The 72,089-nt window shown below is 41.3% G+C and overlaps 1 long non-coding RNA gene across 1 annotated transcript; it reads right to left on the bottom strand.

The window, feature by feature from the left end:
* Positions 1 to 19,525: 19,525 nt before the first annotated feature.
* LOC107976231 (uncharacterized) lies at positions 19,526 to 56,728 on the bottom strand. Its single transcript, XR_001720007.4, has 4 exons — positions 56,586 to 56,728; positions 43,124 to 43,351; positions 20,601 to 20,720; positions 19,526 to 19,989 (listed from the first exon to the last, which is right to left on the bottom strand). It is a non-coding gene; the product is annotated as an uncharacterized LOC107976231 (long non-coding RNA).
* Between the last annotated feature and the right edge of the window lie 15,361 nt (positions 56,729 to 72,089).

Raw genomic sequence — 72,089 nt, 5'->3', positions numbered from 1 at the left:
ACTCTTTGGCCTGGCCTGCGGTCCAACATGACCTGGTCCCCCGACTTGTTCTGCACATACCTCTTTCTCATTTTCCTCCTCACCCACTGTGATCTGGCCTCAGTGACGGTTTTTCTGTCTCTCTCACTTGCTGTGCTTCTTCTTCTCTTAGAGCCTTTGCAGACGCTCTTCCCTCTTCTAGGAATTTGCTCCCTGAGGTTGTCACTCCGTGGTCCTCTCTCATCATTTAGAGCTCAGATGTTATCTTCTCAGAGACTTTCCCTGTTGTGCTTTGCAAAAGGAGTCCCTCACACCATTCCAGCACTTCCCTATGGCCCTCCAGAACCTGGGGTTATATTTACTTTTTTTTCTTTTCTCATTTGTGATAGGGTGTTGCTCTGTCACCTAGGCTGGAGTGCAGTTCACTGTAACTTCCACCTCCCAAGTTCAAGCGATCCTCCCACCACAGCCTCCTGAGTAGCTGGAACCACGGGCACAAACTACCAAGCCTGGCTACTTTTTTGTTGTATTTTTAATAGAGACTGGGTTTTGCCATGTTGCCCAGGCTGGTCTTGAACGCCTGAGCTCAAGCCATCTGCCTGTCTCAGCCTTCCAAAGTGCTGGTGTAACAGCCCAATGGGTTCACCTTGCTTGCTGCCTAGACAGAGCCGTTATCGAGACGGGGGCGCTGGGCATGGTGGTTCATGCCTGTCATCTCCGCACTTTGGGAGGCCAAGGCAGGTGATTCACCTGAGGTCGGGAGTTTGAGACCAGCCTGGCCAACATGGTAAAACCCTGTCTCTACTACAAATACAAAATTAGCCGGGTGTGGTGGTGTGTGTCTGTAATCCCAGCTACTTGGGAGGTTGAGGCAGGAGAATCCCTTGAACCTGGGACGTGGAGGTTGCAGTGAGTCGAGATGGTGCCACTGCACTCCAGCCTGGGCAACAAGAGAGAAACTCTGTCTGAAAGAAAAAAAAAAAAGACGTAGGAATTGCAATGGAGAAAGTAATTCACGCAGAGATGGCTATGCAGGAGATAGCAGTTTTATTATTACTCAAAGATCAGCGTTTTTAAAGATAATTTGGTGGGTAATGGCTTGGGAAGTGGGGAGTGCTGACTGGGCAGGTTGGAGATGGAATCACAGGGGGTCGAAGTGAGTTTTTCTTGCTGTCTTCTGTTCTTGGGTGGGACGGCAGGAGTGGTTGGGCTAGATTATCAGTCTGGGTGATATCAGCTGATCCCATCTAGTGCAGGGTCTGCAAAATATCTCCAGCACTGATCTGAGGTTTTACAATAGTGATGTTATCTCTAGGAGCAATTTGTGGAGGTTCAGACTCTTGAAGCTAGACACTGCATGGTCCGTAAACCGTAATTTCTAATCTTGTCACTAATTTGTTAGTGCTGCAAAGGCAGACTGGTTCCCAGGCAAGAAGGGAGTCTTTTCGGGAAAGGGCTGTTATCGATTTTGTTTCAGAGTCAACCCACCAACTGAATTCCTTCCCAAAGTTAGTTCAGCCTACGTCCAGGAATGAACAAGCACAGCTTAAAAGTTAGAAGCTAGATGGAGTCGGTTAGGTCTGATCTCTTTCACTGTCATAATTTCCTCAGTTATAATTTTTGCAGAGGCAGTTTCACTGGGATTACAGGCGTGAGCCACCGTGCCTGGCCTATATTTATGATTTATGTCATTTAGCATGTTTCCTGTCTGTACGATGTGTGTTCTGTAAGGATAGAAGCTTTGTCTTCTTCAATGATATATCCCAGAGCCTGGCAGAGTGGGCATGCTCATTATATATGTGTGGAGCGAATGAAATTTTAAAAATGCAGACAGTAAGACATCCAATAGATTGGGTCTCTCCAGTTCTTGTTTGCGTGTACATATGCATGTGTTTATAAGGAATTTTAAATCGACGATTTCTGTCTGTGTATTTTTATATTTTTAATTTGATGTCATTTATTTATTTATTTTCTTGAGATGGTGTTTCACTCTTGTTGCCCAGGCTGGAGTGCAATGGCACGATCTCGGCTCACTGCAACCTCTGCCTCCCGGGTTCAAGCGATTCTCCTGCCTCAGTCTCCCAAGTAGCTGGGATTACAGGCACCTGCCACCATGCCTGGCTAATTTTTGTATTTTTAGTAGAGGTGGGGTTTCAGCATGGTGGCCAGGCTGGTCTCGAACTGCTGACCTCAGGTGATCTGCCCGCCTCTGCCTCCCAAAGTGCTGGGATTACAGGCATGAGTCACCACACCCGGCCGATGTCATTTATTTTAGTTCCTATGTGTTAGGTTCTGTGTTTGAAGTTGAGGATACAAAAATGAATGAGATCTGATGGTTTGGGAAATTACAATCCAGTGAGGAAGTTAGGCACATAAATATATTTTTTAAAATTGTAGTATTATAAAATGTATATACTATAAAATTTATCATTTTAGCCATTTGTAAGTATACTATTTATTAGTACCTCATATAAGTGGAATCATACAGTTCCTTCTGTCCTTGTGTATCTGGCTTATTTCACTAAGCATAATGTTCTCAAGGGTCATCCCTGTGGCATATATAAAATTTCATCCATTTTTGTGGCTGTATAATATTCCATTGTGAGTGTACACCACATTTTGTTTATTCATTTATGTGTCGATGGGCACTTGAGTTGCTTCTGTCTTTTAGCTATTGTAAATAAGCTGCTGTGAATATTGTTATACAGGTATCTGTTTAGACCCTCCTTCTAGTTCTTTTGGATATGTATCAAGGATTGGAATTGCTTGGTCATATGGCAATTCTATGTTTAACTTTTTGAGGAACCAAACTATTTTCCACAGCAGTAACACCATTTTAGATTTCTACCAGCCAGGTTCAAAGGTTCCAATTTTTCCACTTCCTCACCAACACTTGTTTCCCATTTAAAAAAATAATAGCCATTCTAGTTGGTGTACAGTGGATAAGTAGATGTTTACAATTCATTTTGTGCTGTAGATGAACTAATAGAGGAGTGAATTGGATGCTATGGAAGTTCTGAAAACTAGAATGTAAAGAGATGCTGCTGAGCCATCATAATAAGGTATAAATTTTCAGCTACTTTTATAGTAGTAAAGTTGAGTTGTTTTACTCTATCTGTATACTGTCACATAATTCCCTTTGTAACTGATAGTATACATTTCTGAGATGGTTCAGTAGAATAGGAATACTTGTAAATTGCTCCAGGAACGAATGAAATTGATTGGTCTACATGGGACCAAATCCTTGGTCTCATAAGCACCACATCTTAACTCACTCTATTTATTGCCCAGATTCTCACCCATCCATTCATCCATCCACCCATCTATCCATCATCCATCCATTCACCTGTCCATCCATCCATCCATCCATCCATCCATCCATCCATCCACCCATCCACCCGTCTCTCCATCCATCCATGCATGCATCCATCCACCCATCTCTCCATCCATCCATCCATCCATCCATCCATCCATCCATCCATCCACCCACCCATCCACCCATCTCTCCATCCATCCATCCATGCATCCATCCATCCACCCACCCATTTGTCCATTCATCCACCCGTCTATCCATCCATCCACCCATCCATTCACATAACCATCCATTTACGTTCTAACAGAAAATAATTGCAAAATCTGTTGACTCTGGGATGCAAATATTCAAAGTACATGCAATTTAATAACCTAAAATATTGCAAGACGTTTACTTGGAGCCTAAATGGCATTCCTGTAAAAATAGTTTATTAGTGAAAATCAATTCCCAGTGTATTTGAAAAATCCTATTTTACCTATTAAGTAGTTGAATAATGATATTAGTAGGGCTATAGCAAAAAACAACAAAAACAAAATAAAACAAAATAAAAGAAAAAAACAAAACTATTGTTTCTATGGGAAAAGTTTTAGGTTATTTTGGTAAGGAGGAGGGAGATAAGGTGATGCAGGTCAGAGGTCTCATCTAGATAGGGTCTAGAACAGGGTACCCTGAACATATCTCCCCTTCATAGTGGAAGGAGCACCAGTCCTTTTCCCTTTCTCCTCTTCCCCAACAACTGGTCTCCCCCTCTTGCCCGTATGTTCCCAGAGAAAGAGCCGTGGTGTAAGTGAGAGACTATAAAACAACAGAAGTAGGGGCGAGATGCTCATGAAATGTAAATTAATCCTGATGTGCCTTCCAACATGCGCTATCCTGTGCTTACCAAGCTCTCTGAATTTCAGTTTCCAGAACTGTGAAGTGGGTATGATAATGCCATTTTACAGTCATCCTAAGAGAATTAAATGAGATAATATATAAAAGCACTTAGCATGGCACTTGGCTCATAGTAAATATCCCAAAACAGCAGCTATTACGATGATTACCATTATTATTGGGATCAAGTGACATGTGGAAATGCCTGAAATATAGTCGATTCTCAACGGACATTAGTTTCTTTCCTTTTTCATAAGCAAGGTTGAGAGACAAGTAGCATCTGTGAGGGGGAACATTTTGGCATTTGGATACCCTGATTTGACGATTTTAGGCATGAGATTGGGGAAATATTGGAGAGGTGATGGCTACAGGGAGAAAGGCCAGGCATTGCAGGTGGTAGGTCTCATTTATTCATAATGTCGTGGTCGTGGTGGGAGAGTACGTTATGAATAAAAGGACTGCTAATGTGCGGGACATATGAATGGGGTGGATGAATACAAGCTCTTTATAACCTTCTTCACTGATCCCCCGACAATGTAAAGCTTATTAAGAGCTAGAAAACGCTGGTACCCCCCCGCCTGCTGCCTGGGAGGGCTGAACTGAAATGCGCTTCAGGTGTGATCTTTTGGCTCCACCTACCGGAAAGAGTTGGTACTTCATTCTCTTAAAAGCCCAGACCTCATAGTCGACTTCAGGCCCAATTGTTATCAGAGATTTTGGTTGTGTGTATGGGTTTATGGTTTTTAAAAAATTAATATAAATATACATTATATCAATAAGAATTTAGTTAGGCTGACTCCTAACTAAAGGAGTTGCTCAGGGTTACCCAGTGAGTGGCTAAGGTAGTTTTACTATTTGCATTGTTAGAAATAATCACTGATTACACGTTGCCCAGAACAAAGAACACCTGAGGCCTCTCATCAGCCCACCACTCAGGGCATTAAGGTGCAACGGGAGTCCGTGCACCTGACCGCATGGCCTGGACCAGAGGGGCTGTTCGGATCTCTGCAGACCTACTCCTAGTGCTCTCTGTCCTGGTCTGCATCATCTTCTCCAGAGATGATACGGCCTTTCCTGGGTCTGGGGTTTCCTGCAAGCAGCTCTGATACTTTTTTTTTTTTCAGACAGAGTCTCAGCTGTGTTGTTGCCCAAGCTGGAGTGCAGTGGTGCAATCTTGGTTCACTGCAACCTCCACCTCCCAGGTTCAAGCAATTCTCCTGCCTCAGCCTCCTAAGTGGCTGGGACTACAGGCGCGCGCCACCACGCCTGGCTAATTTTTGTATTGTTAGTAGAGACGGGGTTTCACCATGTTGGCCAGGCTGGTCTCAAACTCCTGAGCTCAAGTGATCCACTCACCTTGGCCTCCCAAAGTGCTGGGATTACAGGCGTGAGCCCCGGCGCTTGGCCTCTAATACCTTTTAATGCAAACTCAGTGCAATCCTCTCATTTGTCTGCAGGTGTCAGCAAATCTCAGGGAGTGACATGCAGTGTACCAAGACACGGTCTTTTGTCACTGCATTGTGGCAGAGATGGGCAGGAGAGGGGAATAAAGAAAATTGACAGTGATTTACAAGCAATGCCTCCAACAGGGTTTGCCTAGGTTTCCTTCAGGAAGGCAGTGGCATCTTTGAGAAATCCCTTAAGATGTGGTCTAAATACCCGGGCACATCTTTCAGGGACTCTGCCATTTTTGCTGTTTAAATGCCCTAAGCTCTCCAAGCCACAATGTCCTATCTGCAAAACTGAGAACCATAGTGCACGCACCTCCTAGGATGAAGCGTGATAAAAGATACTGACTTACATTTTATAGATAGCGACTGTACTCTGGAAGTCAGAATACGAAGAAATCCTTTTTGGTGAGAGTCGCCTTTGAGTGCCTCCCCTCATTCCTTCTTCTTGAGCTGACATCTGCCCAACTTGTATTAAAAACTGGATAGGCAGCTTCTGCACAGATAGAATTGGTCACATCGGGGTAAACAAGGTGCCTGGAGGGAAGTCTTGGTTTGCAGGAAGGTTCCTGGGGCCTCTGAGAAGGGTCTTTTAGAGCATCCGGAGACATTCACTTTGTTGCAGTTACAAGAGACCCAACTCATCCCTCAGACAGTCTCTTTTCCCAGGTGACAGACAGCAGGACAATTGAGTAGAGATTTGTTTTTTCTGACTTGGGTCTTGTGTGGGATGAGGGAGTTCTATGAAGGTGTCTGCTCTATTGGTGTCAAAATGAACAGAGGGTTGATGGTTAATTTCTTAGTAATTTTACACAAATTCAGAGGCTTAAAAACAACAGAAACGTATTTCGCAGTTCTAGAGGTAGAAAGTTTGAAATCTGGTAGAGCTGTTCTTCCTCTTCTGTGTGTTGAATCTCTCTCTTAAAAAAACAAAAAACAAAACAAAAAACACACAACTTGGCAGGGCACAGTGGTTCACGTCTGTAATCCTAGTACTTTGGGAGGCTGAAGTGGGTGGATTACCTGAGGTCAGGAGTTCGAGACCAGCCTGGCCAATGTGGCAAACCCCCATCTGTACCAAAAAATACAAAAATTAGCTGGGTGTGGTGGCGGGCACCTGTAATCCCAGCTACTCGGGAGGCTGAGATAGGAGAATTGCTTAAACCCTGGAGGTGGAGGTTGCCGGGAGCCGAGATAGCACCACTGCACTCCAGCCTGGGTGACAGAGTGAGACTGCATCTCAAAAACAACAACAACAACAACAGCAACAACAAAAACCACCATGATGGCATTTAGGACACACTCAGATAATCCAAGATAATCTCCACATTTTAAGATCCTTCACGCACTCATATCTGCAAAGACTTTTCTTTGTAAGGTATCATTTACAGGTTTCACAGACCTGATATCTTTGGGCAACCATTTTCTACCCACCACAGAGGAGCTTAGAGAGTCTGCCATTTGTTGCTAAGGGTGGAATCCAGTGGTCAGGAAACGAGGTTACTTAAGCAGAGATTCTGCTGTAATCTCTCCTGTGCTCCAAGACAGGATACGCTCAAGGAGCTGCGAGAAACTTTCTGGCTCAGCAGATGTGAAATTAGCAGAAGTGTTAGAAGTATGGAGAATTGGCTGTAATGGAATAGCTTTACATAGAGGCAACCAAAATCTGCAATTTGTAAAGAAGTAGGCTGTGGAGGAGGACTCAACACAGATTTCCTTCAGTTGCTCACCTCTGCGTTGCAGCAGGGAAACAGCTGCAGATAACATGTAAAGAAAGGGCCAAGGCTCTGCTCCAGTTAAACTTCTTTTGCGAAAGCAGGATTTCTGCTTCTGGGCAGATGGAGTAGACACACTGTTTTCTATACCTCCCACTAAATACAACTGGACATCATGGGCATTGCATGTCAAAGACAGTAAAACTCTGAGAGGTAAAGAAAAGAAGGCAGACCAGCTTGAAACCCCAGGATCCGAGGAACAACACAGTGGTGAATGCCCTGGTTTCTCTTTTTTTTTTTTTGAGATGGAGTCTCTCTCTGTTGCCCAGGCTGGAGTGCAGTGGCATGATCTCGGCTCACTGCAACCTCCGCCTCCTGGGTTCATGCCATTCTCCTCCCTCAGCCTCCCGAGTAGCTGGGAGTACAGGCGCCCGCCACCACGCCCGGCTAATTTTTTATATTTTTTAGTAGAGACAGGGTTTCACGGTGTTAGCCAGGATGTCCTGGTTTCTCTCTTGTCTTTCTTTCTCTCCCTCTCTGACTGCCTCATATATCTCAGATTTGGAGCTGATAAGGCCAGTAACCCAGAAGTCCCAAGTGGTAGAGGCAAGAAAGCACCAACAAAACCCTGCTCTCTCTAGCTAAAGGACAAGGAAAGACACAAGCTAGTAAGATGGAAAATTTTGGGAAATCACTGCTCTTTTCTAGATAAACCCCACCAAAAACTCCCTCCTTGCAAGGCTGAATGGGGAGGCTGGGCTTCTATCCTCATGACACTGGAATAAGGCATCCTGACCTCCCAGCCAGGATAGGGTCACAGAAGTTTAAGTAGCGAACAGGGACATTCTCTCCCCTCCTGTGATGAGCTCCATCCTTGCAGTGTCAGCAGAGGCCACATGGGGAGCCCAGATTCCTGCCTTCAAGGGAAGAAATGACATGTCCCTCTACTTCCCCACTAGGATGGTATCAGAGGAGGTCCAAGGAAGAGTCAGGGCTTCTGCCATTACCTGGGGTGATCAAGTTGCTCCAGATGTCTTCCCAGTTAGAACTTCGAAAGTATAGTCAGAGCGCGGGCGCGGTGGCTCACGCCTATAATCCTAGGACTTTGGGAAGCCAAGGCAGGCTGATCACCTGAGATTAGGAGTTCAAGACCAGCCTGGCCAACGTGGCGAAAACCTGTCTCTACTAAAAATACAAAAATTAGCCTGAAGTGGTGGTGCACTCCTGTGGTCCCAGCTACTCAGGAGGGTGAGGAGGAGAATCACTTGAAACCGGGAGGCAGGGAGCCGAGATCGTACCACTGCATGCCCACCTGGGTGACAGATCGAGACTCCATCTCAAAAAATTAATTAATTAATAAAATGAAAAATGAAAGCGTTGTCAGAATTCTGGGATTCTAATCCCAATTCCACCATTTACCAACAGGATAATCCCAGACATATTTCCCCATCTCCACAGGGAAAACGACAGTACTGCCCACACTTCAGACTTCAGTTCACGCTGCTTCTCCCTAGGGTTTGTTTTGGGGCTCAGTGAGATGATGAGGGGTTAAAACACTAAGAGTTATTGAAGAAAGAAGTACAAAATAATGGCTATAAAAATTATTTGAGGGTGGGCACAGTGGCTCATGCTAGTAATCCCAGCACTTTGGGAGGCCGAGGCGGGCATATCACTTGAGGTCAGGAGTTTGAGACCAGCCTGTCCAGCATGGTGAAACCCCGTCTCTACTAACAATGCAAAAATTAGTTGAGTGTGGTGGCACAGGCCTGTATTTCCAGCTCCCTGGGAGGCTGAGGCACGAGAATTATTGAACGGGAGGTGGAGGTTGCAGTGAGCTGAGATAGTGACACTGCACTCCAGCCTGGGCGATGGAGTGAGACTGTGCCTCAAAATAATAATAATAATTTTAACAATTATTTGAAAAGAATAAGGAATTGAGTATTATCATTATTATTTTTAGTTGGAGGTCTTAGGTAGCTCTAGAACCTGCAGTATGCAGGCAGGATGGTTCACGACCAGCAATGTCACAGGGACCTCAGCCCCCATGTGTCCCTCCCTTGCCCTGGCCAGGTCTTGGGTGACTCATGAACTTTCCTAGTGTCCTTGCTTCTCCCGCTTGGACTGCAGTGGCACTGTCCATCTTCTGCTGCCTCCCAGCTCCGCCTCACTGATGGAGATGCCTTTATTTTAATCTCTTACAGTGCCCTGGAGAAATACCACTTGCTGTATTTAATTGAATCTAAAATGTCCTTCATTTTAAGCTCCATCATTAGCTGATGTACCACAAAGAGAGGAAAAATCATTGTCAATGAGACTATGACATGGTGTCTTAATGACAGGCCTGCCTGATGAGTGAATTGGCCACACCAACCTCTTTGTTGCATTGGAATTTCTTTCATGGATTCTAAAGGGCTTGACAATTTCCCCTGCCTTCAGCTGCACTGCTTGGCTTCTGCTGGGCATTCCCTTTTTATAGCTCGATAATTCGGTATGAATTAGCTTCACTTTATGTTCACTAAAGCAGGGCACTCAGACTTTAATATGTCTACAAATCAATGGGACTTTGTTAAAATGCAGATCCTGATTCAGTAGGTTTGGGGCAGAGCCTGAAATTCAGAATTTCGATCCATCTCCCAGGCGATGCTGCTGGTCTGTGGACCACACTTTGAGCAGCAAGGTTGTAAAGCACTTGGTTTGTTCTGCAAGAGAATATGGAATTGCAAGCATTCCTCCCGTCATGAATATTCACTTCACAAATAACAAATGTATGTACCCCCCCGCCCCACCCGCTCTGTCTCCTCACCTTCTGAATACACCTTAAGTTTTCCTTTCAATGCTGAATCATAGTATAATCTTTCTGAAGGCATTTTACATGGCAATTAAACCCGGCACATGAAGTGCCAACAGTGCACATAATCCCGCTGAAGTGATGACAACAGCCACAGCTGTGAACAAGTTTGCACATGCCGCAAAGACAACGAGGTCACGTGGGCGCCTGGCGGGCGGCGATTGTAGAATGCTTTCGATCTATTCCAATGTCAGAGAATTCAGAGCTGTTAAAAGGTGAAAAAAATCTACATCTTAGAATCAATGCAAAGTGGAAAGTAATTTATTCTTTCAGTTTCTTCCATTTCTCCCTTTCCTACTTCCTGCTCTGCTGTCAACTTGAAGACATTTTTTTTCAGTGGCTGATGCCTGTCACAAATTTCCTTTGCTTTTACGGAGTGAGTTTGCTATCCCATCCATTCGGGCCCATCCAGAGCCCTGCCTGGGAGATGGCAGCTCTTACCCCATGACCTTGTTGAAGGGTTTTTGTGCTGGGACTGTCTGTCACCTTCCAGGCTGGCTGCTCATCCTCTTCCCCAGAATCCCATGAGTTATAATCCCTCCTGGACACTTACTTGGCATGACCACACTTTCTGCGAGCTTGCAAAATGAGTGCCCTGCCTGGGATGCTTGCTGGTAATGCACTGAGCCTAGCGCAAGATAGGTGCTTGGAGAATGTCTGTTGAATGCTTTGGGGAGACAGTACACAACTGATCAGAATGCCTGGAATTCTTGAGTCACTGAGGATGCATTTTTATCTGCAGAGACCACGGACTGCATGAGTGCTTGACATCAGCTGGGGGTGACGTTGGGGTGGCAATTTCCATTAGCTATGCTTGGAATTTTTCTCACCACTTGACATATTATCAACCCTTGACCTAGAGTGGAGTATCACCCGAAAGAGGGGACAGGATAAACAAACATGGAAAGAATTTAAATCTCTAGCTCCACATTTCCCAAAATATTTTCTAGGAAGAAACATTTGAGTTTCCAGGGATTTTGATAGGTTTGCTTCCAAAATGACTCTGCCTACTGTGTGAAGTAAGCACACATCTCCACTTGTCTTCCATTGAACTCAACTCTAAAACCTGAACAGAATATGTATCAAATAAGATTGGGAAATTCTGGAATGAAATTGAAGTTCAAGTGAAACAGTTTTCTTTCCTGCACACACCTGGGTCATCTTTATTAAGTGTGCATCTCTAGGAAGGGGTTTATTTGTAATTAACAGTTCTCAAACAATTTGATTACAGATTGCTTTTCCCTCCAAGAAGCATCACAAGAGATATGCTGCTTCGTGGCCGGGCGCGGTGGCTCACGCCTGTAATCCCAGCACTTTGGGAGGCTGAGGCTGGTAGATCACCTGAGGTCGGGAGTTCAAGACTACCCTGGCCAACATGGTGAAACCCCATCTCTACAGAAATACAAAACTTGGCCGGGCATGATGGCAGGTGCCTGTAATCCCTCCTACTTGGGAGGCTGAGGCAGAAGAATCACTTGAACCTCGGAGGCAGATGTTGCAGCGAGCTGAGATTGTGCCCCTGCACTCCAGCCTGGGCGACAAAGCAAGACTCCAGCTAAAAAAAAAAAAAAAGCTACAGTGTTTCAGTGTTGTCTGTGTCCCCACATGCAGATTGAATGGATATGACACCTTGCATATATATATATATATGTATACAAAATCTCACTTTGTTGCCCAGGCTGGAGTGCAGTGTTGTGATCACAGCTCACTGCAGTCTCGACTTCCCTGGCTCAGGTGATTCTCCCACCTCAGCATCCCGAGTAACTAGGACCACAGGCATGTGCCACCATGCCTGGCTAATTTTTGTATTTTTTGTAGAGACAAGGGTCGCACTATGTTGCCGAGGCTGGCCTTGAACTGCTAGGCTCAAGTGATCCTCCTGCCTTGGTCTCCAGAAGTGCTAGGATTATAGGCAGGAGCCACCAAGCCTGGCCACCTTGCATATCTTAAATGAAAGTTATACTTTCTTTTGGTAGCTGTCATGTTTTGGAGAAAACAACCTATCATTTCATGGTGACTTTGACTTGGCCTATCCTATGAGTGGCTATAAATGGTTACTTCTTCTAGTTTACTCATTATACCAGGCTTGCTATTTGCCCCTGCTGAGTGGCTCATGTGGCAATAATTAATGCAATTATATAGCAAGATTAGCTTTTCTTTCATAAAACTCAGTGAGCTTGATGAACCAAGAGGGCAAAGGAAAAGAAGTAATGAAGCAGCTTGTAATTGCACAAAGATGAGCTGCTAGAGTCTACACTGCTGGAAATTTGATGTTGAGGAGATCTGAATCTTTAAGTTATTTCCCTAATTCTATATTGGGAATACAGAGGAAGGAAAATCAACAAAGAGCTTTGTTAGAAAGCTTATTGAGTATTAATCAATACTTAAAGGATAACATTTGCTCAAACATAGAGTAGCTAGAATTTCTTTTTTAAGACACAGTTTCACGTAGGATAAAGTCTATTAAATTTTGCAGTGTAATAAACTGCTATAAAAATAGAAGATTGGCCAGGCAAGGTGTCTTACACCTGTAATCCCAGCACTTTGAGAGGCCAAGGCAGGTGGATCACTTGAGGTCAGTAGTTCGAGACCAGCCTAGCTAAAAGAGTGAAACCCTGCATCTACCAAAAAATACAAAAAATGGCTGGTTGGGGTGGGGTCCCAGCTACTCCAGGTGGAAGAATCGCTTGAACTTGGGAGGTTGCAGTGAGCTGAGATTGCACCACTGCACTTCAGGCTGGGTGAAACAGAGTGAGATCCTGTCTTTTAAAAAAAAAAAAAAAAGAAGAAGAAGTTTAATGCAACATCATTGCTTGAGCCACAGTTTCTGTACGTCAGAAGTCCTGGCAGGCTTTTCTGCCTTAGTTCTCTTTTATTGCTTTTTTTTTTAGATAGAGTCTTGGTCTGTCACCCAGGCTGGAGTGCAGTGGTGCGATCCTGGCTTACTGCAACCTCCATCTCCCAGGTTCGAGCAATTCTCCTGCCTCAGCCTCCCAAGTAACTGGGATTACAGGCATGCACCACCACGCCTGGCTAATTTTTGTTTTTAGTAGAGATGGGGTTTTGCCATGTTGGCTAGGCTGGTCTAGAACTCCTGACCTCAAGTGATCCACCTGCCTCGGCCTTCCAGAGTGCTGGGATTATAGGTGTGAGCCACCACAGCTGGCTTGATTTTCTGCCCCAGTTCTTACAAGTCTGCAATCAGGTGTCAATTGGGGTCACATTTGAGGCTCAGGGTTCTCTTCCAAGCTCATGTGGCTGTTGGCAGAATCCATTTCCTTGCAACTGGAGAACTGACAGAGGCTGCATCTTCAAGGCTGACATCTATCTGGCTTTGAAATTCTCTGACTCCTTTTAAAGGCTCATCCGATTAGATTAGGTTCATCTAGAATAATCTTTTTTTTTTATTAATTCAAAGTCAACTGATTAGGGATCTTAATTACATCTGCAAGATCTCTTCTGCCATATAAAGCAAAATAATTGTGGGAGTGGTATTCCATTGTACCGACAAATCCTGCTCACATTCAAGGGAAGGGGCTCATAATGAACATGTAACCAGGGGGTAGGACTCTTGGGACCCAGCTTAGAATTCTGCCTACCTCCCACTAAGCCCAACTCTGAAACCCTGGACAGGGTACAATGACAGCTATTTGAAAACTCTGCAAAATAAATAACAGTAGGAAATCAGGGAACAACACCAGAATTCTAAGAGCCATAGAACTGGCAGATAGAAACAAGACCCAGCATAATACTGAAAATGTTCAGGATACAAACCAAAAGTACTTGTGATATTAAAAAACCTCTAATTGTGAAGTGGCATCGTTGTCTGGGGTAAATACCTGAGGTTCGTTGTCTCACAGCCACAGAAAACTAGGACATTAAGACATAAAGAGTGAGCTTAAGAGCAGAAGTTTAATAGGTGAAAGAAAGAGAAGAGCTCTCTCCTGCAGAGATAGGGGTCCTGAATGGGTCACCAGTCTACGGTGAAATGCAGAGCTTGAGGAGGTAGTGTCTGATGTATACAGGTCCCAAAACATTGGTCGGACCAGGTGTGCCATTTGCATAAGGCACAAAAAGGCTGGTTAGGACTAGGTGTGCCATTTGCATAGGGTGTGAAAAACTGGCTTCTCCCACCCTAATCTTGTATTATGGATGGGTTCTCTACCTGGCTGCAGCCATGTCGCCTGTTTCTTTACTGTACACTTGGTAATAAAGAGAAGGGAAGATGGAGCCTCCATGTTGGATGTGCCTGGCCCCCGGGTAGCCCTTTTCTGTTGATACACTGCTGGCATTCACACATGCAAGCTTCCAGCTTGATTCTCTATCTTTGCAGCTTAAGTTTTCAGGCTGCTCCTTGGTAGAAAAAATAATTTCTTGGGCTACTTTTTGTTAGAAGGGAAGCCTTGCTGAAGACTCTTTACCCTCACTATTTGCCTAAATAATTTATTTCTAGCTCCTGTATCATTTGCATGGGAAAAGAAAATCAACAGACACCAATGATTAGATGACACAGATAATAGAATATTCTAGAAGGACATTAAAGAAGCTATTATTAACGAGCAAGTCCAAACACTCTTGTAACTTTGGATTTAATTTGGTCTTACTTTTTCTAGTTTCTTAAGGTTGAAGATGAGGTAATCGATTTCAGAACGTTCTTCTTTCTAGTGTAGACATATAGTGTTACACATTTACCCTAAGAACTGCTTTAACAGCATCCTGAAAATTTCTATATGTTCATTTTCATTTAACTGCAAATACTTTCTAATTTCTGTTTTGATTTCTTCTTTAATCCATTTAGTATTTACAAGTATATAATTGAGTATTATTTAGTTTCCATCATCCAAATAATTGGGATTTTCCAGAGATCTTTTCATAATCGATTTTGAATTTACTTCCATTGTGGTCAGAGAACATACTTAGTATGACATGAACACTTTCAAATTTACTGTAACTTGTTTTACAGCCCAGAATATTGTCTATCTTGGCAAATGCTCTTTGTGTCCTTGAATACAGTGTGTGTTTTGCTGTTGCTAGGTGGAGTGTTTTATAAATCTCAATTATGTCAAGTTGCTTAATAGTGACTTTCAAATCTTTGATAAGCTTGATGACTTTCTTTTTACTTCTGTCAATCAGAGAGCTAATTATTGAAATCTCCAAGTATAATTTTGGATTTATTTTGTTCTCTTTGTAGTTCTAACAATTTTTGCTTTATGTAGTTTGAGCTCTGTTATTATGTGCCACTGTTACTAATTTGCCACTCCAATTTTCTTTTGATTAGTATTAATATGGTATATCATTAAAAATAATTTTTAAATTATTTTACTTTACCCATGTTTTAATATATAAAGAACATTTCCTTCTCCTCTTCTTCTTCTTCTTTTAACAACAGAAATTTATTTTTTCACAGTTCTGGAGGCTGAAAGTCTGAGATCAGGGTGCCAGCATGTTTGGGTTCTGGTGAGGGCTGTCTTCCTGGCTTGCCAACAGCCACCTTCTCACTATGTGCTTACATGGCCTTTCCCTGGTGCCAGTGTGGGTGGGGGCCAGGAGAGCAAGAAGAGCATGTCTTATAGACAGTATTTATTTCGGTCTAGATTTTCAATCCAGTCTGACCATTTCTGCAGTTAATCAAGATTGTTTAGCTCATTTATATTTAATGTGATTATTGATATGATTAGGTTTAAATCTGCCATCTTGCTGTTTGTTTTGTAGATGTCCTATCTGTTCTTTACTCACTTTTTTCTATTTTTGCCATCTTTTGAATTAACTGATCCTTGAAATAATTTTTTTTTATTATTGGCTTACTAACTATAAATCTTTTTGTCATTTTAGTAGTAAAATATAGTGTATATAGTTTATAGTGGAGAGCATATAATTCTAATTTTTCACTGTCTTCTTTTGTCTGACCTACCACTTTATGTGTAAGAATCATACAATAGAGGCTGGGTCTGGTGGCTCATGCTTGTAATCCCTGCAGTTTAGGAGGTCAAGGTGGGTGGATCACGATGTCAGGAGTTTGAGACCAGCCCGGGCAACACAGTGAAACCCCATCTCTACTAAAAATACAAGAAAAAAATTAGCTGGGCATGGTGGGGGGCACCTGTTATCCCTGCTACTTGGGAGGCTGAGGCAGGAGAATCACTTGAACCCAGGAGGTGGAAGTTGCAGATCCGAGATCGTGCCACTGCACTCCAGCCTGGGTGACAGAGCTAAGGTCAGCAGATCGAGACCATCCTGGCTAACATGGTGAAACCCTGTCTCTACTAAAAATACAAAAATTTAGCCAGGCATGGTGGCAGGCGCCTGTAGTTGCAGCTACCCAGGAGGCTGAGGCAGGATAATGGCGTGAACCCAGGAGGCGGAGCTTGCAGTGAGCCGAGATCGCACCACTGCACTCCAGCCTGGGTGACAGAGCGAGACTCCATCTCAAAAAAATAAAATAAAATAAAATAAAAAGAATCACACAATAGAATATTTCTATTTCCCCCTCCTGGTTGCTCTGCTAGCGCTGTAATATATTTTGCTTACACGTATGAAGTTTAACTACATTGTTCTTATTTTTGTTTAAATATTCAGTTATCTTGTAAATAGATTTAATAAGAAAAATCACATATAGTTACAATTTCTGGTGTTCCTTATTTGTGAAGCTCCTTACTTCCTTCTGCCTAAAAGACTCTAAAATGTCTTGCAGTGTGGATTTGCTAGTGAATTCTTTCAGTTTTTCTATGTTTGAAAACATCTTCATTTCATCTTTTTTCTGAGAGATATTCTTGCTTGGTGTAAAATTCTAGCTTGATAGTTTTTATCTTTCAATGTTTTAAAGATGTCTGTTGGCTTACATTGTTTTCTATTAAAAAAATCTATTCTCATCTTTATTTTTGTTTCCTCTTTATGTAATATCTTATTATTTTCCTCTGGCTGCTCTAATATTTTGTGTCTATTATTGATTTCTTTAACAATTTGATTATGATATGTCTTGGTGTTTTGTTTCATGCTTCTTTTGCTTGGGGGTTTGTTGAACTTCTTGGATCTGTGAGTTTTTAGTTTCAATTAAGTTTGCAATGTTTTCAACTGTCATTTCTTCAAATATTTGTTCTTTTGCCTCTCCTCTCCTCTGGCAACTCCACTGCACGTGTATTAGGCCAGTTGAAGTCTCACAATTCACTGATCCTCTTTTAATTAAAAATTTTTTTTTCCAGACAGGGGTGGTGGCTCACACATGTAATCCCAGACTTTGGGAGGCCGAGGCAGGTGGATCACATGAGCTCAGGAGTTCAAGACCAGCCTGGTCAACATGGCAAAACCCCGTCTCTACTAAAAAAACACACACAAAAATTAGCCAGGTGTGATGGCACACACCTGTAATCTCAGCTACTCAGGAGGCCGTGGCAGGATAATTGCTTGAACCTGGGAGCCGGAGGTTGCAGTGAGCCGAGATTGCACCACTGTACTCCAGCCTGGGCAACAGAGTGAGATTCCATCTCAAAAAAAGAAAAAAAAAAAAAGAAATTGTTTTTCCTCTCAGTGTTTTTATTTTGGATAGTTTCCATTGCCATGGTTTCAAATTTACAGATCTGTTTTTTTGCTATGTCTAATCTACTATTAATCCCATCAATTTTTTCAATTTTTGGTATTGTAGTTTTTTATTCACAGAAGTTCAATTTGAGTATTTTTGTTAAATCATTTTTCTCTACTTTTTGAATATCTGGAATATGGTTATAATAACTGCTCAATGTCCTCGTCTACTAATGATAACATCTGTGTCAGTTTCGAGTCAGTTTTGAATTATTTCCCCCATCATGGGTTATGTTTTCCTTATACTTTCTATGTTTGATAATCCTTATCAGATACCACCCATTGTGGTTACTACCATTTTGGGATACGTGATACTTTGCTTTCCTATAGCTGTTCTTAAGCTTTTCTCTGGGATGCAATTAAGTTGCTTGGGTATAGTTTGAGCCCTTCAGGTTTAGATTTCATAATTTGTGAGGTGGATCTGGAGCAGTGTTTGGTCTGTGGCTAATTATTTCCCACTGCTAAGACAATGCTCATGAGTATTCTGCCCAGTGTTCAAAAATTTGTTTTCTCCCTGGCTGGCTGGTGGGAGGGAACAGGTAATAGTCTTGACACTTGGTGAACACTGGGTGCTTTTCTCTGATCCTTTCAGATATTTTCGCCCGTCTGGCATTGAGTAGTATCTTCACATGCTGTCATGATCAATACTGTGTGAATATTGACAGAACCCCGTCCAGATCCCAGGATTCTCTCTCTGTACAGCTATCTCTGCTGGTTCTCTGTCCTGTAAACTCCAGCTGCCTTGCTATCCCTGGACTCTCATTTCCATCTTCTTGCCTAAAGGAGTCCACCAGCTTCTACCTGGGTTCTCCCTTCCTGTGCCACAGTCTGGAAACTCTCTCAAGACAGTGAGCTGGGGCAAAAATAGGGCTCCACTAATTTGTTTCCCATCTCTTGGAGGTCACTGTGCTTCATTGCCTGATAACCAACGTCTTGCAAACTGTCATTTAATACATTTTGCTGTTCTTGTTTGTGTGTGTTCATACTGGTTTCAGGCAGGTGGAAAAATGTGTCCACCTTAAGTCAAAAGCTGACTCCATCTTAAGCAGAAACAGTTTTCTTCCAGCAGTGTATCCTTGCCACGTATATTGAATAATCACAAAATGTTTTGCTGATGCAAAAGTGAGATGCTGGGAGGTTAAAGGCCTCACCACAGAGCCATCTCCCCGTGATGCTACCTCCTGGAGGAAGGGCATGCACTTTTCGTGTCTTTGCGAGAGAAGTTTTAGTGGAATCTTTCCATCCTGGCACGTTACTTGGCTATAATTACATTACAAATGCTAATGGGAGTTATAATCACAATTATGCTAATCTCTGTGTTTAGTGCCTACTGTTGCAAGCAATTATGGCCAATGAGCTCAATTTGTAAGTTAGCATTTATTAAAGTTAGCCACTGAAATATTCTTAGGCAGACTGCCTCTAACATTTTTGACTAAAGAGATTTACTTAAACAATTTCCTAATAGTGAATAAGTACTTACAAAAAGGCTTTTCATCTTCATTTTCCTTTGATGAAACAGAAAGGAAAACATGCCTGGAGTCAATGTTTTGGCCTGTCTATTAGATAACAAGGGCTCTGTGAAGTTCTTTAAAAATATTTCAGAGAAAGTTTTCTGAACAAACTGCCCAGCTCTGGCTCAGAGCTCTTACAGGAACTGTAGAGGAATTGATGAGGAGAAACCTCACATCCCAAATGGCAGCAAATAAGAGACTTGGCAGCCTGTGTAGGCAGTGGAAGACAATTAGGACAGGAAATTAAACACACACACGATCTCTTTATATTTACGTTTCATGCATTTATCTGGGAGTCCATCAAAAGCAGATATGTTAAATGGATGTAGAACTAGACAGGCAAGATTCTAAAGCGTAAATTTTTCTCATTGCTAGAAGGAGAACTGTAACTGAGATGGTCTTCAGGTCCTTTGCTTTTTCCAGGAGTTGATAATTTTCTGATCATCAACTCCAGGGTCCAAGACCTCATGCTGGCCTGAGCTTCCCAGGGCCCACTTTGGGGTACCCAGCAGGACTTACTACAGTGGAGGCTGGCATCTACCAACATGTGACCTTCTCTCCCAGTTTCTGTGCTCCATGTCTTTAAGTCCTGATGGTTCTTCTTGGTTTATCTGATCAACGAATACAAGGAAGGCACTGCTTGTATTGTGTGTGCGCTGTGGGGCACAGCCAGGAAATGCACAAGATAACCCCTGAGCACTTCCAGCCTGTGTCCTGCCCAGTGCACCTGCAAGGGGAGGGAAGAAAATCATAGAGCTGTTATTTATATTTATTTTTATTTCATTATTTTCTTATTTATATTTTATAACGTTTATAATATATTAGGTATAGTAATATGAACATGTGAGTCAAACATATATATGTACAATAATACACCCATCTAATTTATTCAGAGTTAACCCTAAACTTGCCCTAATTGTGTAAATCTCCTTTCTAGGTATTCTATCAATTTGCCGTCTTTTTTTTTTTTTTGAGACAGAGTCTCACTCTGTTGTCCAGGCTGGAGTGCAATGGTGCCCCCTTGGCTCACTGCAACCCCTGCCTCCTGAGTTCAAGCGATTCTCCTGCGTCAGCCTCCCAAGTAGCTGGGATTACAGGTGCATGCCACCATGCCCAGCTAATTTTTGTATTTTTAGTAGAGACGGGATTTCACCATGTTGGCCAGCCTGGTCTTGAACTCCTGACCTCAGGTGATCCACCCGCCTCGGCCTCCCAAAGTGCTGGGATTACAGGTGTGAGCCGCCACGCCTGGCCAATTTGTCTTGTTGAAGACAGCTCTGTCAGAGCCTCTGAACCTGTGCCAATCTGGGTTTCTGGCTCTCTGGGTTTGCCGTATACCTGTCGCCTTATGCTGTCTCTTGGCCAACATTTGGGAATGATCGTTGCTTCTTTCTCTCTTTAGTTGCATGGATCTCGTATCTTCCTTTCTCTGGGTATATTTCTGGCATATCTAGCTTCCTGAGAAAAGAGTAAAAGGAAGGTGTGGTGTTATGATATATATCGGTTTTTGTCCCCAGTTCCTGGCTCATAAGTCCCATAGCCCTTGTTAGTCATTTGTTATAATTCTGGTTTGTGTTAGGCCTCAGGAAACAGAATCTCTCCAACCTTCTCCTGCCCTCCTTTCACCTGCCCCAAGGCAGGACTCTAATCTTCCCCACCTTTCTGATGTGGGTCTTTAGATTCTCCTCAGAAAGGGTCCCACCCAATACCCTGGGGGAAGGCCTGCTGACATGAAGTTTGACGAAAAATCCAAGAAGACAGGGTTCAGTGAGCTTCTGGGTGGCTGAACACAGGGAATTTTCTGGAGGGTGGCACCCAGGGAGGGCATGGAAGCTCTGCACCCCTTCTGTCCTACCTCACCCTATGCATCTCTTCATCTGTATCCTTTGTAATACCTTTTATAATAAACCAGTAAATGTAAGTAAGTGTTTCTTTCAGTCCTGTGATTTGCTCCCGCAAATTAATCCAACCCATAGAGGAGGTGGTGGGAACCCCAACTTGAAGCCCATTGATCAGAAATTCCAGAGGCCAGGCATGGTGGCTCACATTTGTAATCTCAGCACTTTGGGAGGCCGAGGTGGGTAGATCACTTGAGGTCAGGAGTTTGAGACCAGCCTGGCCAACATGGTGAAACCTGGTCTCTACTAAAAATACAAAAATTAGCTGGGTGTGGTGGTGGGCACCTGTAGTCCCAGCTACTTGGGAGTCTGAATCAGGAGAATCACTCAAACCTGGGAGATGGAGGTTGCAGTGAGCTGAGATCATGCCACTGCACTGCAGCCTGGGTGACAGAGGGAGACTCCATCTCAAAAAATAAAAAAATAAAATAAAAAGAAGTTGCAGAGACCTGGATTTGCAACTGGAGGAGGGTCAGTCTTGTGGACTGAGCCCCCAGCCTGTGGGATCTGACATTATCTCTAGGTAGACAGTGTGGGAACTGAATTGGAGGACACCCAGCTGGTGTCCACATATTTGTTACAGAAGTCTTCTGTGTTGATGATTGTTGTGGTGGTGTGAGTAGAGGGGAAATGTGGTATGAGTTTTTCTCTACACAGAAGGAATCCTTAAAGACTTTGTACATTTGAAAAAAAAACTTTGGTGTTTTTTCACATTTAATCAATAATTTGGCTGGATATGGAAATCACTTTCCCTTAGAAATTTGAAGGCATTGCTCCCTTCTCCTCTAGCTTCTAGTTGTTGTTGAGGAAATTGAGGCCATTCTGATTCTTGATCTTTTGGATAACACCTCTTTTATTTCTCTTTTCGTGTTGGAAATTTGTCAGATGTTTTCCACACATTCCCTCTGAAGAGTAACCACCATGATGACTTCTTGCACCTCCGGCCCTTGGTGAATGTTTTATGGTAGAATCACAGGGTATGTGCCCTTTTGTGCCTGGCTTCCTTCACTTATCATCCTGTTTGTGAGGTGCATCGCAGTGTACAGCAGTGACTACTCAGTCTCACTGTGGTATGAAAATCTATTGTAGGCTGGGCATGGTGGCTCATGCCTGTAATCCCAGTACTTTGGGAGGCTGAGGTGGGTGGACCACAAGGTCAAGAGTTCGAGACCAGCCTGGCCAACATGGTGAAACCCCATCTTTACCAAATACAAAAATTAGCCGGGCATGGTGGCAGGTGCCTGTAATCCCAGCTACTCAGGATGGTGAGGCAGGAAAATCCCTTGAGCCTGGGAGGCAGAGTTTGCAGTGAGCTGAGATCAAGCCGTTGTACTCCAGCCTGGGCAACAGACAGAGCAAGACTACATCTCAAAAAAAAAAAAAAAAAATGCAATTGTAGAATAAAGCACAGTGTATATATTCCAAATGTCCATTGTGTGTATCATCTTATATTTGTTTTATGGATTCAATATATTGTCTTGTCTTTCTGACAATATTAATATTAATTAAGCCCAGCATGGTAGCTCATGCCTATAATCCCAACACTTTGGGAGGCCGAGGCAGCAGGATAGTTTGGAGCCAGGAGTTCGAGACCAGCCTGGGCAACAAAGTAAGACTCCATCTCTACAAAAATGAAAATAAATTAGCCAGGCGTAGTGGTACCTAAATGTAGTCCCAGCTACTCAGAGGGCCTGAGGTGGGAGGATTGCTTGAGCCAAGGGGTTCGAGCCTGCAGTGAGCTATGATAATGCCACTGCTTTCCAGCCTGGGTGACAGAGTGAGACCCTGTCTTGAACAACAACAATAAAAAAATCAGGTGATTTTTTCCTTAGCTCCTGTGTAGTCTTTATTTCCTAAGTTACTTCTAAAAACTGGTTTAAGTCTTTCCTGTGCTTTCCTCAAATGTCTGGTAATCCTTGGCTTTCTACTTTTATTTATGCTTGAGGCTCTAAAAAGTTGATTGCTAGAGCTCTGTGCTCATGAGTGGGTCTCTAACTGTGGCATTTGTAGGGTGATCTGACTACATTATTTTCTTGGAAGACATCCTTAGTGTTGGTATCTTTAATTTTTTCTCCCTCTCTTGAGCTAATTGTATTACTCAGGAAATAAACATTTAAGCTAAGGTATAATCTAAGACTCCCAACAGTTTGAGAGCCAACTGGGAGAGGAAGACTGGAGAAACTCAACTTTGGTACTGAAACTGCCTTTGCAAAATTATGACTGAGACAGTGAAAGAGATTTAACGTCATGACTCCATCTTGCTTCTAACGTCCAAGCTGTCCTTGTTCATTCCTGGGTGTAGGCTGAGCTAACTTTGGGAGAAACTTAGTTTATAGTTTATAGTTTAGACTGGGCGTGGTGGCTCATGCCTGTAATCCCAGCTACTCGGGAGACTGAGGCAGGAGAATCACTTGAACTGGGGAGGTGGAAGTTGCAGTGAGCCGAGATCACGCCATTGCACTCCAGTATGGGAAACAAGAGTGAAACTCCATCTCAAAAAAAAAAAAAAAAAAAAAAAAAAAGCAGGCTAACAGATGAGCTGTTTTATGTTTTAAAAAGATTTAAAAAGATAAGAATGTTTTGTCATTGTGGTGAAATGTATTCTGTCTCTCTCTCTCTCTTGCCCACATGATCATTAATTTCTTTCTGCAGAGTTCACCTTGAATGCAAGTTTGAACACATCTCTCTGATCCTGCCATATGTTTTCTTGGTTGTTGCCATGATTTCATTAGCTATTGTAGAGTTTAGAACCAGCTGATGCTCTAAAAGTGATTTCTGATGCTGGAACTTATAAGATACAACTACCTTTAACTTTATTTAAAAATTAGAATCTATGTAGAGAAGACAGGCATGCAGGTGTTAACTCTTTCCTATCCTATAATACTGGGAATGGCAAATGGAATGAGTTGATTTTTTCCCCCCAATCCCAGTGGCCAAAACTGAGCACAACTGAACAACTAAAAAATGAGCCGGGAGTACTGTAGAATTGCATAATCAAGGCAAGCAATTAATATTAATAGTGTGATCTTTACAGTTTTGACAATGTGAAATAAACTTAGTAATTTTTTTTTGTTTTGTTTTGGTTTTTGAGACGTAGTCTCGTTCTCTGGCCAGGCTGGAGTGCAGTGGCACAATCTCAGTTCACTGCAACCTCCACCTCCTGAGTTCAAGTGATTCTCCTGCCTCAGCCTCCTGAGTAGCTGGGATTACAGGCACATGCCACCAGGCCAAGCTAATATTTCTATTTTCAGCAGAGATCGGGTTTCACCATCTTGGCTAGGCTGGTCTTGAACTCCTGGCCTCAAGTGCTTCAGCCACCTCGGCCTCCCAAAGTGCTGGGATTACAGGCACGAGCCACTGTGTCTGGCCGGCAAGCCGACTTTAAAGACAGGGAAAGTATACTGATAATATAGGACAGGATTTCTTGCTTCAGGACCAGTTATTGTATTTCGGATTCTTGACGCATTTCTGCACCATGCATAAATAATCCACCTATCGGTCATAAATTGACTCTATTAAGAATAGTATAATAAATCAATGAAATAAAAACAAAGAAATCCACAATCATACACTTTTCATGAGACTATCCTAAGGAAATGAGAGGGTTGTTATCTGGCCAGGTGAAGTTAGAGCTATCATGAGATGCCTCGAATGCAATGTGAGATGCACTAACAAATGCAGCAATTCAGAATTATTGCAGCGACTGGGAACCAGCCACTTTTGCCAGAAATGCTGTCACATCAGGTGGGGAATACTTTGCTCTTTTTTTTTTTTTGAGACAGAGTCTCGCTCTGTTGCCCAGGCTGGAGTGCAGTAGTGTGATCTGTGCTCACTGCAACCTCTGCTTCCTGGGTTCAAACAATTCTGTCTCAGCCTCCCGAGTAGGTGGGATTACAGATGCTCACCACCACGCCTTGCTAATTTTTGTATTTTTAATAGAGACGGGGTTTTACCATGTTGGCCAGGCTGGTCTCGAACTCCTGACCTCAGGTGATCCACCCGCCTCGGCCTCCCACAGTGCTGGGATTACAGGTGTGAGCCACTGCACCTTGTCATCACTTTGCTCTTTTCTACAGATCAAGTGACCTTTCAGGACGTGAAAGGTCCTCATGCTTTTTAGGGTCAACTGGGCACCCCTGGCTGAGGCACATTCCAGCAGACTAAAGTCAAGTTGTCTTTCACCTCAGCACACAACCAAGAGAACAAGTCCTGGCATCATGAATGTGACACGGCTGTCCTTGTGTTTGGGGAAAAAAAAAAAAAAAAGAATTGAATCTGGGCCCGTTAATAATGCAGTCCACTGGTTTGTGCCCAAGACGTTGAATCTGAGAGTAGTGGCCATTTCCGAAAGATGATCTGAGCCTAAAGGAACTACATAACCTTTCCCCCTGCTTGTCTTTGAACACCCAGTTACCTTGAAGGCACCTCTTTATACCAGCAGCAACACCCCAGTCTCCATTCACAAATTATCTCCGATGCAGCCTCCCTGGGAAAACTTAAAAGCCTATTTAACAAGAGGAGCCTGCTGCCAAGAAGTTGGCTTGGGAGAATGGCGGTAATTAAATGATGTTAATATTTAGGCTCTTGCCGGTATAACAAAGCCTCCTTTCTTTGTCTCAGGTGGGGACATGTTAGCACATTGCCTCTGTCTGGGAAAGGAGGCGAGCAAGGGAGGAAAGAGACTATTGTGGGGGTGTGAGAAAGGGGAAGAGGGGAGCAGCGAGGCAGGGAGGGGAGGCTGACTTCTGAGATCTGAAAGAAGAGATTGATGCTGGGAGAGAGAGAAGCTTAATGTTGATATTCATCAGAGATGAGCCCCTTGGCATTGCAGCCTGAGACTTATCAGAAAAGGTGAGAAGGAACAAAGCTACCTTCTTTATTAAATGGTTTATTGTCTGTGAGAGGAGGGGCAGGGAGCAGTGCAGGGTTTCGGGGAGAGGCCAAGGGAAAGAAGAATAAAGAGAACTGTCCTAGGAATTTCGCACTTTGTACTTGGCTAGAGCCAGGGGGCTGCTAAATTCTCAGCAGTAGCCTCAGTTCCAGTCTTGCAGTGGTGGGAAGAAAGGACTGGGAAGATGGAAATTGGAGTTCCAATAACCAGCATTTCCTCTTTCTAGTTGTGTGATCCCTTGTGAGTTGTGAAACAATCGATCACATCTCTAGGAATGGGGAGTTGCCCCTCGCTGGCCAGACTCCCCCGCTGCCATGCGCACTAACAGAGGGTGACCCTGCCATCCTGTTGATCTGGGTGCATGAACACGTCTGTGCTGTTTGGTCTGCTCCAGCGTGTGCTTGTCTCATGGTTTGAGTTGATCCAGAGGTCGGTGTGATGGATGTATCCTGCAGATCTAATAAATAAGTAAATTCGTGCCACTTCCTTCAGCTAAAGCAATTTCATCTGTTCAGCCCACAAAGAGGATAAATGGAATGCACAGCTCAGGGCTCAGGGCCAGGGTTCCAAACATGTGGGAAAGAGCCTGTATTCCTCGTTCACTGCTGCCTGAGTTGGATAGACTGCATCTAGGAAGCCTGAATCCAGATCAATCTCTCTCTCTCTCTCTCTCGTTCTCTCTCTCTCTCTCTCTCTGTTAGAATTTAACTCTGGATGAGACGATCTGAACCTTAGAGGATTATTGTGCAGTCAAAGACCAGGTTGCTGTTTGCAGCTTCTTTCAAGATTCTCTGTGTTGGAGTTAAGAATGAGTAGGGTGGTGGGGCAAGAAAAGAGGAGAGACATTTAGCTAGAGCATCTTCTTTTACTGAAGAAAAATACATTTGACCTGGCCTTGGTTTCGCATCCAGGATTGCTTACTTTTTGTTTAAGCATGGGAAAAAGAAGTTGGAAAATTCCACCATTGGAGGACTAGGGTAGGGATGAGGAGGTATAAAGAAAAGAGGAAGCAGTGGGTCCTTCCTTATGCTTCAATTATTGTATTTTTTTCTGATTATAAATGTAGAGAATATTATAGAGAAATTATAAAATATAGAAGAGTCCAAGGAAGGAATTTAAGACCCTCATAATAGCAACATTAAAGGATAAACACTGATATATTTTGGATATTTGTCCCTGCCCAAATCTCGTGTTGAATTGAAATCCCCAATTCTGGAAGGAGGGCCTAGTGGGAGGTGTTTGGGTTGTGAAGGCGAATTTCTCATGGTTTGGTGCTGTCTTTGAGAGAGTGAGTGAATTCTCATGAGATCTGGTTGTTGTCTTTGAGATAGTGAGTGAGTTATTGTGAGATCTGGTTGTTTAAGAGTGTGAGGCACCTCCTCTTGCTCTCTCTCTTGCTCTTGCTCTAACCATGTGATGCATCTGTTCCCACTTCACATTCTACCATGAGTAAAACCTCCCTGAGGCCTCCCCAGAAGCCGACCAGATGCTGGCATCATACTGGTACAGCCTACAGAACTGTGAGCCAATTGAACCTCTTTTCCTTATAAATTACCTGGTATTCATTGGTATTTCTTTATAGCAATGCAATAATGGCCTAATAAAAAGAGTATTAACCTTTTGGAGAATCTCATCATTTTATTACAGTTTTATATGCTGCTTTTTTTTTTCCTCCTAGTAAGAATTTTGTGGGAATCTTCCAAGGACATTGCAAAATCTGCAAAATCATGTTTTTTTAAAAAGCAGTTGATTAGTACTTCACTGATGGATAAAATATAATTTATTTAAGCATTTCCGCATGCTGGGCACTAAGGCTGCTTTCTTTCCCGTTACACAAGAAAAGCTCCAATGTACACCTTTGTACACACATTGTGTTTGTGCAAATACATAATTATTTTTTGAAAATGTGTTCTTAGAAGAATTATTAAACTAATTCTTGATTCTCTTCCAAATCCTAGCAGGCAGAAGTGTTTTGGAGAACAGCCTTAGCATTACCCAGAGGGGCTCTAACAGCTCAGCTTTGGAACAGAGGGCATCTCATGTGCTTCTCAGGCTCACTTGAGTGCAGGTGTGTGTGTGTGTGCTATGTGTTTGTGTGTGCGCTGTGTGTTTGTGTGTGCTTTGTGTTTTGTGTGTGTGCTGTGTGTTTGTGGTAGGTATGTATGATGTTTTGTGTGATGTGTGGTGTATGTGTGTGCATGGTGCATGGTGTGTTTGTGTGGTGTGTGTGGTTTGTGTGTGTGGTGTGTGTATTTGGTGTGTCTGTGTGGTGTGCAAGGTGTGTTTTTGTGGTGTGTGTATAGTGTGTGTAGTATGTAGTGTATGTAGTATGTGTGTTTATGTGTGTGTGTGATGTGTGTATATCATATGTGTGGTATGTGGTGTGTGTACTGTGTGTGGTGTGTATGTGTGTGTGATGTGTGTATATGGTGTGTGTGGTGTGTGGCATGTGTGGTATGTGTGCATTTGTGTTGCTATGTGGTGTGTGTGGTATATGTGTATTTGTGTGTGGTTTGTGTGGTGTGTGTGGTTTGTGTGTGGTGCATGTGATATGTGTGTTTGATGTGTGTGTATGTGGTGCATATGTGTGTTTTTTGTGTGTGTGCTAGTGTGTGTTTGGGTAGGAAAGAAGAAGGTGCTGTAGCCTTGCATCAGGTGGTCCCTTGAATTTCTGTGACCTCTGACTTGCCTGGATTCTGGAACAAATCTCCCATAGCTGTGCACCTCCTCAGAGTGAGTGGATGATCCCCTGAGGTGTGAACCCCACCCCCGAGATGTGACCCTCCCTGAAATGTGGACCCCTGTGGTGTGATCCCCTGAGGTGTGAATTCCTGCAGTGTGATCCTGTGAGGTGTGATCCCCTGAGGTGTGAACCCCTGTAGTGTGATCCTCTGAGGTGTGATCCCCTGAGGTGTGAACCCCTTAGGTGTGATCCCCTGAGATGTGAACCCCTGTGGTGTGATCCTCTGAGGTTTGAACCCCTGTGGTATGATCCCCTGAGGTATGATCCCCTGAGGTGTGAACCCCTGTGGTGTGATTCCCCTGAGGTGTGAATCCCTGAGTTGTGAATCCTTGCGGTGTTATCACCTGAGGTATGAACCCTGAAGTGTGATCTCCTGGGGTGCTAACCCCTGTGGTGTGATTGCCCTAGGGTGTGAACCCCTGAGGTGTGATCCCCTGAGTTATGAACCCTTGTGGTGTGATTCCCTGAGGTGTTAACCCCTGCGGTGTGATCCCCTGAGGTGTGAACCCCTGTGGTGTGATCCCCTGAGGTATGATACCCTGAGGTGTGAACCACTGTGGTGTGATTCCCCTGAGGTGTGAATTCCTGAGTTGTGAATCCTTGCGGTGTTATCACCTGAGTTATGAAACCTGAAGTGTGATCTCCTGGGGTGTTAACCCCTGTGGTGTGATTCCCCTGGGGTGTGAACCCCTGCAGTGTGATCTCCTGAGGTGTGAACCCCTGTGGTGTGAACCCCTGAGGTGTGACCCAAGGGGTGGATTTGGGGTATGGCCTGGGATTGCTGGGGGATATGGAAGAGGGGAAGGTTCAGGGTTTCTTAATTTTCTCAGGCAGATGGGAGGCATCTTCTCAGTTCCCTGGGGACTATCAGAGACCACCATTCCCCCATTCTTCCCTGGCTCCCTTGGCACATTTGAATCAGACCTTTGAGATCTCACTATGGCCTTTGTGGGAAAGGCTGTATGAACATAAATGGGTGTCCAGCCTGGGGGCCAGGTGAGGGAAGGCAGAGGCAGAGGGTAGCAGTGCCCCACCAATGTCCAGGGGAGAGCAACACCCTCATGTGGGCCACCCACTGAGAAGGCTTGACCACAGTGGGGTAAGTGAGGCCACTGTGTCGTGCTGCATCTGGCTTCACTCCATGCTCATGACGCATCCTTCTGATTAATGTCAGGAGGCAGTGGCTCTGGGCCCTTGGTAGGGAATGGGGTATTTTTGTTGCTGGAAAGAAACTTCCCTTGGTAGAAATGAATACATTGGCACTTGGCTTTCCATACTGGAGTGTGAGTGAGTCAGCCTCCCTGCGTCTGTGTCCACCAAGGGCACTGCAGGGCTAGGGGCAGCTTTGATTGTGGTAGAGGCACTGGGGCCCCTGTGGGAGCCTGGAGGTGCTTCTCCCACCCTCTCATGGGGACTCTGTAAACCTCTTGGTGTTACAGCTTGTGCTTCTCTCCTGCTGGCTGCCAGCCCACAGAGATGTGTTTTCCAGGCCACACAGGCATTGGCTCGCCTCTTTTTGGTGATTTGGAACTGACATCACAGTCCTCTGACTCCAGCTCTAACACTGGCTGGTCCACATATACACATCATCTATATGCACATGAAAGCTGTCATTATTCCTTCTGCTATGGAACCTGAATTACTGACAGCTGTAGTGTTGCTTCTGTCCTCAGATAGGTACAAACAGTTCCTGACTTACAATACTTTTGACTTAAAATTTTTTGATTTACAATGGTGTGAAAATGGCATGCATTTAGTTCACCCCCCAACTTATGATTGTGTTATATCTGGATAAACCTATCAAAAGTTGAAAATACTGTGAGTCAAACACACATTTTCTGTTTCTTTCTTTCTTTTTTTTTCTGTTGTCCAGGCTGGAGTGCACTGGCACAATCATAGCTCAATGTAACCTCAACTCCTGGGCCCAAGCAATCCTCTCACCTTAGCCTCTCATGTAGCTGGGACTACAGATGTGTGCCACTACACCTGGGTAATTTTTAAAAAAATTTTTTAATTTTGTAGAGGTGGTAGGAGGTCTTACGATGTTGCCCAGGCTGGTCTTGAACTCTTGGCCTCAAGCTATCCTCTTGCCTCGACCTTCCGAAGTGCCGGGATTGCAGGTTTCAGATGCTCAGCCCATGCTTTCAATTTTTAATATTTTCCATTTACAGTGGGTTTATCCAGACATAACCCCAGAGTAAGTCCAGGAGCATCTGTGTATGTAAATATAGAACGGTTGAATTCTATCCCCTTTAAAATTTACATATCAAAGTCTTGGCCAGTTATGGTGGTTCACGCCTGTAATACCAACACTTTGGGAGACCAAGGCACATGGATCACTCGAGGTCAGGAGTTTGAGACCAGCCTTGCCAACATGGCAAAACCCTGTCTCTACTAAAAATACAAAAATTAGCTGGACGTGGTGGTGTGCGCCTGTAGCTCCAGCTACTTGGGAGGCTGAGGCACAAGAATCGCTTGAGTCCTGAAGGCGGAGGTTGCAGTGATCTGAGATTGTGCCACTGCACTCCAGCCGGGTGAAAAAGAGAGACTCAGTCTCAAAAATAAAATAAAATTTAAAAAAAAGTCCTAACCCCCAATATGTCAGAACGTGACCTTATTTGGAAACAGGGTCACCACAGATATAATTAGTTAAGATGAGTTCACACTGAAGTAGGGTGGACCCCTAATTCATTATGACTGGTGTCCTTATAAAAGGAATGGCAAGTGAGGGAGCATAGTACCCAGGGACAACTCCATGTGAAGACTGGAGTTAGGGTGCCTCAAGTCAAGGAACGACCAGAAGTGAGGAGAGAGGCGGGGAACAGATCTTTCCCTAGTGCCTTCGCAGACCTTGATCTCAGATGTCTAGCCTCCAGGACCGTGAGAGAATAAATTCCTGTTGTTTGCAATATGTTGTGATGCAGCCCTAGGACCCTCATACACCAGTAGCTCAGAAACTTGGTAGATCTTTGAATACCTCTGTTTTATACAGAAAGGCAGGCCAGAGTCATACCCATTTTATAGAGGGGGAAACTGCATCCCAGATAAACGAAATGATTTATTTGAAATTACTTTCTTACAAAATGCTTTAAAAGAAAAAAAACAGAGAAATGTTAACTAGGGCAACATACAAATTGCCTGCCAACTGTTAAGCTCATATCCAATGCTCCTGACCACTTTAAGACTGGGCCTTTGGGATCCCTGTTTTTAGAGATGGAGTGGCCACAGATGAGTAGCCCATCATGGGGTGTTCAACAGTGCACCAAGCCAGGACTCACTAGAATGCTGAAGAATCCATGAATAATCCATTTATTTTAAACCTGCCAAAAGGGAAGGGTGTGTACACCTAAAGTATTTATTTTTATGCCACGAAATGCCAAAGAATGCTTTGATTTTTTTTTTCTTATGTAGTTTTCACCCTGAAGAAGGAACTCTCTGGGCTCCTAAATTCACGTGTAAATACCTGGATCAGAATCACATTTTTAGAGCCCAGTCAAGAGGTGTTAAACTTTCAAGACTCTAAAAAAACAAGCTGCAAAGAACAGAGGAAAGAGCAGGGCTTTGGAGTCAAGAGATGCTTTTGGGGTTCCAGCTCTGCTCTCCCTAAGGGCATGGCCCTGGGCAAGGTGCATTAATGTCTCTAGGTCTTATCTCAAAAATGGGATGACCAATCACACCTAGTTCCAGAGGGTTCCAATGGAATAATCTCTATGGAAGTGCTGTATAAAGGGCAAAGTCACTAAGCAGCACAGGTGTTTGGGTTTTAGGATGAAAAGAGGATAGCTCAGAATTTCGAGGCAGTGTGGCACCAGGGAGCACCCAGTGTCAACCCTTGAGTTCAAAAGGAAGAGGGGCTGGACGGTAGCTTGGCCAGAAGCTCTGAGATGGATTTCTGACTTCGTGAAGAAGATAATGAAAATGGAAAGCCTTTATGGGGGGGCCAACACTGAATTTTTTTTTTTTTTTTTGCAAAATATGTCATGTATGTTTATTTTAATGGTGATAGGGGTCTATGACCAATCCATTCTCCCTCCAAAGAGTTAGGTGCCTTTTCTTTAGAAAAGGTGCAGAGAGGGGGCTCACATAGAATGGTAAGGGGGCAATGAGCTGGAGTACCTTGAAAGACGTGCACATGATACACTTTGAGATCTCCATTCATCAAATCTAATCAATAATCCCCTCTTCCCACTTTCTTTTTTTTGAGATGGGGTCTCACTCTGTCACCTAGTCTGGAGTGCAGTGGCGCCATCTTGACTCACAGCAACCTCTGCCTCCCAGGCTCAAGCGATTCTCTTGCCTCAGCCTCCCCAGTAGCTGGAATTACAGGTACATGCTACCATGCCCAGCTAATTTTTTTTTTTTTTTTGAGACCGAGTCTCGCTCTGTTGCTCAGGCTGGAGTGCAGTGGTGTGATCTCGGCTCACTGCAACCTCCATCTCCCAGGTTCAAGTGATTCTCCTGCCTCAGCCTCCCCAGTAGCTGGGATTACAGGCGTGTTACACCAAATTCAGCTAATTTTTTTTTTTTTTTTTTTTTTTTTTTGTGATAGGGTCTTACTCTGTCTCCCAGGCTGGAGTGCAGTAACTCTCTCTTGGCTTACCACAACCTCTGCCTCCTGGGTTCAAGAGATTCTCCTGCCTCAGGCTCCCAAATAGCTGGGATTACAGGCACATGCCACCATGCCTGGCTAATTTTTGTATTTTTAGTAGCAACGAGGTTTCACCGTGATGGCCAGGCTGGTCTCAAACTCCTGACCTCAGGTGATCCACCTGCCTTGATCTCCCAAAGTGCTGGGATTACAGGCATGAGCCACCGCACCCAGCCCTAATTTTTGTACTTTTAGTAAAGACGGGGTTTTGCCATATTGGCCAGGATGGTCTTGAACTCCTGACCTCTAGTGATCATCCCACCTCAGCCTCCCAAAGTGCTGAGATTACAGGCATGAGCCACTGTGCCCAGCCCCCTCTTCTCACTTTCTCCACTTTACTCAGCACCCACAATGCCTCTCCTGCCCGCTTTCTATGACTAATTTTCCCCCTCAAGACTTCACCTGTGTTGTCTGGGGAGGAGTAGGAGGTGATACTAGAATAGGAAGTGTCATCTGCGTCATGTGTACCCCCTGGCCCCCTTACTTGGAGTTGGATGTCCTCTGTACACCGATAAGAGACTCTGAAGGAGTGACCAATGTCAGAGTGGCACTGTGAGGCAGTCAGACTGCCGTTCCCATCTTCCCAGGAAGATGTGAGGGAAGGAACCTGAACACAGATGGTTGTGCATTTGTCTGGGAGTTAGGAGGATGAAGGCTGGAGGTGGAGTGGGTAGGAGGAGGGAGGAGAACAAGGGAAATGAGAAGCTGTGACTGACTTTGAAAGAACTGGGTTGTTGGACCTCATACATTCTCAAGGGCTGGGAAAGCAGACGTGAATGTCCTCAAATTTAGCTAATAGAGAACATCGATTTCCTTTATGCAGCTCAGCCAAATGCATTTAACTTCTACTTAAATATTGCCAGCAAGTATTTTTCAGTTCTTACAATAAAATCCTCTTTTTAGGTCACCTTTCAAATTTCCTGGCTGTCCCTTAGAGGGGCTGCTTTCAGAGATAATGTCTTAATTCAGCAAGACATCTGACTTAATTACACTGCTAATATGCATTTCTTCCTTCCTCTTTTAGAGAAATAGAGAGGAAGACAAACCCTCATTTTCTAGAACTATTTTCTTGTCCTGTGTTTTAGCACTACTGTATATATATGATGCCCTCTCTGAAAGCTTGCCTCTAGGTTTACCTGTCCACCAACCATTTAGCCAGGCCCAGTGTCAATAGCAGAAAAGCAGTGGATTAATAACAACAGAAACAACAAGAGCAAGAAGAAAGCGTATTCTTCTTTGTTAGTTCTCCTGGCTGCACTACATCATAATTATGGTTTCATACAGCCTCTGTATTTTAAAAATTGTGACTTTAGGTGACAGTACAGAAAGCCAGTGATGCTTTCACTCTCATATGCCTCAATGGTAAAATGTATACAGAGTTTGTGAACTGAAAATTGTCAGGAACTAAAGAATATTTTATGATCTAAACTAGTCGTCATTGTTACAGTGCATCTAACAAGAGAACATCTTCAACAGCCCTCCTCCTCCGTGGAAGCTGTCTAGGAAACACATCTCAACAATTCAAGAAATTCTCATACCATGGGTGTTCCTGGCTTCCTGCTATTTTCTCACTCCTGCTCCCCTCAGCCTTCACCCCCACCCTAATGAATATTCAGCCTGCATCCTTCAACCAGGATTTTGAATAGGATGCTTCCTGTTTTTCCTATTAAAGATTAACTGTTGTCCTGGGTAAGAGACTGTTTAGTGAGAGCTGGCAGCTGGGAATTCCTGTTTATTTTTTATTATGACCCTGGTTCTGGGGACAACATATATCTCAAAGTTACAAATAAGGCCTTGTATATTCTGATGGCTCTGTTAGTCCTCACTCTGTATTGCATTCTTTTTTTTTAAATCTACATGCCTGTCCCATCTCACTGTGAGCATTTCAAAGGCAGGAATTAAGTCTTATTAATTTCTCTCTTCCGTTGCCCATCATAGTGACCAGAACAGAGCTCAATAAAATGTGTTGAATAGATGAATGGGCTGTTAATTCTGCTGTTTAGCAGAATTAAATTTAAAGGAGTTTAATTGAGCAATGAATGATTCACGGATCAGGCAGCCCCCAGAATTACAGCAGATTCAGAGAGGCTCCAGGGATACCTCACTGTCAGAACAAAAAAAGGGAAGTGACGTACAGAAATCAGAGGTGAGGTGCAGAAACAGCTGGATTGGTTACAGCTTGGCATTTGCCTTATTTGAACACAGTCTGAACACTCAGCTCTGTATGAAGTGTGGCTGCTGAGATTGGCCGAGACTCAGCTATTGTTACAGGCTGTAATCCTAAATTAGGGTTTCAGTCTTGTCTGCACACTAAGGTAGGTTGCAGTTCGTCCACAAGGACTCAAATACAGAAGTATGGAGTCCTTCTCAGGCCGTATTTAGTTTGCTTTAACAAGGCATAGCAGTGATAAGTTCCAGAGAGAGGTGGTCAGCATGATTCATCTCTGTCCTCAGACGAGAAGAGGATAAGGAGGGATGAGAGCCATTTGTGCCTATTTTGTACCTTTTTGGCAAAGTCATGATTACTTAGTCATGTAACATGTAACTTCGCATGACCCACTGGGTCCAGAAACTAGGTTTAATTTTTTTATCCAACAGTGAAGTTTTCCATACTTCACTCAAGCACTTAGTAATTGCTGTAGCTTTGCTTCATTGCAGCGGCTTCATAGATCATGGCTGTTGTTCATCGCTTGTGGCGTGCCTGGGAAATCAATAGCTAAAAATGTTTTGTGAACCCTTAGTAGTTGTTACCTGGGTAGGTTTGGAATGTTCCAGGAGAATTAATGAACAATCAGGTGATAGTTTTGTCATTTTACAGGGAATAATAAGCAAATGCGTGTTTGGAAGTGTGATTCTATCAAATCCGTTTATAAATAAGTGCATATTTGCCATTTAAAGTAGTAATTTTTTGATCTATGACTTGGGCTTCATGGGATTAGCTATAAGGACATGTCTGGGAGTCTCCTCACAATTAGAATGAAATCCTTGAGTTTTTTTCCTAAAAACCTTATGGATGGTGTTTTGCATTTGTCATCTGCAAGAAAACATGTAAACACCCTGGTATTTCTTTAGTATTCATTTTTAAGGGCTGCAAATGGATTTTACAAACATGATTTCATGAATCCTTAAATAAAGCCTGGGAAACAGTAGATACACTTAACATTTAGCAAAACTCTTCAGTAGCTTCTTGCCACCATAGGGATAAATTCCTCCACAGCTCGCCCTTTCTCAGACACTAACCTCCAGTTACACCAAACGATTGCAGGTTTCACCTCATGTGCACTCTCTTGCCTTCAGCCTTTTGTGTACACTCTTCCTTCTCCCAGACCTTCCCTCCCCAACTCCTAATCCTCCTTCAAGATGAGAAACTTGAATATCACCTCCTCAGCACAGCTTCCTGATTTCTACACCCAGTTAGGTCCCTTGCTAGTTGCTTCCTCACAGAGGGAATTACACAGAGAAATTAAGGTCCACAATGCAAACATTTCCAGAGTAATCACCACTTTTTAAGTTATTTTCAATGTCAATAGAAAATATTTGAGTTCTGGGCTGTCCTCTTTGTGATAATCCATGTCCTTTTATTTATGTATTTGAATTGATGTTCTGTCCAAAGTTGCTGCCAAAATTACATTTTGGAGGAGCCAGGAAGAGCTTGTCAAACATCTTGATGTGTGGTTTGTATGGTTTCATTTGGTCTGACGATCTTATCTATCCAGAGAAAAAGCAAGTCACAGCTCTATCTTTGCCTTCTTTCTCTGGATAGTTTAATATATTATTAATAGTTTGACCATAATTCAAATTCCATTTTTAGGAGCATCGGAAGATGATATGACATTTCTGATTTTATTAGAACATTCTTTCATTTAATATTGCTTAAAAAAAGCAGCCAGTATGTGGAGGCTGAGAAGCCTTTGGTTATATAAGCTGCTTTATGATGGTTTTATTTTAGTTGTATAACATCTTTGTGATTCTTAATAATATTCAGAACAGCAGAAGGGTCAAGAGAGCAGATTATGAAGGAAGCCATGCCACGTTCGGTACATAAAGTACTATATCTGAGGCTCAGTTGTCTCATTTATATACTGGAAATGACAATAATATCTATCTCAGGTTTACTATAGGGGTTAAATGTAATAATGAGTTATTACATTAATAAAATGTAATAAAATGTAATATGTAATAAAGAGTTTGATATACAGCTCAAGGTTAGTACTCATTCAGTGCTAGCTATTTTATTACTCTCTCTCTATATATATATATATATATACACACTAACGATGAAGTGGCGTTGTTGGGGTAAAAATCTGGGGTAAATACTCGAGATTCATTGTCTCACGGCCATGGAAAACTAGGACGCAGGCACACAAAGAGTGAGGTTCAGAATGGAAGTTTAATAGGCAAAAGAAAGAGAGGAGATCTCTGCAGCAGAGAGGCATGCTGGAGAAGTGAGTTGCTGGTTCCACAGTGGAATGCAAGGTTTTTTATAGATGAGCTTGAGGAGGTGGTGTCTGATTTACATAGGGCATGAAAGATTGGTCAGACCAGGTGTTTCATTTGCATAAGGCACGAAAAACTGGTTAGGACTCGGTGTGCCATTGCAGATGGTTCTCTACCTGGCTGGTGCCATGTTGCCTGTTCCTTTACTGTACATGTGGTGACAAAAAAAAGAGAAGATGGAGACTCTATGTTGGACATACCTGGCCTCCAGGTAGCCCTTTTCTATTGGCACAGCTGCTGGCATTCACCCGTGCAAGTTCCCAGCTTGCTTATTTGTCTGCAGCTCAATTTTTCAGGCTGCTGTTTGTTAGAAAGGAAATGATTTGGGGGCTGCTTTTTGTTAAAAGGGACATTTCACTGGGGACTCTGCTGCACCTACTATCTGTCTAATAATTTCTTTCTACCTCCTGCATCAGCAAGCTGCCCTTTTTCCTTCCTGATGAAGCAATTTCCTTTTCAAGTTGACCTCCTATAGGTGCCACAAAAGTTACAGCAGTCCTAGGGACAGTGAGTTTCATCTCGTTTTCTGTTCCTGTGATGCTAACAAGCTGACCTAAATTCTCTCCGGTCACATGGTCCCATAAGCTCTCTGAGGGTAAGAAGTGTAGCATCCTCATCTTTGGGCTCCCTGTAGCCCATTGTTCAGTGGTACTAGACTGGTCTTTACCATTTGCCTCTGTCATGGTGTCTTCGTTCTGTTCTTTCAGCATGGTTTGGATGGCCATCTCTCTCCTGCATGGAGCCACCAGCGGACTCATCCTGATCCTAAGGCCCACTGCGTCTTGCCCATAGGTGCTCAATGAATGTTTGTTATTAGGAGCATGCAGATGACAAACATTCCTTTTCAATGAGAGCAGATGAGAAAATAACTGCCTTATTTTAATCCCAATTTACTTTTCTTCCATTTTATGATCTTGGTAAAAAATGTGAGGAAGGATTTGATCACAATTTTCTTCACTAATTCTTCACCTACCTACCTAACCAATCAACAAAGCTGTCAGGATTCCACACAGGCATCCAGCTCCTACTTTAAGGGGCAGCTTAAGTCTTTGTGGTCATTATCGTTATTAATGAGTTATTGATTAGCAAACACATCAGTCTGGTATTCAAGCAAGGGCTGCTGATGGAATCGTAAAAGGAAAGATGTTTTAAAAGTTCTATTATGACTGCTGAAACAGATTACATTGGACATCTTTGGTTCTCATTAATTACAGCCATGGTGGACACAATTCTAGAGAATCTCCTGCCTACAGAAGTAATAGAGGAAAAGCCCTCATGGATACATATAGGTTTTGTTAATTTCCACCCCTTCTTCAAGAACTCATCACCTGTAAGAGCCAATGAAAACAAATCTATCCATTTATCTATTTATCTATCTTTCTATTTTTTTTTTTTTTTTTTTTTTTGGCCATTTGCCAGTCAACAATGACTCCTGCTCCTGATTGCGTAATTGTTTTGAAACTTTTCTCAGGCCTAAGATAGAAGCCTCCACACTCCTTCCCATCTTCTCCGTCTCTCACCATTTATTATATGACATCACAGAGGGAGACTCCTCTTAGAGTAACAGGTTCTGATTTTTGTTTGTCATTTACTATTTTGTGAAAAGAATTCAGAAGGAAGTCAAACTGGCCACTTTTTCAGTCCATAGGGGTCTGAGTGCTATAATCCTGGTTCTCAATTTCCCGTCTGTCTGTTGAAGAACTTGCAGGTCACTGGGTGACACTTAAGCATCCCTAGAGCTGTGACATTTTTTCGTCTGTCTGTAGGAAAAACTGGAAGAGGCCCCCAAAGTTTATAATACCTGAAAGACAAAGTTCCTTAAAACTTTCATTCTGCTAGGACAATGAAAAACCCTCCCATGGAAATACTTGACTTGGATATCGTTATCTATTTAGATGGTAAAGTTGTGGGTGCTATGATTTATAACATGAGAGCTGCTTCCTGGGCCAAACTTTGAGTTTGTTTATTAATCCTGGAAACCATTATAACCAAGTTAATAGGAAAAAGGAGATCCCTGAACTCCGTGTACTTGGAAGTTCCTGAAAGCAGCTCAGAGTTAGTAACTGGCTGCCCCCAGGTAAAATCCATGCAAATAGCGGTGATGAGAAACCTCTCTGGAATGCCCTCCCCGTCCTTCTTTACTTAGTTATTTATGTTCAGTGACTTCCTTAGAATCACGTCCTTTCAAGAAGGATCATTCTAAGAGTATTTTTATTACAGGAAATTTAGAGGCAGAATGCTAAATTTCACAAATATATAAAGATGCAATCAATTTGTCCCTAGCCTAAGGTATGTTCTATTTGCCATGGAATGGGGCTTAGCTAAAAGTTAGTCAATTCTGATAACTTGAGGAGCATTCATAATGTTTAAACAGAGGATCTGAGCCAACTTGCAACTAAATCACTTCTTAAAAATTATTTCAGGCCAGGCGTGGTGGCTTATGCCTGTTTGTCCTAGCACTTTGGAAGGCCAAGGTGGGAGCATCACCTGAGGTCAGGAGTTCAGAGACCAGCCTGGCCAACATGGTGAAACCCCATTTCTACTAACAATACAAAAATTAGCTGGGCATGGTGGAGGGCACCTGTAATCCCAGCTACTGAGAAGGCTGAGGCAGGAAAATCACCTGAACCCGGGAGCTGAAGGTTGTAGTGAGCCAAGATCGTGCCACTGCACTCCAGCCTGGGTGACAGAGTGAGACTCTGTCTCAAAAAAAGAGAACAAACCAAAAAAGTTTCTTCATCCACCACAAAATGTCTGATTTCATTTGCTGGATTTTCAAATGACTAGTGAAAATGGCCAACATGAATGGAGTTTTCACAATTAGCCACTGGTAAAGTGAGAATGAGATTTTTCTGCCTTGCCGGCCATGAGGTTGGCATCGTGGTTAATGGGGGTAATCTGTGCAAAGAATTTTGAGGAGTGCCTGGCATACAGATGGTTCTCAAAAATGTTAGGTAGTTTTATCATCATCGTTAGTAAATAAATAAGTTCAAATCTATGATCAGTGCTAGAAAAATCTGGTGGTCAATATAAACTCACATCTCAGGAAGGTACAACTGTTCATTTTCCTCTAAAATTTTGATAAATTTGCAGAAGCTCCTGTCCTCCACACTTTCTCTCCTAGCCTACTAATTGATGGAAACAATTTGGTTTAAATTTCTAACTGAGATCTGTGAGCAAGACGGAAAGTCAAGATTTCTATCATTATGGGAACAGGTTTCTACAGATCATTTTTATTTTTAATAAAGTCATGTTTTTAACCATTCAAGAATACACATCAAAATTTAAGGATTGCTAGAATAGAATTAAACATTGTAAAAAAAACCCCCATATTTTTAGTAAAATGGGCATGTGAAAATATATGTTTGTGTATCTTCACATACCCATTTCATATATATGTGTATATATGATATTATATATGATATATGATATATATTCATATATACATATATGTATACTTGAAATATATATTTCATATATGTATACCCATTTCATATATATGTGTATATATGATATATATGATACATGATATATATTCATATATGTATACATGAAATATATATTTCATATATGTATATATATATGAAATGGGTATGTGAAAATACACAAACATATATTTTCACATGCCCATTTTAAATATTTGTTTGTGTGTGTATGTATATATATATATAAAATCAGAAAATGGAAAATGTCTAGAGTATCTGTGTTACGAGACTTCAGGCACCTGGGGAAAATTATTTTCTGACCAGCAGTCTCTGGAAGAGGCGCCAGGCCTTGTGTGTGGCCTTGGCCTGGGTCCCAGTCTTGCACTTTCTCCCTCCAGCCTGGTGGGCCAGGGCCAAGGGCCTTTGCTTTAATCCTACAGTTTCTGCTCAATCATTAGCCCTTCATATGACCCTCACCTGGATGTGATCGTCCCTCTCTTACGCTCTAGTAACAGTATTGTTTTGGGTGGGTCAACATCCAAAACACTAGTGTCCTCATTTAATTAAGGTCAAGTCTCCTTATATTGGGTTAGCACTAAAGTAATGGCAGTTTTTGCAATTTCTTTTAATGGCAAAGGCCACAATTACTTTTGCACCAATCTAATAACTTCCTTCATGGCAAAAACTTTTTGCTACCTTTATACTAAGTGTCTTGTACCTAGCAGCTGCTTTCAAAATGTATTAAATGAATGAATGAAATAAAAATAAAATTAAATTCAATGGTACATCATTTATCTTGGCATCTGATGTAAATTAGGTATCAGTAAAGGGTAGCTATGATTATGAGGATACATAATTTCAGAACTAAGTTGTGAGGCATCTTATTTCCATATCTCAACTAGTATTTGAAATGTAGCTTTAGGTGAAAAAGTTTAGGCTTCTAGACCATGTTTTTAAAAAGTTAATCCAACAATGGAAGCCTCAATATATAGTAGAATTTCTCTTGTATGTTGAACTCCCTAGAATATGCTCATAAACATATTTCTTTTTCAAGATAATTTTATTTTTCATGTTATGAAAATGTTAATGTAATTATACTAATCTTAAAATAAACAAAATCATGTTTAGTTTTGTCGTCCAGAGATAACCATATGAATATGTAAATTTTGTTTTCTAGGCAGGATTCTTTTTTTTCAACATAGCTGTGATTCATTCAAATGAGTGAATTTAACAAATATTTGCATTATGTTTTTTATGTGTCAGGGCTGTGCTTATAGTGTGTACACTGTGTTTACATAGAAAATATAATTTTGTATTCAATTTTTTAGCAAATATAATAATAGACATTTGCCAATGTTATTCAAAACTCTTTGTAAATATAATCACGCTTTTTAAAAACTAAGCATCCTATGGTTGATCATTTTGGTCCTTTTCAATATTATAATACTGCAACATTGTTTTAGATGATTAGGATGCTTTGTTTAGGAAAGATTCGCAGATACAGATTTACTGGGAGGAAAGCTATGAGCATTTTAAGACTTTTGATTTACCAACTTGCTTTCCAAAATGGGGTACAAATTAACTGAATGGAAAGATAGAAATACAGAAAACAAAGAAAGGTAAATAATTGTGATATAGTATTTTGCAAATGTTGAAATAAATTCTTTAGCTAGAAAAAAAAGAACTATAGGAAACATGGAGAAATAGAAAATGTTTCTATATACAGAATACAGAAAAATACAGTTTTAAAAAAGTATACCTTAATATTAAGGCTTCCGCGGCAAACCAGAGTGAAGTGATGTTCAACCCCACTTTGTTAAATGCTTGAAATTCATTTGCAGTTGCCAGCTTATTTGGAGGTTTTGACGGTGCCCAGAGAGAGAAGGAAGTGTCTGTTTGAGGCGCCTTGCTCCTAATCCAGTGTCTCCTAAAAGCACAGAACCTTGGTAGTTCAAGCAAGATGTCTTTCTGGTATGCCTAGAGGCACCTGAAACCATGACACAGTTAGGACAAATATAGTAGATTGTACACACACAGGAGTTTCATGTAACAAGTGAAACCAAGGTTTCTTTCAAAGCTTAGGGTTTCTTTCATGTGAAAGATACGTTCTTATTTTTAGATAGGAAGAACTCCATGCTGAAGCAAGCAGTGTGATATAATCTTTTATTGTCTTGAAGGAAATTAGCCAGGGAATTGATTCATGTTTAGCCATGTCATTCCAGGAATCCTTTAAGCTGACTATAGGGAGCTAATACTTTCTGAAAGTAATTTTACCCAAAAGAAACACAGACTTTTGGCTGGGCGCGGTGGCTCACGCCTGTAATCCCAGCACTTTGGGAGGCTGAGGCGGGCAGATCATGAGGTCAGGAGATGGAGACTATCCTGGCTAACACGGTGAAACCCTGTCTCTACTAAAAATAGAAAAAATTAGCCGGGCGCGGTGGCGGGCACCTGTAGTCCCAGAACTCCGGAGGCTGAGGCAGGAGAATGGCGTGAACCGGGGAGGCAGAGCTTGCAGTGAGCCGAGATCGCACCACTGCACTCCAGCCTGGGCAACAGAGCGAGACTCCGTCTCAAAAAAAAAAGAAACACAGACTTTTGAGGTAGAAGAGACAGACATTGGAGGCATGTTTCAGTTCAATTACATTCTCTCTTTCTCTCTCTCTTCTGACTGATAAATGACATACAGTACACATTTTAGAAATTTAGGTGGCTTTGGTGATATTTCAAGATTTTCCTTACAACTGACAACTGAGTATAAAGCTCAGAAATTTGGCAGTGAACAAAGAGGTAGAATATTTACCAGTCCAACTCTTGGAACCCTTCCCAAGGCATGCTCCTAAAGGCTGAGTGTTTAGCTAACTCTTAAAATGCAAAGATTTATCAGGCCTTCACTGGCTGATTGCAAGTGTTATGCACATGAGGTCATGATTTCAATTCCCACATAACACAGTTAACTGTACTTTATTTCATAACCAGCCTACCTTGTCCTACACTGAATTGGTGTTTGTAAGGAGACAGCATGAGGTAGGCCCTGGGAAGGAAGAAACACGGGGATAGAAGCTCCTTTGATTGATCCCCTAGTATATGCCATTAATTTTATAAGAAAGACCAGGTAAAAGAGGAATGATCAATCATTCACTGTAAATTCATCACCAATGTGGAAGAAGAGTTTATGTGCATGAAGGACAGTTCATTTCAAATTATAAGATATACGAATAAAATAATACTATCATTAACCTCTGCATTTCTTTCTTTTTTTGAGATGGGATCTCGCTCTGTCACCCAGGCTGGTGTACGGTGGTGAGATCTTGGCTCACTGCAACCTCAGCCTCCCGGGCTCAAGCGATTCTCGTGCCTCAGCCTTCCATGTAGCTGGGACTATAAGTATGCACCACCACACCTGGCTAATTTTTGTATTTTTCGTGGAGACAGGGTTTCACCATGTTGGCTAGGCTGGTCTTTAACTCCTGACCTCAAGTGATCTCCCTGCTTCAGCCTCCCAAAGTGCTGGGATTACAGGTATGAGCCACCTCGCCCAGTCCAACCTCTGCATTTCTTATCTAGTGCATTCACTCATTTATTCAATAAATATTTATGAAGGGCCTATCACGTGCCAAAGTTTATGCAGGAAAGGTCAATTCCTTTTATCTAGACAGTGTTATGTGACACAACCTTTAGCAAACAACAAAACCAATTCTCTTAGTCCATATGGGCTTCTATAGCAAAATATCATAAACTGGGTGGTATATAATCAACAGAAATATATTCTCACAGTCCAAGAGACTGGGAAGTCCAAGATTAAGGCACCAGAAGATTTGATATCTGGTGAATGTCATCTTTTTACTGTGTCCTCACCTTGCAAAAGGGCTAAACAAGCTTCCCTGGAGCTTTTGTATAAGGTCACTAGTCCCATTCACCCCTAAAGGACCCACACCTTAATACCATGACCTTGAAGATGAGGTTTCAACATGAATTTTGGAGGAGACAGTCAGACCATAGAACCAACCAAAATCTTGATAGATCATTGGCACTGGGAATGACTTGGGTCTCTTGCTTGGAGAGTAACTACATTGATATATTAGCAATCTCGAACTCTTGACTTTTTTTTTTTGAGGCAGAATGTCACTCTCACCCAGGCTCAAGTGCTTTGGCTCACTGCAACCTCTGCCTCCCAGGTTCAAGTGATTCTCCTGTCTCAGCCTCCCGAGTAGCTGGGGACTACAGATGCGCAGCACCATGCCCGGCTAATTTTTGTGTTTTTCAGCGGAGACAGGGTTTTACCGTGTTGCCCAGCTGGTCTCAAACTTCTGACCTCAAGTGATTTGCCTGCCTTGGCCTCCCAGAGTGCTGGCATTACAGGTGTGAGCCACCGCTCCGGGACTATATTATCAATCTCTATCCGGTAATTGCTTCCCTGGGAAGAGAGAAAGCCAACTATAATCAGATCGAACGAAAAGGAAAGAAGATTGGATATGAAAACCTACAGAGCCCAACATTCCAGGACATCGGAGAAGCCACTGAAGACAATTTAGAAGGAATGATAGAAAGGCAACCACTTTTTCTCTTCAAATCAAACCAAGATTTTGGCATACTAGAAATGAAAAGCAGAGTTCCTCCTTTGTAAGCGCAGCTTGACCAGATCAGAGATTTGACTTTCCCCGGGGACTTTGTTTCTAGAGATCAGTGTCTCTCTTCTGCCGTATTAGAGATATTTTTCTCCTCCTATTGAGTTCCGGTTGAAATGTGAACATCTGACACATTAGTTCCCTGTAGCATGGTCAAGACAAGGTTATTAGATTTCCATAAGACATTCTTAAATTCAGCAGCTTTTTTCAACCTATCCCCCAGTAAACAGTAATAACATGATGGGTGGTATTCACTAGGGCCCCAGTGAATCACTAGTGATATCACTAGGGCCACAGCCTCCCGAGTAGCTGTGTACTTATAACTATAAGTTAATTTGCAAGTAGAGTAAAATCTCAGACCCTTTATAACTCTTGATAATTTTGCTGACATGGATGGGATGCCAACAGAGACCTGACTTTCTGGAAAAGGAAGAATCCTGTGAGCCAATGAATGGGATTTGAGAGAAGTCCGTGGAAAACAGTAGTGAAGTTATTGACCACTATTTTTTACTAATGCCTAATTCTAGCCTGTTTTTAGTTTCTTTAGTTTTGTTGGTTCCAGATTTTTTAGTGGAATCATAGTTAGTTACTTTCAATATTTTTAAATAATAAAGTCTTTAAGTCTATGAGTAAAGCATCCCCCAAATCCAGAGAGCAGCATCTCCGCACTGGGAATGGCCATGGAAGCTCCTGCCACTGGCTCGCCAGGGAGGGCAGAAGGAAAATGGCTAGAGTTTGGTAGGTAGAGATTGCGTGAGAAAGGGTTTCCTATAACCTGCTGGCTTATGAGGGACCATCAGAAACCCCAGAAAAGTTTGTGGGATTCCAGACAGAAGAGACCATTGCTTGGCTTACCAGGATTTAACTGGGGACTCTAAAAGCCTCACTGAGAAGTTCCATATGTATGTGGGCAATGGCTGGAGATGTGGCAAGTAGGCAGGTGGACCTGAGAGCAGTCCCTCAGGACGACATAGAAAGATGAGGGTGCCCTGTCATTCAGGATAGGGTTGAGCATGGAAGTCCCAGTGGGGTTCAGTTGAGAAGAATGCAGAGCACATAGAATGAGGAACTAGAAACTGTAATAGGACCATGGACGTCAGTGGATATACCATAGCATGATGCCCAAGATCCAGATGCCTTGCCGTGAGAACCAAGAGCCAGGACAGCAAACAAACCCCAGGGAAACAGCTCCCTTCTGGGGATGAGAGAAGGAGGAGAGGGAGGAGGACAATCTTTAATATTCAATTGCCAGTGTTTAAATCCAAACTGACCCTTCTTAAAACCAAAAGCAACAGAGATACTGAGTTGAAATGGGGATTTAGGAGAGAAATTAGGTACTGTCATAGACAAGAAGATCAAGTTACATGTATAAACACTTGAGTTGCAAGTTTTAAACCTGCTGTATCTTAAATGCATTCTTAATCCCATCTCCGGATGCCTGTTTTGTCCCCTTTCTCCCTGGTGCCTTCAATGTCGGTCCACTGGCTGCTCTGGATTAGTCATGCCCCTGTGATTCATTACCGTGCTCACCAAAAATTCCTTTCCATGACCCCTTGATCCCCTTAAACTACCACTGCATTTCTTATCACTCCCACTTGAATTTCCTGTAAACATACTTATATCTTTAATTATTTAATTCCTGTTCATTCCTAGAGTCACTATTATTTGGTGTTCGTCACCGCTATCCTACTGGAATTGAGCTTTTAGAGTTCACATGCAAAAATCAATCCATAATTCAATCAATCAATCAATCAACTTTTCAGAGTCCCTCCTTTCCCATCTCTCTGTGATATTTGTCAGTGTCAATTGAGCTCTCACTCTCCTTGAAACTCTTCCTTTAAAAATTTTTTTCTTATTCTACTTTCTCTTAGATTAAATTTGGCCTGATTCTAACTTTCAGTAGGCTTGGGTAATTTATTCCAGACACTGCAGCTTGCCTTTTGGGTTTTACTTATTTAACTGAGATGTTAGATTGAATTGTGCTGTTTATTTTTAAAGATAAAGAAACAAATTACCATGGCAAAGCCTAGCTGGTGGCCCAGGTACACTGCCACCATACTAAAGAGCTGGTGTCTAGAAGTCTTTTTGTGCATAGTAGGAAAGCACTATATCACCCAGTGATTTGTGCTATCTGGCAGAGACCACCTGATTGATGTTGCATACATTTGCATAAATTAGTCTCACATTTCTTCTTCCTGCTTAACGTTCTCAAAAGGAAGACTGCCCAGCCTTTGAGAATATTGAAGTCAGAAGGCTGAGCTGTGGTGGCCATCTGACATTGTGGAGTGCTGGCTTGCAATGAACCATGGTAATGAGTGCAGGGAGAGTACTGCACTCTTGACACAGGGAAGGCTAAACCCTCACTTGCTCCACAGAGGAGACATAATTTCTCTTACTTTTGCAGGGATACCATATATTTGGGGATGCTGAAAGCTTAACCAACTAAAGACTTCTACTCTCTGATTTGGAAAAGGCATTAGATATAATGCTATTTCTGATTGCTTTTTCTTTTTGTTTTTAACCATATTTTATAGCCAAATAGAAACAGATGCATTTGCTCCCTGAAATAACTTCAGAAGATGTTTTCTTGAAACACTGCTGGTGAAGTAATGTGGTTACCCTACAGAAGTGTGGCTTACCAAATGCAAGCACACGGGTAGGGAGGACAAAACCCCCAAAGGAAAAACCCAGAAGGAACAGAAAAACAAAAGAACCAAACCCCTCGGTATACCCAAATACTTGTTTATATTCATCTTAGAGTATTTTGAAATAAAACATTATCTCCAGAACCTTTTGTGATTTGTGAAAATTTCCTTAAATTCGAAGTGTAGTGTTTACCTTTTGATAGTGAGTCCAAGTACCTGTTGAAGAATAGAATAGTGAGAGAAGGATTTAAATTGCACAGGATGCAATAGGTCCTCAGAATTGCTAACTGTTATTTATTACCTTTTGGTTCTGCTGTAAGAAGTAGTTGGTGACAATATTACTTAAGTATCACCATCTAACAAACCACCCCAAATCTCAGCAACCTAAAATAATAATTCATTACTACTCATGAGTCTGTGGGCCAACTTGGCAGTTCTGCTGATTTGCACTGGGCTGGCACACATGTCTGTGGTCAGTGAGTAAGGTGGCTGTGTGCTGGATTGGTTAGGAAATCTACTATGATATATTCAGCTGTTGGCTGGCTGCCAGCTGGGGCAACAAGGTGATAGAACCCCTTTGTTCCTCATTATCAGACAGGCTAGCCCAGGCTTGTTTTCACTGTGGCTGGACAGTATTCCAAGAATGAGAGCAGAAGTGAAGCTGGACAGCTCAGAACTACCTCAACACCATTTCCACTTTAGTCCATTGAAAAAAGCAAACCGCAAGGCCAGCCCAGACTCAGGGAATGGGAAATCAGACTCCACTTCTTGATGGGAGGAGCCACAAAGTCACATTGCAAAGGGTGGGGTGGATACAGGGAGAAGAGAAGAAATTAAGGAAAAATTTGCAATCAATAAACTACAGGGATATCTCTAATAGTTTAATCATTTTTAGAAACTTTGCAGACAGACTTATCCGAGCACTGTGCCCCAAAAGATATGACTGAGCAATTAGATTCACTACAAGAATCTGATAAGTAACATGCGAAAAATAAACATCTTCAGTGTTTCAGAAGAACATGGCATAAATCTGACTTACGTGTTAAACCAGAGTCTTCACAGAAGGAAGTGAACATCACGGGTATGCCTTCTGCAAATAAGTATTGGTGAAAACCCATTTACTTTAAGTAGTTTCTCCTTTGAACAATTAAACTCTGGTCATTCTTCACATAAACACTGTCTGTTACCTGGGAAGTAGCCTAGAGGTTATCTAGTCTAGTGATTTTTCAAGTCTGCTCAGTTCTGTGTGCACTAAAGTTTTCATGGAGGCGTCCCAGAGACCCCCTTCAGCTGTGGGGAAATGTTGGAGGGGAAGAGGGGGAATGATCTGGGATGAGAAATTCTTGGGAAAGTATGTCAGAGCTCTGAGTCCTGTACATGAATCCAATTCAACCAGGCTAGGGCTGCCCTTTCCTATTTTGCTTATTGGGCTTTGATAAACAATCTCACTGAAAGTTAATGTTTACACAGCTTTTGAAAAGGTTGGAACTCAACAACTAAAAAACAAACAACCCAATTAAAATATAGGCAAAGTACCTGAATAGACATTTTTCCAAAGAAGACATACAATGGCCAATAAACACATGAAAAGATGTTCAACATTATTAATCATTAGGAAAGTGCTAATCAAAAGCACAGTGAGATACCACCTCATACCCACTAGGATAGCTACTACTAAAAAAGCAAAAAGTAACAAGTATTGGTAAGGGTATGGAAAAATTGGTACCCTGTGTACTGTTAGTGGGAATGTAAAATGGTGCTAAGGAAAACAGTATGGCCGTTCTTAAAAAAATTAAAGCTAGAATTATCATATTATCCAGCACTTCTCCTTCAGGATATGTAACAAGAACTGGAAGTAAGGACTCGAGATATTTATATACACTTATGTTCATAGTAGCATTATTCACAATAGTCAAGAGGTAGAAGCAAGCCAAATGTCCATGTTGGATGAATGGCCAAACGAAATGTATATCCATACAATGGAAAATTATTCAGCATTAAAAAAGGAAATACTGACACATGTACAAGATAGATGAAGCTTAAAGACCGTATGCTAAGTGAAATAAGCCAGACATAAAAGGACAAATACTCATGTGAGGTCCCTAAAACAGTCAAATTCATAGACACAGAAAGTAGAATGGTGGTTACCAGGAGCTAGAGAAGAAGGGGGAATGGGGAGTAAGTGCTTAGTGAGTACAATTTCAGTTTTGAAAGATTAAAAAAGTTCTGCAGGTCATTTTCCTTAGTGGAATGACTGGGAAATAAAAAGTAAAACTCACATGTTCTCACTTATAAGTGAAAGATAAACAATGGACACTTGTGAACATAGAGAATGAAGACTCCAAAAGTGAGAGGGTGAGAGGGGTATGAGGGATGAAATAATATCTATTGGGTACAATGGACATTATTTGGGTGATGGATGCACTGAAAGCCCAGACTTTACCGCTACACAATATAACCATGTAACACAACTGCACTTGTACCCCTAAATCCTTAAAAAAAAGTTTTAAAAAAGGAAAAAAACAAAAAAATTCTAGAGATGGATGATAATGATGATGACAGTACAGCAATATGAATATACTTAGTGCCAAATAATGTCCAAGGACTTTTAAGTGGGCTGTACTTGAGTTAAACATCTAAAAATGGTTAAAATGCTAAACCTTATATATTTATATTTTACTTACAATGGAATGAAACAGGTTGGAAAATCTCTGATCAAATCCAAATCCCTCATTTTACATTTGAGAAATGCAGACTTTGCCATTTAAAAAAACTCATCAGAGTGGTACACTTGTTACCATGAACCTACATCAAAACCTCATCACTCAAGTTCATGGTTAATTTTAAGGTTTACTGTAGGTGGTGAGCGTTCTATGGGTTTGGACAAATATGTATTGACATGTAGCCACAATTATAGTATCATTCAGAGTATTTCCTCTGTGTTCTGCTTATTCATACCTCTATCTCCCCTAACCCTGGCAGTCACTGATATTTTCAGTGTCTCCATAGTTTTTCCTTTTCCAGAATGTCCTATTGTGGGAATCATACAGCATGTAGCCATTTCCTATTGGCTTCTCTCATTTAGTAACATGCATTTCAGTTTCTTCCATGTCTTTTCATGACTTGATACCTCGTTTTTATTTAGTGCTAAATTGTCTGGACATATCACAGTTTATCCTACTGAAGGATATCTTGGTTGCTTCCAAGTTTTGCAATTATGAATAAAGCAGCTACAAACATCCCCATGCAGTTTTTTGTGGACATAGTTTTCAACTCCTTTGAGTAAATACCAAGGAGTGTGTTTAATGGATTATATGGTAAGAGTATGTTTAGTTTTGTAAGAAACTGCTAAACAGCCTTCCAAAGTGGCTGTAACCATTTTGCATTTCCACCATCAAAGAATGAGAGTTCCTGTTGCTCTGTATCCTTGCTAGTATTTTGTGTTGTCAGCGTTCTGGATTTTGGTCATTCTAATAGGTGTAAAGTATATGTCATTGTTGTTTTAATTTGCATTTCCCCGATGAAATATGATATCCTTTCACGTTTATTTCCCATCTGTATATCTTTTTTGGTGAAGTATTGTTAAGGTCTTTGACTTATTTTTAAATTGGGTTGTTTGTTTTTTTATTGTTGAGTTTTAGGAGTTCTTTGTATATTTTGCATAACGGTCCTTTATCAGTATGTCTTGGCAAATATTTTCTCCCAGTGTGTGGCTTATCTTTTCATTTTCACTTGATCTTAGCCAAAAGGCTGAGAAGAAATGGCTTTTCATTTTCTTGACAGTGTTTTTCCCAGAGTAGAAATTTTCAATTTTAATGAATTTCAACATAGCAATTCTTTCTTTTATGAATCATGCCTTTCGTGTTGTATCTAAAATCATCAGCCTAAGGTCATATAGATTTTCTTCTATGTTATCTTTTAGGAATTTTATACTTCTGTGTTTTACATTTACATCTGTGATCCATTTGGAGTGTTTTTGTTGAAGGCATAAGGTCTGCGTCTAGTGTGTCTAGATTCACTTTATTTTCTTTTTTATGCATGTGGCTGTATAGTTGTTTGCACACCTTTTGTCGCTTGTCAAAAATCAGTTGACTCTATTTATGTATGTCTGTTTCTGAGCTCTTTGTCCTGTTCCGTTGATATATTTGTCTATACTTTTACCAATATTTGGGTAGTGTCACTCCTCCAACTTTATTTTCTTCCTCAGATATTGTGCTGGTTATTCTGAGTCCTTTCTCTTTCCACATAAACATTAAAATTAGTTTGTGGATATATGCAAAATAATTTGCTGGGATTTTTATTGAGATTGTATTAAATCTATATATCAAGTTGGGAAGAACTGACATTTTGACAATATTGATTCTTCCTATCTCTGGGCATGGAATATCTATTCATTTATTTAGTTTTTCTTTCATTTGTTGTCAAAGAGTATAGCTTCCTTCATATAGATCTTGTACATATTTTGTTAGATTTATACCAAAGTATTTCATTTTGGTGGGTGTTAACACAAATGGTGTTGTTTTAATTTAAATTCCAGTTTATTAGTGGTATAAAGAAAAGAAATGGACTTTTGTATATTAACCTTGCCTCCTGAAAACTTGCTGTGATTTCTTATTAATTAGTTCCAGGAAGTTTTTTTGTTGTTGCTTTTGTCGATTCTTTTGAATTTTCTACTTAGACAATCATATCATCTGTGAACACAAGCAGTTTATTTCATCCTTCCTAATCAGTATATCTTTTCTTTCTTTTTCTTTTCTTGTTACATTAACTAGGACTTCTAGTACAAGTTTGAAAATGAGTGGCGAAGGGGATATCCTTGCCTTGTTCCTGATCTTAGTGGAAAAGCTTCTGGTTTCTCACCATTAAGTATAATGTTCGCTGCAGGCTTTTTGTAGGTGCTTTTTATCAAGTTGGGAATGTTTCCCTCTATCCTTAATTACTTGAGAGTTTTTGTCATGAATGAGTATTGTGTTTTGTCAAATGCTTTTTCTGTATCTATTAGTACGATCATATGATCCTTCTAATGTAGCCTGTTGATGTGATGGATTACATTAATTGATTTTGGAATATTGAAATAGACTTATATACCTAGGATGAATTTCAATGGGTAATGGTGTATAATTCTTTTTATATATAGTTGGATATGATCTGCTAGAATTTTGTTGAGGATTTTGGTGTCTATGTTTATGAGAGATATTGGTTTGTAGTTTTCTTATAATGTCTCGGTTGGCTTTTGTATTAGAGTGACGTTAGCTTTGTAGAATGAATTAGGAAGTATTCCCTCTGCTTCCACCTTCTGAAAGAGATTACAAATAATTGGCATAATTTTTTCCTTATACGTTTGGTAGATTTCATCAGTGAATCCATTTGGGCCTGGACTTTCCTGTTTTGGAAGGTTATTAATTATTGCTTCAATTTTAAAAAATAGATATGGTCTAATAAGAGTGTCTATTGCCTCTGGTGTGTGTTTTGGCAGATTATGTCTTTCAAGGAATAAGCCCATTTCATCTACATTGTCAAATTTGTGGGCACAGAGTTGTTTATTATTGTTTACATGTCCATGGGATCTGTAGTGATGTCCCTCTTTCATTTCTGATAGTAATAATTTCTTTCTTCTTACTCTTTTCTAAGCCTGACTAGAGGCTCATCATTTTATTGATTTGTTCAAAAAAACAGATTTGGGATTCTTATCTTCTCTATTTCCTGTTTTCAATTTCATTGGTTCCTGCTCTAATTTTAATTTGTTTTCTTCTGTCCCCTCTGGAATTTTGTTTGTTTGTTCGTTTTTGAGACAGAGTCTAGTTCTGTTGCCCAGATTGCAGTGCAGTGGCATTATCTCAGCTCACTGCAACCTCTGCCTCCTGGGTTCAAGTGATTCTCATGCCTCAGCCTTCCAAGTAGCTTGGGATTACAGATGCATGCCACCACGCCCGGCTAATTTTTGTGTTATTAGTAGAGATGGGGTTTTGCCATATTGGCTAGACTGGTCTCAAACTCCTGACCTCTAGTGATCCGCCTCCTCAGCCTCCCAAAGTGCTGGGATTACAGGCATGAGCCACTGCGCCAGCCTGTTTCCTCTGGATTTAATTTGCTCTTCTTTTTCATGTTTCCTAAGATGGAAGCTTAGATGATTTTTAGATCTTTCTTATTTTAAATGCTGTAAGTTTCTCTCTAAGCATTGCTTTTCCTGCATATCACAAATTTGCCTAAGTTGTGTTTTCATTTTCATTTAGTTCAAAATGTTTTAACATTTCTTTTGAGTTTTCTTCTTTAAACCATTTTAGTTAGAAATGTGTTATTTAAACTCCAAGTATTTTGTGATTTTTCAAGTTATTTTTTGTTATTGATTGCTACTTTAATTCCTTTGTGCTCTCAGAGCAGGCCCTGTATGATTTGTATTCTTTTTAATTTGTTCAGGTGTGTTTTATGGCCCAGAATGTGGTTTACCTTGGTGAATGTTCCAGGTGAGCTTGAGAAGACCATGTATCCTGCTCTTGTTGAGTGAAATAGTCTATGGATATCAGTTATACTCAGCTGATTGATTATATTGTTGAGTTCACATGTGTCCTTACTGACTTTCTCCCTGCTGGATCTTCATTTCTGATAAAGGAGTGTCTAAGTCTCCAACTATGATAGTGGATTCATCTGTATCTCCTTGAAGTTCTATCAATTTTTGCCCAATATATTTTAACACTTTGTTGTTAGGCACATATATGGTAAAAATGTTTATATCTTCTTGGAGAATTGCCTCCTTTATCATTATGTAATGCCTCTTTTTATCCATGGTAACTTTCTTTGCTTTGAAGTCTGCTTGTCTGAAAGTAATATAGCTACTTCTGCCTTCTTTGGGTGAATATTAGCATAGTCTTTCTTTCTGCATGATTTACTTTTTTTTTTTTTGACTGAGTCTCACTGTGTCACCAAGGCTGGAGTGCAATAGCGTGATCTGGGCTCACTGGAACCTCTGCCTCCCAGGTTCAAGCTATTCTCCTGCCTCAGCCTCCTGAGTAGCTGGGACTACAGGCACGTGCTACTGTGCCTGGCTAATTTTTGTATTTTGGTAGAGATAGGATTTCGCCATGTTGGCCAGGCTGGTCCTGAACTCCTGACCTCAAGTGATGTGCCCACCTCAGCCTCCTAAAGTGCTGGGATTACAGGTGTGAGCCACCATGCTTGTCCATCATTTACTTTTGATCTATGTGTATGTTTATATTTGAAGTGGGTCTGTTGTAGGCAATAGATAGTTGGGTATTAATCCATTTTTGAATCCATTCCAATAATCTCTGTCTTCTAATTGGTGCATTTAGACTACTGACATTTAAAAAGGATTATTGATATAGTTGGATGGATATCTACCACAGAGACTTCACTTTTTTACCCTGGCAACATAACTTGGAGGACTTTCCATATCAATCAGTACATGTAGATCATCCTATGATTATTTTAACAACTGCCTGCTATCCCACTATTTGGATGTACCACAATTTATTTAACCAGTTCTATGATGACAGGCATTGAGGTCATCAAATCTTTTGCCCTTGTATCTATCTTTTTAGTTGTACCTCCCCTTCTGGACTGTTAGTGCTTCTGAGGGCATAGACTACAACTTACTCATTGTTATTCTTTCAGAACTCTGCACAGTGCCCCAGCCTTAATATTACTACTTATTAAGGAGACGAATAAATGAATTTAGCAAGCTGGGCCCAGTCACTTTAGATTCTGGTCCTGATTCCCTATGCATGGGCTTTCTGAGCGTGGGTAGGTCACATCACCTTTCAGGCTTCAGTGTCAACACTGAAGTAAGTAGATAAAATGACACAGTGCTTCTACTTCTGAACTCCTATGATTCCTAGTGTTAGACTGACCTAGGAGCTGATCCCCTTTTCAGTCTCAGGACCTGAGGTGAGGAAAAGTCCCTCTCCTGCTGTTGAATAAAGCCCCATCTTACCTGGGCCACCACTCAGAGCTTGGTCTGTTCAAAACCTGGTCATTTTCATTTGGGAGTAGACATGAAGGGTTGGCTGGTCCTTTAATCCTCAGGGCCATGTGAGGTGGCTCTGCACTGGGATGAAGATCTTTCTATAAGAGGTATTTGCCTGGGCTACAGTGTCTGATACAGAGTTTCACACAGCCTAAGTGCTATTTGCATAAAATGTCCCCATAATGCAGGGCATTGTGCCTTTTCTGCAAAGAAAAAAAAAAAACCCATTAACAAAGGGCCTCACAATGATGGGAAAATGGATGTTAACATTTCTGCCTGACTGATAATCTCTGATGTTACCCTTGGGAAGCCCCAGCTTTCAGAATGATTTATTTGTCAGGGTTTGGCGTTTTTTTAGTCCCATAATGGGTTATCTGGCATATGCAGCAGTGGGCAGTAGCAGGAGGTTCAGTGCTGGAAACAAAATTAAGAGAGTTTTATGTTTTCTGGGGATTTAGTAGTTTCTGTTTTCTGAGGTGAAGTTTTCATTTCAAACAAAATAGAAAGGGACAAAGAATCAGTAGGCTTTTTTGGGTTTGTTTTGTTGTTCTTTGCATGTCCTTTTTTCTTACTGCCAAACTCTCAAGTTGAATGTTTGACCCTCAGGGGTGAAGCTGGGGATGAGGGTTTTTTTTTTTTTTTTTTTTTTTTTTGACATTTCCTGTGATATCTTTGGTTTTATATTTCTTTGTTGTACAGAAACCTTATAGTGATATTATTGGAGAATTCGCCAGGTGATATCTTGGCAAGAGGCCGGAGCAGTCTGTTTTGCAGCACACAACAGGCATTGGGTGGGAGAGATGCCCAATGGCCAGAACCTTAGAACTCCTTTCTGAGGGAGAATACAGGAGATTATTTGGATTAGTTACCTGCTCGCATTTTCCTCTTGCATTTGAAAGCATATTACCTCAGTTAAGGTCCCTGTGTGCTTCTATATAATGTCCATACATAGGATAGCTTTTTTTCCCCACTGGCTTCTCAAAATCTCACAGTTTTATGAAATAAATATTACACTTAATGCCTGAACTTTTGAGTCCAGGGTTCATATCAATAACATTAGCAACAGTGCTAATTATGGCCTCTAGTGGCTTCTCAGAGTTGGACAGAGTCTTTGTTGTATGGACGAAGGTCCACTTACCACTCAACAGACACATTATTTATGGTTGGCATTGAAATAGGTGTTTTGGGGTAGAGCATATGGTTTCTTCTCTCACTAGATTTACAATATAAGAGAAAGAAGAAAAATTAACCATTTAAGATAGATCTGAAGTCTATTTTTGATTATGTCAACAAAAAGTCAAACTTTGTAAAATATTTGAAGACATTTACTCTGAGCCAAATATGAGTGACCAATGGCCCGTGACACAGCCCTGAGCAGGTCCTGAGAACATGTGCCACAGCTTGCTTTTACAAATTTTAGGGAGACAAGGCATGAATCAATATATGTAAGAGGTACGTTGGTTTGGTCCAGAAAGATGGGACATCTAGAAGTGGAGGCTTCCAAGTCATAGAGAGGTTGAAAGATTTTCTGCTGGGCAATTGGTTGAAAAAGTTACTATTTATAGAAAGTAATGTCTGGGTTATGAGAAGGGTTGTGGAGACCAAGGTTTTATCATGCAGATGAAGCCTCCAGGTAGCAGGCTGCAGAGAGAATAGATTGTAAATGTTTCTTTTGTTTTCTTTCTTTCTTTCTTTTTTTTTGAGATGGAATTTTGCTCTTGTTGCCCAAGCTGGAGTGCAATGGCACGAGCTCAGCTCACTGCAACATCCGTCTCCTGGATTCAAGAGATTCTCCTGCCTCAACCTCCCAAGTAGCTGGGATTACAGGCATGCACCACCATGCCCGACTAATTTTTTGTACTTTTAGTAGAAACCGGGTTTCACCACATTAGCTATGGCTGTTCTCGAACTCCTGAACTCAGGTGATCCACCCGCCTTGGACCCTCAAAGTGCTGGGATTACAGGCATTAGCCACCATGCCCAGCCTTGTAAATGTTTCTTATCAGACTTAAAGAGTCTGTTCTAAAGTAATTCCAAAAGTAAGGAGGCTGCAATGAAGCATATCTGGTTCCCCCTTCCCATCATGTCCTAAACCAGATTTTTCAGGTTAATTTTTGGAATGCCCTTGGCTGAGACGAGGGGTCCACTCAGATGATTGGCGAGGGCAGCGGGGAAGGGGGGGCACATCTTAAAATTTTATTTTTGGTTTACGATTAAACACCAGGGGAGTGAAAGAAATAGTAATATATGCTGACTGTGATGTCTAAGATAATCTGTGTCAAGAGGAATCAAAACTCCATGGTCCAGATAGAGGACCCTTATATCTTTAACCTCAAAAATGTGATGTAACCTGGTGGGCAGCTCAGAGTTCAGACTCCAGTAACTCCACTGACAACACTCCCTGACCTTGAACTTGTCTCACACATGAAAGGTTTTTGCTCCATTAGGAAAGAAAGACGACTAAAATGACCTCCATCGGGGGATAAGATGTCTCATTCATTAATTAAAGAAACATTCTTCAGGGAGCCTTACACACTCCTTGGGATAAGAATTGCTACAGCCTCCCTTCCGACTTATCATGAAACATGTTTTAGGACAAGGTTTTGGCACAGAAAATACAATCAGAATCTCTCCTACAAGAAGTGTAATTACAGGGGGCTTTGAATTGACAGTGGCTGACAAGATTTCAACCAGCGCGTTAGAAAATCAATGACAAACACGCTTTTCGACATCAGGGAGCTGTGATGGGCTCCGCTTGATTGACAGCCAGGGAGATATGTGTAACTACTTGCAGTTTACCTAATATTGTTTTATACGCTTCTTTACTGGCCAACAACAGTGTTTCTCACTTTGCTCTGCCTTCCTTTTGCCAATTCCCTGTAGATGAGATGAAACTGAATCTTATTATCACTTCACCTTGAAGGGGAATTCAAACGCATCACTTTGAGGTCTAAAAAAAAGTCTCTAATCAACAGTAGGTAAATGAAAAAGTGAAGTAAAATATGATTCATAAAAACTGTTCCCACGCAATAGTTAAGCCGCCCTGCTGAATTAGACAGGGGCATGTTTTAAAAGTTTCTATCTCTATACTTTAAACAAATATTAAGAGGGATCAGCCATCATTTGTGTGTGTGCTTCTGCATATTTGTCACAAAGATATCTGCAGTTTTTCTAAATAAAAATGAAAATTTAAAATTGGCCTCATGGTTTTTTAAAAAGCATTTTCTAGTCACCCAGTTGGTTCTTAGAAGTAAAACTCAGAATATTCGTTCATTTTCTTGGCTGAACCCTACAAAACGTCTACTTTGTAGGACAAAAGCAACTGAATATTGGCAATTTCATAAGGATCAACCAAATAAACCAGCTAAAAGCCTTATGATATCTTGTGCATTGTGATTTCAGGAGCTCTGCAAAGGACCTATAACCTTAATACTAGATAAAACCACCTGTTCTGTAATCTAAAAAATGATTATATAATAATACATAGTAAATAGTACGTAAATAAAACATTGAGAACAACACATGTCTCAACTTGAACTAAAGTATCAATGACCAACATCAGAGTCATTCCTTGGAGCTAAATGAGGCAAGCACACAGCAGAGCCCAGATGGCATAAAGGGGTGGTGAGTGGAGGCACAGGGACATGGAAAGGGTGGCCTGTCCTCTGCAGAGCCTCTGGAACAACTCTGTCAATGCTATGATGCTTACCTTTCTGAAAGGTCATCCTCCCACGTTATAGTCAGTGTCTTGGCTGAGGAGTGGTGTTCCCAGATCTACATAGGTAGATTGCATAGTCACTGACTCTGCTGGGAAGAGACCGGGTTGTTTCTCATCCAAAGTCCTGACCACTAAGATGTGACTGATCCTATATGGCCTTTTGGGCCAAAATGGAGAGACTAAAGACACAATTGAACAATGGCCAGACCACATATAAAAACAGAACACTGATCTAAAACCTGCTCCAGAAACCAATCCCCTTATCTACACTAACCAGCCCAGCAACAAGTCGAAACTGTAGGAGGCCAGATTGCTATCTCTAGTAACAGTCCTGAAAGCCAAAAAATCACTTCTGTATCAGTTGGCTCCAAATGGCCAGGACTTGATTAATAAATCACAGCTTATCCTCATTTTTGTCCCTGCTTCCAATTTAGGACCCACCAGAGAAAGCCAAATATGCTTCCCTAACCAATCCCATAGGATGCCCTGCTCTGAGTCTGCCCGCCTGCAGCCTCCCCATGCCAGCAGTCTCCAATCAGGACACACCTGATGCCTTCACTTCTTGCCACTATGAAGCTCTTCCACTCCATTGCCTGTCTTTGAGTCTCTGCCAAAATGCAGTTGATGCTGGCTAACTCTCTTGTTATAGTAAGCTCTAAATAAACGGTCGTTCTGTTTTCCTATGGTTGGTCTTCATTTATTTCCAAAAGACACTTCACCTCCCACCTGTGGTTCTGAACATCCGCACATTTTAAAGTTACTGCTTCATCAGCTTCTTTGTCCTGGCGCCAGGCCTCTGTCAGTCCTCAGGCACTGGAGGTTTCCATTCCCTCTGGGCCACTCTATACCAGGCGAGGGAGGCAGGAGCACTGCCCTAAAGCTGTTTATGTACCTTCCTTCCACTGCCTCCCTCTGACCATGGCTCTGGTGCCATTGTGGAGGTGTCCGTGGGTAAGGCGGGGGAAGCAGAAAAAGTCCCTTTTATTCTTGGTTGTTTCTAAATAATCCCCTTTCCGACAAGGTCAGGTGTAAAAAGTGGAGTGGGGATGAACGTTCCGGCTTCTGCTCTCCTTGCTTTCCCTTTGTGTCTCCTCCTGTCTCCTCCCCTAGAATCCTCGGGCAGACTTTGGGCTTTGTTCCCTTCCTCTGTGTCTTTTTGTCCACCTCCTGTAAGGCAACACCCGTCTCTATGAAACATCTTCTACACTATGAAAGAAACAGTTCGGGCGCGGTGGTTCATGCCTGTAATCCCAGCACTTTGGGAGGCCGAGGTGAGTGGATCACCTGAGGTCAGGAGTTCGAGACTAGCCTGGACAACATGGCAAAACCCCGTCTGTATTAAAAATACAAAAATTAGCCGAGTGTGGTGGCCGGCACCTGTAATCCCAGCTACTTGTAAAACTGAGGCAGGAGACTCACTTGAACACGGGAGGTGGAGGTCTCAGTGCGTGGAGATCCCGCCATTGCACTCCAGCCTGGACAACAAGAGAGAAACTCCTTAAGGCCCAGCACTTTGGGAGGCCGAGGCGGGTGGATCACGAGGTCAGGAGATCGAGGCCATCCTGGCTAACACGGTGAAACCCTGTCTCTACTAAAAATACAAAAACAAAATTAGCCAGGTATGGTGGTGGGCACCTGTAGTCCCAGCTACTCAGGAGGCTGAGGCAGGAGAATGGGGTGCACCTGGGAGGTGGAGCTTGCAGTGAGCCGAGATCGCGCCACTGCACTCCAGTCTGGGCGACAGAGGGAGACTCCATCTCAAAAAGAAAAAGAAAAAAGAAAAAAGAAAGTGCCTCTAGGTCTTGTAGAACCAAGTCTGCATCCACATCGGTAGATGACTAGCTGCTGCCCCAAGCCCCCTCATTGTCCCACCAGCGCAACCCCTCCCCAAGGACACCTGCTCCAATGGTAAGGCCTGGACTGTTCTAATTGGCTAGTACCTGGTCTGTTCTAATTGGCTAGTACCTGGTCTATTCTCATTGGCTGGTTCCCAGTACTTCGGTTCCTGGACTGTTATGGTTCACTGGAGCCTGGTCTATTCTCATTGGCTGGTGATTGGCCTGTTCTGATTGGCTGGTGCATGTGCAGCGCTGGTTGTTGAATAATCCAAATTTCATATCTACCCTAACTCCTTATCTCAGGCTGCCTGGGAGGAAGGCAAGACATACAGAAGTGCAAATGAAAACACATGTAAATATTTTAAAAACTATTACTCCTTTATAAGCAGAGCTCCTAAACTCCTAAGCAAACCCCCAGTGAAGCTAGGTGAGCAAGGCGCGAGTCTTACTTTCTGCATGCCAGCATGTTGCATTGTGCTTACGGCCCACACCCTTGAAATCAGACAAGGCTGTGCTCATTCCAGGCTCTGCCACTGACCAACAGGATAACCTCGGGTCGGCTATTGACTTGTCTGAGCTCCAGAGTCCTGATCTGTAAAGCAGACCAATGATGCTTAGAGTGATGTGAGGATTTAATGAGGTGATGTGTAAAATACACAGCCCAGTGCTTGGTTGATAGACAGTACCTACTATTGGTATTTTTTTTAAAGGATTTTTTCCAATATTTTGAATTTTAACAGAATCTTATGAAGCTTTGGTGTAGAGTACGTGAACATAATATCAACTTTGTGGATTTGAGTTTTAACAGCATGAGATGGGGTGTTCTTATCAAGGTTCATGGTTGTAAATATGAGAGATGGAGTCTGTCTCGCATAAGCAGAAGGCGGATTTAATACATTCATTCTCAATAGGGGTTACATTGCCCAGAGAAGGAGTGAAAATTAGTCTCTGAGGACCAAAGAAAAGCTTAGATATTGCAATAGTCCGTTACCCTCCACAGGGTCATCGTCTTTAAACAGATGTACCGAATATCTGTGATATTAAAATGTCATTGGAGGGGATGGGGAAATGGGAATGATCAGAGGAAAAAAAAAGTCTTAAAAAGTGTTTTAGTGGTTATGGGGGTGTGTGAAAAGGTTAAGAAACGTGGGAGGAAGTGGGTAGCTCTTAGAGTCTATGTGTCTATACACTGGCCAGAATACCAGGCTCAGATCAGGGGACAGCTGTCAGCCAGACAGAGGTAGGCTGGTTAGGACATGCCATGATTGCCACCAGGTCACAGTTATTTGGGCTCAGTGTCTGCCATCTTCTCATTTTCAGGCAAGCGGTATTTCTTATCTTCTAATCTTTGACCTGCCTTCTGGGAGGCGAGTGGAGATGCCACTCATTCCTTTCAGGCTTTCCCTTTCTCCCTGAGGGGGATGGGTCCTTGGTTCCTAAGCCTGTTCTAACTTCTGACCAGTCTATGGAATTTTCTTGACTCATCCTTTCTTACGCAACTTTCTTATTCTCAGTGCCTCCTTCATCAACTGTGCTCAGGTTCCCTAAGAGGGGAGCCCATGGTTTTCTAAACTCAGACTGGAAAGGGGTGGGTAGCTGGGCCCAGGGAAGAGCAGGGGGCAACTGAACAGCTCTAGAGAGGCTTTTGTAGTTGTCGTCATCGGGATTGCCTGGCATGCTTCTTGGAGACAGTACTTTGTCTTGTCTGGCATAATTAGTGCATTCGTGTAGTTTGTACGATGCTTTAGTGTTTAGCATTTCACATACGTTATCTTATTTGACAGCAACAACACTGTGATGGAACCCTTATTATGAAATTCATCTTCTAACTGAAGACATATGTGTACAGGAAGTACAAACTATCAAGATATAAAGGTTCAAAAGGAGAGCTGGAAAGAATCAAGACGTATTGTACACTCTGAGACTAATCAAGGTCTTCTCTGATTTCAGTCCCAGTGATAATTAGGTAGCTCTGTCTTTCCTGAGTTGAATGCTCTGTGGCTACAGGGCTACTTGAGACATTCCCTCCCAGCCCTCATAGCTGGCTAGCTGGTTTCAACACAGTATTATTTATATTCATAAAGTCCTGAAACAGTAGTGCCTCTGTCCCCCAGCCACATTAATCACTCCTCTGTCTGTGTGCAACCACTGAACCGCACACGTGCCTCACATTCCTGGCTTGTTTAGTATATGCCCAGTACTGGGCTAAGTGGTTTTACATGGAAGATTTCATTTAGCCTGTGCAGCAACCCTCAGACATAGGTACCACTATTATCTGGATTCTATAGCTGCAGAAACTGAGGCTGTAAATAAACTGTGATCATACAGCTAAGAAAATGGCACAGCTGGGATTTGAATATCCATCTGCCTGATTCCTGAGCCTGAGTTCTTCCTCTCTGCTCTACCTGTTGCCTCTTTGTTTATAAATTGGCTTCTCCCATTGGTGTCTAAACTCTTGAGGGCAAGGGCCATGACTTTTATATTTTGCCCCTAGGAATAGTGCCTGGAACATAATAGATCCTCAATAAATACTTGTTGGATTAATGAATGGATGAGTGAATGGATATCTCTGGAGCCTTTCTGAAAATCCCGTGTTCAGGTATCAAGTGAATATCCTTGCTCAGGATGCCTAATTGGCTGAACAATACATTGGCTCAGAACTTTGAACTCTCCTCTAATTTCCTGGGGGATACGGCTGTTCTCTTTAGTCTGGGTGTGGCTGCATTTCCCTACTGATGTCTTGTTTTGTTCTTCCTGTTGAGTGAGGACAAACACTCTAGCCAAGTAAATCATGAGGTTATTATAAAAAAATGGGGGGGGGGCTCATAAGAATAAAAAGTTTTAAATAAATTACCGTCACTTAAAAATATGTATCATACATAGAGTGACTTGTAGCGAAAAGTTTTCTTTTCTGTTTTGGCTTTTTTTTTTTTGGCAAATAGTCACCTACTAATCAGGGAATTATTAGATATTTGAAAAGATGGAGAGAAAGCTAGAAAACTGTGATGAATATAATGTTTTATATATATTTTAAGGTCTTCCTTTTCTCAATTTTGCTTCAGAAATAACATGGTTTTGGGTGTTTTAGTTTGCTTGGAAGCTCATTTTCAACTTCATAGGGAAAAGGTTTCTCTCTTCTTAGAGGTTCATCTGTTTGAACTTCTGTCTCTGAGTGCTATCAGCTCCCTGGGTACCTGTGATTATTTAATTACCTGATTATTAGCTGAATATTTGTCTTAAAGTGTTTGCATATTCTTGAAGAAAAATAATCAATTTCTTCAGAAACGATTCACAGAATATGTTGTTAAGATTCAAAAGTAGAAGGTAAAATTATGAATGAATTTATGATGTACTTCCAAGTCAGAGAAATCAAGGAAAAATGTAGTCTCTAGCTCCTGTATTGACCTTTCTCCAGTAGAGTCTCTTTGAAGTGACCTTCTCTCTCCGTCTTCAGAGCAGATGACCTGTCTTTGCAAGCAGGCTTCTGAGGCAATTATTTTTGGTTGACTTTCAGGTTAACGTTAAAGGCAAAAGAGGGACCCAGGCTTAAAAAGAAATGTTGGCAGCATGGACCAGAGCCAGACTTATGGGGTTCTCTGCCTTCTACACTCCTCTAGTGAGTGGTTCTTAACTTTGGTTGCACATTAGAATCACCTAGATATCTGGAATTCTGATTTACTTTTACTGGTGTATGACCCGGGAATCAAAGTTTGATAAAGCATCCCAGATGATTATAATGTAGAACCAAGATTGAGAGTCATTATAAAGGAATTTCATGTAACACAGAACAATTGCTGGAAGTCCTAGCTAGAGCAATCTGACAAGAAAAGAAATAAAGGGCATCGAAATTGGAAAGGAAGAAGTCAAATTATCCTTGTTTGCAGATGATGGGATCTTATATTTGAAAAAGTCTAAAGACTCCACTAAAAAATTATTAGAGCTAATAGATAAATTCAGTAAAGTTGCAGGACACAAAATCAACATAAAAATCACTAGCATGTCTATATACCAACAGCAAACAATCTGAAAAAGAAATCAATAAAGCAATGCCTTTTACAATAGTTACAAATGAAACAAAATACCTAGGAATTAACTAAGCCAAAGAAGTGAGAAATCTCTGCAATGAAAACTATAAAATGTTGACAAAAGAAATCAGAGGACACAAAAAAACGAAAGATACTCCATGTTCATGGATTGGAAGAATTAATGTTGTTAAATTCTCGATACTAACTAAAGCAATCTACAGATTCAAAGCCCTATAAAAATACCAATGACATTCTTCAAAGAAATAGGAAAAACAATTCTAAAACTTATATGGAATCAGAAAGGACCCAGAATAGCCAAAGCCATCCTGAAAAAAAAAAAGCAAAACAAAACAAAACAAAAAAACCCAAAAACTGGAGGAATCACATTACCTGACTTCAAATTATACTACAAAGCTATTGTAACTAAAATACCATGGTATTGACATAAAAACAGACACACAGACCAATGGAACAGAATAGAGAACCAGAAACAAATATATACATCTACAGTGAACTCATTTTTAACAAAGGTGCCAAGAACATACGTTGGGAAGAAAATAGTGTCTTTAATAAATGGTGTTGGGAAAACTTGACATTTATATGCAAAAGAATAAAACTGGACCCCTATCTCTTTCCATATACAAAAATCAAGTCAAATTGGATTAAAGGATTAAATAAAAGACCTCAAAGTATAAAACTACTTAAAGGAAATATTGGGGAAGCTCTCCAGGACATGGTCTTGACAAAATTTCTTGTGTAGTACCTCATAAGCACAGGCAACCAAAGAAAAACATAGACAAATGAGATTATATCAAGTTAAAAAGCTTCTTCACAGCAAAGGAAACAATCAACAAAGTGAAGAGACAACCTAAAGAATGGGAGAAAATATTTACAAATTACTCATCTGACAAGCGATTAATAATAAAAATATATTAGAAGTTCAAACAACTCTATAGGAAAAAAATCTAATAATCTGGTTAAAAATGGGCAAAAGATCTGAATAGACATTCTCAAAATAAGACTTACAAATGGCAAACAGGTATATGAAAAGGTGCTCAACATCAATGATTATCAGAGAAATGCAAATAAAAACCACAATGAGATATCATCTCACTGCAATAAAATAGCTTTTATCCAAAAGACGGGCAATAACAAATGCTGGTGAGGATGTGGAGAAAAGGGAACCCTCCTACACTGTTGGTGGGAATGTAAATTAGCACAATCACTATGGAAAACAGTATGGAGGTTCCTCAAAAACTAAATAGAGAGCTCCCATATGATCCAGCAATCCTACTTCTAGGTATTTACTCAAAATAAAGGAACTCAGTACATAGAAGATATCTGTACTCTCATGTTCATTGCAGCAACTTGAGTGCTCATCAACAGATTAATGGATAAAGAAAATATGGTACATATACAGAATGGAGTACTATTCAACCATGAAAAAGAATGAGATTCTGTCATTTGCAACAATATGGATGAAACTGGAAGTCATTATATTAAGTTAAATAAGCCAGGCACAGAAAGACAAACTTCACATGTTCTCATTTATTTATGGGAGCTAAAAGTTAAAGCAAACTCATGGAGAGAGACAGTAGGAGGATGGTTATCAGAGGTAGTGGAGGGAGGGAGATGGGGATGCATAATGGGTACAAAAATATATTTAGATAGAATGAATAAGATCTAGTTTGATAGCACAACAGGGTGGCTACAGTCAGGAACAATTTATTGTACATTTAAAAATAACTAAGAATATAATTGCATTGCTTGTAACACAAAGTAAAGATAAATGCGTGAGGTGATGGATGACCCGTTTGCCCTGATGTGCTTATTTCACATTGCATGCCTGTATCAAAATATTTCATGTACCCCATAAATATATCCACCTACTATGTACCCCCAAAATTAAAAATTAAATAGATTATAAAAACAAACAAAAAAGAACAATTGCTAATGGAGAAACAAAGGGGTGAGAGTTCTCACTGACTTAGCTATAGAAAACCAACCTACAAGTAAGAATCAAGCGGAAGATTTGTCCTAGCTCCCTGGGTGCTGATTGTTTAAATCCTTACTTCTGAAAATGTGGTCTAGACCAGCAGCAGCAGCAGCAGCATCATCACCTGGGATTTTGAAAGAAATGCAGAATCTCAGCCCTTGACCTAGGGAATCAGAGTCTATACATTTTCACAAGGTCTCCAAATGATGCATCTGCCGTGGTGAGGTTTGAGAAGCCTGACCTAGATAGACACAGGGCGGAAGAGAATGACCAAGGGTGGGGAAATGCCAGCTCTGGGCTTCATACAAGGCCAAGCATGGTTTTTGTTGACACCTTATTTAGCTGATACATCGTAATGGTTCTTGATTCTCAATGCTCTCCTAGAAATTTTCCCTGTGACCCAAGGGAAGTCCCTTTAAATGGTGTTTTTCCTGTCCCCCATCTTAACATTTCTTGGGAAAGATGGTTGCAAGTGTGTTTGCTGCTGGTGGTAGTTGGCCTTATTAAGCTCACTCTTACCCCCTATGTCTAATTATATATAATACAGTTAAATAACTATTACATTAATATGCCCATGGATACTGAAACCAGGAAATTTTAGAGCACATAGGATAGACTAAAAGCAAACAATACATTTTCTCAAGAGACAGTATACACAGGAGTTAGAAGTGTATTCCAAAATTGCCTGAAGGTATTTATGAATCACATTTCCAGAAGAAGTGGCCAGTATGAGAAAGGGAAGGGTAATGGTCAAAGCTGAAAACTGCCACTTACCACTTGGGTAACTCTTTGAGCTTTTATTTTCTCATCTGTAAAACACATAATAGTATGCAGCCAACCTCAAAGGATTGTTTTAACAATCCAGAGAGAAAGTAAATCTGAAAAATTTTGTAAAGTGTAAAGTGCTTCACATGCATAAAAAATTGTTGTGGCTCTTACTATTAAATCTAAATTCTTTGGAAAGCGTTCCTTAGGGAGGACAATTCCGTCTTCCTAAAATGTGGCCTGGAGCCTCCTTTGACTTTTGAACCTGGACCTGACCCAGTGTGACAGTTCTTATGTCCCTAAAAAATATAACCACGATGTTGGTCCCAGGAAAACTTCTGTATATATCTGTTTAGTAAATTGGAAATAGAATACATATGTAATTTGATTTTCCTGGTTTTTTTCAGACAACATTTCAGTTTCCCACTAATCATTAACATTTTTCCATGTTGTTAAATATTATCTGAAAACATTTTAAATTACTCTAAAGTATTTCATATTCTAAAATTTGTTTTTTCTTCTATTATGGGACATATTAGGTCTCTAATTTTGACTTTTATAAGTAATAATACTGTAGTAATTATCATTAAACATAAATATTAAAATGCATCTCTTTTTTCCTCTTAGTGTATACTTCTAGAAATGGATTTATTGGGTCAGGCTTAAAGATTTTTAAGGCTTTTATGTATACTGTGATGTGTCCAATGAAACGTGGCTTGAAGTGTATGAGGATGTTTATTTTACCATGCGCTCATCAGGGGTAATAACCTTTTTCATCTGTGTTTGAAAGGCAAATATGATACTTTAAAATTATAATTTGCATTGCATTGCTTTATTAGTAAGGTTATATGTTTTTCATATGTGAATTGACCATATACACTTTTTCTTTTGTTAGTTTCACCCTCATCTCATTTTTCTATCAGAGTATTTTTATACATCTGTAGTTTTATTATCCTCACCCACAGCACTGCTCCCAAAGCTGAAAACTGTAAGCCAGGTGAGGAAGAAGGATGTCTCCTTTCTGTTCCCTTTTGTTTTTAACTGATTTTTTTTTTTTTTTTTTTTTTTTTGAGACAGGTTCTCAGTCTGTCTCTCAGGCTGGAAAACAGCGGCACGATCTTGGCTCACTGCACCCTCCACCTCTTGGCCTCAAGGGATCCTCCCACCTCAGTCTTCCTAGTAGCTGTGACTACAGGCACATGCCACCACACCCGACTAATTTTTTATATTTTTTGTAGAGAGGGGTTTTCACTGTGTTGCCCAGGCAGGTCTTAAACTCCTGAGCTCAAGTGATCCGCCTGCCTTGGCCGCTCATAATGCTGGGATTACAGGTGTAAGCCATTGGGCCCAGCCTCCTTCCTGTTCTAATAAGGCTTTGCATTGCTCATAAAATTAGGCACTAATTCTGCCAGGTATAGAGGTTATAGTCAAGATAAAAACAGTATTCTCAAATATCATAATCTTTCTTATTTTATCACTGAATGATAATTTTAACTTCTCGCACTTTCAAAATCAAATGAATTCAAATTAGCCAAAAATCTAAGCTGAACCTTGCTCAATTGATAAATGATAGAACATCGGTATAAATCTATATAATCCAGTCCAACATTTTATAATTCGAATGTGCATTTGTCTATGTAATGTCTGGATTCTGATGTAGAATTTGCTGAGAGCGGTATTACAAAAAATAAATATATGTGATTACAGTTGTCCCTTGGCAGGGATGACTCCAGTCCCTACTCTCAAACCGAAGTACTTGTTTGTTCAAGTCCATGATATCAAATGGGATAGTATTTGCATCGAACCTCTGCATATCATCGCATATACGTTAAACCATCGCTAGACTACCTATAATACTTAATACAGTGTAAGTGCTATGTAAACAGTTTTTATAACATATTATTTAGGGGATAATGACAAGTTCGCACATTTTCAGTACAGATTCGATCACTCATTTTTTTCAAATACTTTCCGTCTGTGGCTGGTGGAATCCAGATTCAATCTGTGGCTGGTGGGAGAACCCATGAACACAGAGGGCTTACAGTACTGTAATATTAATAATATAAATTATGTTACTATTAGATATACAGGTTAGAATTGATACAATTTATAGAATCTTATGTACTATTCATCAATATGCTTATTTTGATAACACATTTCTTATCTACTATATGCACTAGTATCATCTAAAGCCAAAATTTGCTAATACCAGAAGAAGGAAATAATAAATATTTGAAGATGAGGAATCTTGCTCTGTCCTTATATACTGGTCTTCATAGAAAACTATTTTCATTCATCTTAGACCCGGCATTAAAGGTCTGGCAGAAGCAGAGCCCAGAGAAGTCCTCAGGCATGGGGTTTTGCCTGGCAGGTGTTGGTATGGCCAACCAACAGGGTCACAGTGGGTCACTGCCCGAGTTGATGCTAAGTTCCTTTCCAGGGATTGCATGGCTTCATTCCAGAAGTGTTATTTCCTCGTCTCTTAGACTTTACTTCCACGGTTAAGAGAAGTGATAAAGTGGCTCATTCATGTAGGCTTTCTGTGGAGAACTAAAAGCAAAGATGGGCCCAAGGTGTAATCAATCAAGCTTTTCCATCAGAATCAACTCCATATTAAAACAGACATCCTGATAAATGCAAATAATCCATAAATTCTTACTAAATAAGATGGTATTTTAAAAGAAATTATAAAACTCACAAAGGATTTTAAAAATAACATATGCCCACACTGTACTTAATTTTACATCAACATTGATCCTGAGACAAGCCACCATTTCAAAAGGGGATGGAGCAGAAAAGAAAAACTCTAAATTACATGTAGATATTGATTAAAGGCAAAATTGATTAAGGCAAACTGATTTATAAAGCGCACACACACACACACGTATATATATATATATATATATATATATATATATATATGCATGCTTTAGAATTGAGCAAGTAAGTTTTAACTGTGATGGGTCGATTCTTAAGTCTGATTTTCTCTGCCAGGACTCAGTAGAAAGCTCACCCCCAATCATTTTAATAGGGTCCAAATATTTTGGGAACTCTTTAACCCTTGACTTCAGTATGATGTGGTCTTAGAGAAGTTCTGGAATAAAAGCATGTGACCCTCAACTTCAAGTG

The sequence above is a fragment of the Pan troglodytes genome, chromosome 7 (genome assembly GCF_028858775.2).
Source record: "Pan troglodytes isolate AG18354 chromosome 7, NHGRI_mPanTro3-v2.0_pri, whole genome shotgun sequence".
Taxonomy (NCBI): Eukaryota; Metazoa; Chordata; class Mammalia; order Primates; family Hominidae; genus Pan; species Pan troglodytes.
The sequence above is the reverse complement of the archived record's forward strand: the minus strand, read 5'-3'. Positions and strand labels throughout refer to the sequence as shown.